This window comes from Protopterus annectens, chromosome 6.part0 (genome assembly GCF_019279795.1).
Source record: "Protopterus annectens isolate FY-2018-M chromosome 6.part0, PAN1.0, whole genome shotgun sequence".
Taxonomy (NCBI): Eukaryota; Metazoa; Chordata; order Ceratodontiformes; family Protopteridae; genus Protopterus; species Protopterus annectens.
In genome coordinates, this window is record NC_056737.1 from 1,008,568,095 (window position 1) to 1,008,640,183 (window position 72,089).

Below are 72,089 nucleotides of genomic sequence, written 5' to 3' on the forward strand. Positions count from 1 at the left end.
TTAAACATTTGCTTACCAGCAGCTTTCTGAAACTGTTTACTTTTTAATGAAAGTCTTAAAGGGAGCATTGACTATCTTAGCAAATTTACCGACAGATGGATGAAAAAAACTGAGAGGTTCCTTGAATCAGCTTTCCTCTCTCATCACACTTTTTAATGGCCTCTGCAGTGATGATCCAAACACTAGGTCTCTATCCAAGGGAGAATTCAAAATTTAATTTCTGACATCCCCTGGGAGGTTTTGAGAATGCAGCCAGGCAGACTTTCTCAAAACATATCCAATGGCAACAGCCCTGGCTTTGGCATCAGCAGAATCATACGTGCATTTTAAGTGGCCACTTGAGACACAGTAGAAATCAAATTCCCCCAAGAAAATTTCCTCACAAGAAGTAAGAGATGACAAAATGTTCTTCATATGCTCACAAACCTAATGTTTAACAAATGAGCTTGACAGTTGCAATTCTAAAAACAAGTGCTGCAAAAGAATGAAGTTTTCAAAAGTCTTTGCATCCTTGTCAGATGGAGCGCGATTGGTATCGGTATTAATCAGATGTTTGGTAACAGCTGGATTCACTAAAACAATAGCTGCTGGCTCTGATCTGGGATGAATGTATACACATTTAAAAGAGTGGGACACTTTGTTTAACCTATTTGTTTTTGGTGGGGACAGCAGGCTGGCTATCTGAGAAGCTGCAAGCTATGACATAAATATCCTCCAACAAAGAGGCAACAGGAAGCATAGAAGTAGGTTGCAAAAATTCCAGTTGTAACAAATTGTAGTACTTTCTGAGTGACTGAGAAGCATTACTGTTTTTGTACGAAAACAACTGTCTCATTCTGGAGATAGTTTAAGAGAAAGAGAATCTTTCAAAATTACTGGCTAAAAGTACACTCCGCCTAAGGTATAAATCAGAAATCTGTGGAGACAACCCACAATCTGTGCCTTTAGAATTATTTTGAAGTTCAAGCTCTTTAATCTCTTCAGAACATGAAGTATCCTTTTTTCTTTTACTAGAAACAACCATGGAACAATGGTCAAGAGCCTACACTAAAGCCTGAGCTTAGCCCAATAAACTACTCCAGTCCAGAGTTACGGAGACAGGAGAAGACATATGTTTAAGTTTTTATTTCTATTTGACATGAATTTCCTGAAGATCTACTTTTGCTGGTAAATACTTCACCAAGGGATGGGTACAACCTTCTGACTTGGAAGAGTGGCATTCTCTGTCCCTTCTCACAGAACCAACAAGAGTCATTCTCCTTTGCTCACCAGGGCACTCCAGGACATATCTAACCACTCGTCCATGGTGGCTGTAGGAACTACACCAGTGGGACCCCCCCCAAAAAAAGATGAATGGTACAAGGAGCTAAGTTTGGCTTCAGCAGAGTCACACTGTGAATAAGACACTTTAGAAGCCTGCTGTGCTAGCGGTGTGTTTTGACAGTTTTTTACTTTTTGTGACTGGAAGAAGGAGGAACTGAGAAACTGGTAGGTTCTTCCACAGTTAAGAAGTAAAAGGTGCTTGATTACCAGGGAAGCCTGGCAACACTAGTTGATGAAACAGGTAAGTTGTAAAAATAACTTTTTACATACTTACCCAGCCGCTAAAAGTAAAACAGCACAACTTTCAAAGCAGAAAAAGTATAATTTAATGCTAGATTTAATAACTTTTCACCACAAAAGTAAAAACATGATGCTTCATTTTAAAAGTAATAAAAACTCCTGTCACCATCATTAAAAAGACACCTTTTCCTAGTTTTAAAATTAAAGTTTCATAGAAAAAAATGAACTTTGCTGTCATAGGTTCATAGATTCATAGGTGTGTAATAGGCCAACAGTCCTGGAACCTTTACAAGCCTAGCCCATAGAAGTGCCCTGGCATCATGCCGCCATTACTTGTCTCTATCAAATAGGGCCACTGGAGTGATCCCCGGGGTGAACTTTCTATTTCCCATCCACTCATCAAGATTTCTCTTGAAAAGGGCCAGTGAGGTGCTCTGCTTGACATGTATGGGAAGTCTATTCTAGAGCATGGGCAGTTTCTTTGTTATGAACCTGTCCCTCCAGCATGTTCTGTTGATTGTGGTACTGACGTTGAGGTCCCTGGAGTGTGTGGTGTGGAGGGATTAGGATTTCTTTATGTGTAACATTTCTAACAGGGCTGGGTCAGACATGGTTTTGTAAGTCAAGCAGAGATCACCTCTTAATAGACGATATGAGACAGAGAATAGCTGGAGTCTTTTGAGTCTGTTCATGTAGGGCATGTGTTTAAGGACTAGGATACTCTTCATGAGGTATTTTTATGGCCTTTCCAGCTGTTGCAGGTGTTTAGTGAAGTACATGCCAAATGGGGCATTATACTCGATGATTGGCCTAATGAGGGAAGTGGAGAGAGAGATGATGACCTCTTTCTTCCTGGATGCAAAGCCCTTGATAATGAGATGTGCCACATAGAAGGACATTCTGACCACAGTGGCAATGGTGGTGGTCGAAGGAGAGGTTGCTGTCAACCTGCGTCCCCAGATCTCTTATAATGCCTTCAGTGTTCAGTGGGCACCCATCGATGTGGTAATTAGTGGGAAATGAGTGTTTCCCAAAGGGAATGACAATGGATTTTCTGGCATTAAGCTTAAGGCCATGGTTTCAACACCAGTCGTTGGTCTCAGTGAGGCCTTTCTGTAGGATGTCTACATCACTTGGAGAGTTAATAATGGTCCCAGCTTGCAATAGTCATCGAACTTGGTCAGCCAGAATCCCTACGTGTTGGTCTGGACTTCTGAGAAGTAGATACCAAACAGGAGAGGACCCAGGACTGAAGCCTGCGGGACTCCACTCATGACTGGTCGGCAGTCTGACTTGGAGTCTGTTACTTTCACACTGTGGGTTCTATCTGTGAGCCAATTTGCAACCCACCTAGTGATATAGGGGTTGATGCCTAGTGTGGTGAATCTATCAATAATTCCTGAGTGGGGAATGGTATCAGAGGCCTTGGCCAGATTGAGGTAGGCTGTATATACTGCCTTGCCCTCATCCACAGCTTTGGTGACTGACTCAAAGAAGTCAACCAGGTTGAGCAGGCATGATCTACCCTTCACAAAACAAAATTGAGTGGGATCCAGAGTTTGGAGATTCCCATATATCCTTGTTAATCAGGTCCATGATGATGCACTCCACAGCCTTACATATCAGACTCATCAGGCTAATGGGGTGATAATTCCTAGGGTCTGTAGTCACTCCCCCTTTATGGAGAGGGATGACTGTAGCAGTGCGCCATTCTGTAGAGGCAAAGCCTGAGGTGAGGCTGTGACTGAATAGGGCACACAGGTGTGGTGCCAGTTCACTTTGTAGTTCATGTAGAACACAGCCACGGATATTGTTGGGTCCCATGGAAGCTGTATTGTCAGCTTTGGACAATGCAGCTTTAACCTGTACTGCAGTAATGCTGGGTGCCTGGCATTTTTCTGGTATTGTGATTAGTCCTTTAGGAGGAGAGAGAGGTAAGGCTGGCACTGAATTTGTCAGCCAGTATATTGGCAATATCTGTTGGCTCAGTATAGGAGGTACCATTGTGCAGTAACTCAGAGCAAATCTGGGTATTGCTGTAGAGATTCTTGATATAACTGGAGAAGGCTTTGTGGTTGTTTTTAGTGACTGTCTCAATTCTGCCTTCATAGCTGGTTTTAGAGATTTTGATGAGGGATGTCAACTTTTTGTTGAGGCTAATAAGGGAGTTTTTTTCCAGTCTTGGGACTTCACCTTTTTCTGCAACATTTCCTTCCTTCTGTTGTAGAGTTTGTTAATGGCAGGGGACCACCAGCTTGGCTTCCTTCTTTTGGAGGAGAGCATGTTGGTTGTCTTGGGTATGGCTATTTCCATGCATTTATGTATGTGTTCGTACAGTGCATTGGTATAAGATTCAGCGGTCATGCACCTATTTTCCATTTACATGGGTGCCGTGAAGTTAGCCACCTCTGTTTTTAGGAGCCAAAAGTCAGCTTTGGAAAAGTTTTTCATGTTGGTTACCTTTGCTGGTGGTGTGGGTAAGATGTGAATTTCCATGGTAATTTGTTTGTTTTTGGATCATAAAAGGAAAAGTGGGCTTTCTTCACTGAAAAGTATCTGCCCTGCATTGAAACAACTTTAACTGAATGCCAATCCTCAAAAGCCTTTACAGGAACATTGTTTTCCACATCAGGAAAGCTCTGAATATCTTGGCAATCAAACCTGTCATTTAGTCAGCTCAGCTTGAGCTGATTAATGGTCTGGGCATCTGGAAGTGCCCAGAAGTTCTGAGGGCTGGGCAGCTGTTATATCCTTAGCAAGATATAACCAATATTGCTTAGGCTACAGCAACAGCAGTGATCATTTTGAAGAACATATATAACTTTGAAAACATCCATTCTGGAATTCAGTGTATTACAACTGATTTTGTGATAATTTAAAAAGAAACAATCACAAGCAATCTGTATTTAATATAATTTTCTCTGTATTGAGATTAGATATTAGGAATATATGATTTTTTTCCTTATAATAAAACATCTTTTTAAAGCATACGTTTTGAGGACTCATCTGCTGATCAGGCTATTAGAAGAGAAAAATTAACTGTTCATGTTTTTTTTTAGTTTGGAAAAATAAAATTGAATTTTTTTAGACAAAATAACTTGGTAATCACATATGTAGTGTTCACCTAAATCAGGAAACTATTTTTATGTCAATAGATGTGATAACAAGGTTACATTTTTTCTCATTTTTAATAACATCATTTTTAATAGATATCGTGGAAGGCCTTATATCACAATACTTATCCTGTACGTAGCCACGTCCATTTATTCCAGCAGCATGTTAAAACTTTTAATCTGCATTTTTACCATGCACAAACACTTGCTCTGGCAAATTGTCATAATGTATTTATGTTCTGTTTCACATGCCCAACATTTTCCTTTTTTTCCCAAAATGATCTCATGGATTGAGATGATCTAAGAGTACGAATGGCCTTTTGGCTTCTCACATCCTGATCTGCTTTCATAAACTTTTATGTACAAAAGGGAAAAGAGGTCGGACAAAATAATTGTAAAGTCATCCCAGAGCTTGCCCTCATGTCTCTAATAGACAGAGGCAGATGGTAATGCCCAAACTAATATACTCCAATAACCTCTAGAGATTTCCTAACTGACATACCCCCTAATAAATGTCCCTAATACATAGGCACACAGCTGGGTTGGATTGCACAACTAGGCTTATAAAAGCCCTGATGGTACTTGGCCTAGTATATAACTTTGAACTTATGAACTTATGAGCACATTGGTGCAATGGTTAAGTTACTGGAACACTATTCAGGGTTACTTTGCCTTCCTTGCCACCACTGAGAGTAAGGACAGGCACAAAATCACTTTCTGACCCTGAAATAGAACAAGCATACTTGATGAATGAATGAATGAATGAATGAATGAATGAATGAATGAATGAATGAATGAATGAATGAATGAATGAATGGAGATATCATTGTTTAAACTAATACAAATGCTGTTGATATGTACCACAGACATATTTACAATTGCTTAGCTAACAACAATAGCATTTTCAGACACATATCATTTAAACCTGACCAACAGGCAATATTCCCTCTCTTCTGACTTCTCTCTCTTGCACCATCTTAAGGTTCATAGGTTCATAGGTGTGTACTAGGCTAATGGCCCTGGAGCCTTTACAAGCCTAGCCCATAGGATTACCCTGGCATTGTACCTTAGTTCCCAGTGCCTCAGTTGATTAAAGCCACTGCAGTGATCCCTGGGTTGAACTTTCTATTTCTCATCCACTCATCAAGATTTCTCTTGAAGAGGTCCAGTGAGGTGCTCTGCTTGACATGTATGGGTAGTCTATTCCATAGCATGGGCAGTCTCTTGGTTATGAACCTATCCCTCCAGCATGTTCTGCTGATTGTGGTAATGAGGTTGAGGTCTCTGGAGTGTGTGGTGTGGAGGGATTGGAATTTCTTCATATGAAGAATTTCTAACAGAGCTAGGTCAGACATGGCTTTGTAAGTCAAGCAGAGATCGCCTATAAGTAGGCGATATGAGACAGAGAATAGTTTGAGTTTTTCTAGTCTGTCCATATAAGACAAATGTTTAAGATCTCGTATTCTCTTTGTGAGGTATTTTTGTGGCCTCTTCAGTTGTTGCAGGTGTTTAGTGAGGTACATGCCAAATGGAGCATTGTACTCGATGATTGGCCTAATGAGGGAAGATTAGAGGGAGACAATGACCTCTTTCTTCCTGGAGGCAAAACCCTTAGTAATGAGATGTGCCACATAGAAGGACTTTCTGACCACAGTGGCAATGTGGTGGTCAAAGGAGAGGTTGCTGTCAACCTGTGTTCCCAGATCTCTTATAACACTTTCTGTGTTCAGTGGACTACCATCAATGTGGTAATTCATGGGAACTGGGTTTTTCCCAAAGGGGATGATGACACATTTTTTGTCATTGAGCTTAAGGCCATGGCTCTGACAACAGTTGTTGGTCACAGTGAGGCCATTCTGTAGGATGTCAACATCATTTGGGGAGTTAATAATAGCTCCCAACTTGCAATTGTCTGTGTACTTTGTCAGCCAAACTTGCAATTGTCTGTGTACTTTGTCAGCCAGAGTCCCTTCATGTTGGCCTGGACTTCAGAGAAGTAGATACCAAACAGGAGAGGACCCAGGACCGAACCCTGTGGGACTCCACTCGTGACTAATCGCCAGTTTGACTTGAAGTCAGCTACTTTCCCATTGTTGGTTCTATCTGCGAGCCAGTTTGCAACCCACCTAGTGATATAAGGGTTGATGCCTAGCTTGGTGAGTTTTTCTATGATTCCTGAGTGGGTAATGGTATCAAAGGCCTTGGCCAGATCAAGGTAGGCTGTATGAACCACCTTGCCTTCATCCATACCTCTGTTGACTGACTCAAAAAAGTTGACTAAGTTGAGCAGGCATGATTACCCTTCCCAAAACTAAACTGTGTGGGATTCAGAGTTTGGAGATTCCCTATATCCTTGTTTATTAGGTCCATGATGATGCTGAGTTGTCTTTAGAAATAAGTCTGTATTCTAACCTTGATTTGTCCACCAGGATCATGATGTTTTCCCTCGTCTGCATTTAAAATATAACTGAACTGAATATTAACTGAATTTGCACTAAGGAGACTCACATTCCTTGCTCATGTGTATTGTGTTGTGTTTATCTGACAAATTCTGAGTTGTTGATGTGTGTCCTTTTTCATGGTTCCGCTCCTTACTTAGGTGACTTGGGGACTCTTGCATTTCTCAAAAGATATACTTTACCTACTATGATTTCCTGTAACAAAGCATGTTCTGTAGAACTGTCCTGGTCTAATCTAACCATCGGACTTCTTACCTTGCGGTAGTATTGTTTCATTAAGCTTCACCAACATCATGCAGAATATCTGTTGCACTCAGACCCAGCACCCTTTTACATTTTGGGGGGATGCTTTTTTCTCTTTGCTTTAGAGATGGGTATGGTAAACAGGCTGTTCATTTGCCTTTAGTGCAGCAGGCTGAGAGTTCTGTGTCCACACCTGGTAGAGGGATTGCTGACACTGCAGTGCAGCGTAAGGGGTGTGCTGGGCTTCTGAGTTTGTTTCCTTTGGATAAGATTTTAAACAAAGGTCCCATATTCTTGAGCTGGTGGTAGCTCAGGTGGATGTATAAGATCCCATGGCACCTTTTGGGAAGAGTAGGGGTCCTTTATTTAACAGAGTGTAAAAACATTATTTGCATATTTACAAACATTACATATTTACAGGGGAATTCATACACATTTCTATTTGTTACTATGTTTCAGTTTTCTTATAGCATATTCTCATTGTTGTTCTTCCATAATTGACTCCCGCACTTTCTTCCACAATAATAATCTGATTTTTCACAATATCTCTGCCAAAATCCATTCCCTATTAAGCAAAATTGTATTCAGTCTTTCGTTCCAAATACGCCATATTACATAAAATACATTTTATCTACCATTCTCACATATTCTTTCTTTCTATTGTTTATATCAAAAAATAATCATGTTCATATCTATAGTGTTTATGTCAATAATATTCTCAAAAACTTTATTTGCACTTTTTCCTTAGTTTTGCCAATCTTTTATATTTCAAAAAAACATGCTCTGTTGTGTCTTCCTTCCCACAAAATAAACACACCCCTTTTCTGCGTTCTTTTTATATGGCATATTCCCCTTTACTGGTAACTTACGTATTACCCGTCTCCATAGGGAATCCTGACACTCTGCTATCTCGGCACACCCCTTTTTCTTTACTTTATTGGCTTTAATCACTTCTTCTGGTAAGTTTCCCCATGGATTTATGTAATAACATTGTTTTAAGTTATAATACTACATCCTCTTATCTTTCTCTATAGTATCCATTTTTATTTTCCATGTTAATATTTTTTTCTTAATAATTTTTAATGTCTGCATTCACAGTCTTTTTCTCATTTTCTTACTATCTTTTCCCGTAATTTTTTGTACTTATATTTAACCATTCTGATTATGTATTTATTGGCATTTGTTTACCAGGAAAGTCAAACTCAGCAGTGCCTTTTTCAGCAGAGGCTCAGAGAGAAGAGCTGCATACTACAGACATCATGGACGATTACCACAGACATTATGGACGTTATTTGCATGGTTTCTTCCTTTACTGTCAGTTTCATTCGTGAGCAGGATTTCCTTTATTCAGACCTCCTCAACATCGGTTACACCATTCACAAACAGTTTTGATTAGAAAAGCAGTTAGGTGGGTTGCATATGAAGATTTTGTTTACTACAGTGAGAGTTTTGGGTTGTAATATCATCAGTATCCGTTTATTGACAGATTTTACAGAAAATTGTTGTTACTATAAAGACTTGTTCAAAATATATGACATAGGAAGATAAGAAAACGAGTTACAATGGCCCAAAGAAAGGAAGGAGGGGAGGAGGCAGAAGAAAGATAAAGGGAAGGAGATGAGATGCGGGTGTAGTTGTGGTAATAGTGTGTTACGTTTGTGCAACAGGGAGTTATGGCACAAACTCGTATAGCTATCCCCACAGGAAAATAGTCTAGGGAGAATTTGATGACTGCCCATGTGGAGTGCCTTGAAAAGATCCAGAAAGAGGCCTGAGGCTAAAAGACCCAAACTTCTATTATGATTTATTATGCCTGTGAAGCTTGGAAGGGCAGTGCTTGTACTGTGATTGGGTCTGAAACCATGCTGTGAGGGAGACAGGAGATTATGAGAAGTAATATAAGTAGTAAGTTTAGAGCGAATACATCTTTCCAAGATTTTGGATAAAGATGAGAAATTAATGATTGTTTTGTAGTTTGTGAGCTCGAGTGATGAGCTGGCTTTATGGAGGGGAGTTACAGAGGATGTTTTCCATTAGGCGAGGAAAATTATTCTTAGGCACAGTGATTTATTTGAAATTAAATGGGATATGCAAAGTTATTTAAAGCAAATTTGAGGTATGGAAATTGGATGGGGCACTGGTTGTTGTCTTAAGGGTACATGCATATTTTTAAGTTGCAGATGTCAATAGAATGTATGTGAAGCTTTGTTGTAGCATCAGTGATGTAGATGGAATGGCTAGATTTAGAGGTTTTTTTTTTTTTTTTTTTTTAGTAAGGAGGGTACTGTATTTATAAAATGTGAGTTAAGCTGTGACGTGATGCTTTGGGGATGTGCTGACTTTTCAATACTGGGCAATGTATTTATGGATTTCCAGAAGTCTAAAGAGGCAGAATTTGCAACTGAATTAATAACACCAATCCCCCAACTTCTTCATTCATATACAACACATCTCTTTCTCTGGGTTTAATTAGATGTTAGCATGCTACCCTGATTCAACACACATGACTCTAACTATATCTGCTCTTCTTATAACCTGCCCACTCTATAGTAAATCACCCAAGATTCATTTTCCTCCATCAAATCATTAATAGTAAATTTCCAGTCATTCCTTTAATGCCAGAAAAAATCCTGTTCATTATTCCTATATCACAGGCTTCACTCAAAACCACCTTGGTCATACCCATCTCCAATAATACTCAGGCAGAAGTAATCTTCCAAACAAAGCTACTGAGGATGATATAATACTCAGACAGAAGTAATCTTCCAAACAAAGCTACTGAGGATGATATAATACTCACACAGAAGTAATCTTCCAAACAAAGCTACTGAGGATGATATAATACTCAGACAGACGTAATCTTCCAAACAAAGCTACTGAGGATGATATAATACTCAGACAGAAGAAATCCTCCAAACAAAGCTACTGAGGATGATATAATACTCAGACAGAAGTAATCTTCCAAACAAAGCTACTGAGGATGATATAATAGACAGAAGTAATCTTCCAAACAAAGCTAAAGAGGATGATATAATACTCAGACAGAAGTAATCTTCCAAACAAAGCTACTGAGGATGATATAATACTCAGACAGAAGTAATCCTCCAAACAAAGCTACTGAGGATGATATAATACTCAGACAGAAGTAATCTTCCAAACAAAGCTACTGAGGATGATATAATAGTCAGACAGAAGTAATCTTCCAAACAAAGCTAAAGAGGATGATATAATACTCAGACAGAAGTAATCTTCCAAAAAAAGCTACTGAGGATGATATAATACTCAGACAGAAGTAATCTTCCAAACAAAGCTACTGAGGATGATATAATACTCCGACAGAAGTAATCTTCCAAACAAAGCTACTGAGGATGATATAATACTCCGACAGAAGTAATCTTCCAAACAAAGCTACAGAGGATGATATAATACTCCGACAGAAGTAATCTTCCAAACAAAGGTACTGAGGATGATATAATACTCCGACAGAAGTAATCTTCCAAACAAAGCTACTGAGAATGATATAATACTCAGACAGAAGTAATCTTCCAAACAAAGCTACTGAGGAGGATATAATACTCAGACAGAAGTAATCTTCCAAACAAAGCTACTGAGGAGGATATAATACTCAGACAGAAGTAATTTTCCAAACAAAGCTACTCAGGACGATATAATATCAGACAGAAGTAATGTTCTAAACAAAGCTACTGAGGAGGATATAATACTCAGACAGAAGTAATCTTCCAAACAAAGCTACTGAGGAGGATATAATACTCAGACAGAAGTAATCTTCCAAACAAAGCTACTGAGGATGATATAATACTCACAGAGAAGTAATCTTCCAAACAAAGCTACTGAGGATGATATAATACTCAGACAGATGTAATCTTCCAAACAAAGCTACTGAGGATGATATAATACTCAGACAGAAGTAATCTTCCAAACAAAGCTACTGAGGATGATATAATAGTCACACAGAAGTAATCTTCCAAACAAAGCTAAAGAGGATGATATAATACTCAGACAGAAGTAATCTTCCAAACAAAGCTACTGAGGATGATATAATACTCAGACAGAAGTAATCCTCCAAACAAAGCTACTGAGGATGATATAATACTCAGACAGAAGTAATCTTCCAAACAAAGCTACTGAGGATGATATAATAGTCAGACAGAAGTAATCTTCCAAACAAAGCTAATGAGGATGATATAATACTCAGACAGAAGTAATATTCCAAACAAAGCTACTGAGGATGATATAATACTCAGACAGAAGTAATCTTCCAAACAAAGCTACTGAGGATGATATAATACTCCGACAGAAGTAATCTTCCAAACAAAGCTACTGAGGATGATATAATACTCCGACAGAAGTAATCTTCCAAACAAAGCTACAGAGGATGATATAATACTCCGACAGAAGTAATCTTCCAAACAAAGCTACTGAGGATGATATAATACTCTGACAGAAGTAATCTTCCAAACAAAGCTACTGAGAAGGATATAATACTCAGACAGAAGTAATCTTCCAAACAAAGCTACTGAGGAGAATATAATACTCAGACAGAAGTAATCTTCCAAACAAAGCTACTGAGGCGGATATAATACTCAGGCAGAAGTAATCTTCCAAACAAAGCTACTGAGGAGGATATAATATCAGACAGAAGTAATCTTCCAAACAAAGCTACTGAGGAGGATATAATACTCAGACAGAAGTAATCTTCCAAACAAAGCTACTGAGGATGATATAATACTCAGACAGAAGTAATCTTCCAAACAAAGCTACTGAGGATGATATAATACTCAGACAGAAGTAATCTTCCAAACAAAGCTACTGAGGTGGATATAATACTCAGACAGAAGTAATCTTCCAAACAAAGCTACTGAGGAAGATATAATACTCAGACTGAAGTAATCTTCCAAACAAAGCTACTCAGGATGATATACTACTCAGACAGAAGTAATCTTCCAAACAAAGCTACTGAGGAGGATATAATACTCAGACAGAAGTAATCTTCCAAACAAAGCTACTGAGGATGATATAATACTCAGACAGAAGTAATCTTCCAAACAAAGCTACTGAGGATGATATAATACTCAGACAGAAGTAATCTTCCAAACAAAGCTACTGAGGATGATATAATACTCAGACAGAAGTAATCTTCCAAACAAAGCTACTGAGGAGGATATAATACTCAGACAGAAGTAATCTTCCAAACAAAGCTACTCAGGATGATATAATACTCAGACAGAAGTAATCTTCCAAACAAAGCTACTGAGGAGGATATAATACTCAGACAGAAGTAATCTTCCAAACAAAGCTACTCAGGACGATATAATACTCAGACAGAAGTAATCTTCCAAACAAAGCTACTGAGGAGGATATAATACTCAGACAGAAGTAATCTTCCAAACAAAGCTACTCAGGATGATATAATACTCAGACAGAAGTAATCTTCCAAACAAAGCTACTGAGGATGATATAATACTCAGACAGAAGTAATCTTCCAAACAAAGCTACTGAGGATGATATAATACTCAGACAGAAGTAATCTTCCAAACAAAGCTACTTTGGAGGATATAATACTCAGACAGAAGTAATCTTCCAAACAAAGCTACTTTGGAGGATATAATACTCAGACATAAGTAATCTTCCAAACAAAGCTACTGAGGAGGATATAATACTCAGACAGAAGTAATCTTCCAAACAAAGCTACTGAGGATGATATAATACTCGAAAGAAGTAATCTTCCAAACAATGCTACTGAGGATGATATAATACTCTGACAGAAGTAATCTTCCAAACAAAGCTACTGAGAAGGATATAATACTCTGACAGAAGTAATCTTCCAAACAAAGCTTCTGAGGAGGATATAATACTCAGACAGAAGTAATCTTCCAAACAAAGCTACTGAGGAGGGTATAATACTCAGACAGAAGTAATCTTCCAAACAAAGCTACTGAGGAGGATATAATATCAGACAGAAGTAATCTTCCAAACAAAGCTACTGAGGAGGATATAATACTCAGACAGAAGTAATCTTCCAAACAAAGCTACTGAGGATGATATAATACTCAGACAGAAGTAATCTTCCAAACAAAGCTACTGAGGATGATATAATACTCAGACAGAAGTAATCTTCCAAACAAAGCTAAAGAGGATGATATAATACTCAGACAGAAGTAATCTTCCAAAAAAAGCTACTGAGGATGATATAATACTCAGACAGAAGTAATCTTCCAAACAAAGCTACTGAGGATGATATAATACTCCGACAGAAGTAATCTTCCAAACAAAGCTACTGAGGATGATATAATACTCCGACAGAAGTAATCTTCCAAACAAAGCTACAGAGGATGATATAATACTCCGACAGAAGTAATCTTCCAAACAAAGGTACTGAGGATGATATAATACTCCGACAGAAGTAATCTTCCAAACAAAGCTACTGAGAATGATATAATACTCAGACAGAAGTAATCTTCCAAACAAAGCTACTGAGGAGGATATAATACTCAGACAGAAGTAATCTTCCAAACAAAGCTACTGAGGAGGATATAATACTCAGACAGAAGTAATTTTCCAAACAAAGCTACTCAGGACGATATAATATCAGACAGAAGTAATGTTCTAAACAAAGCTACTGAGGAGGATATAATACTCAGACAGAAGTAATCTTCCAAACAAAGCTACTGAGGAGGATATAATACTCAGACAGAAGTAATCTTCCAAACAAAGCTACTGAGGATGATATAATACTCACAGAGAAGTAATCTTCCAAACAAAGCTACTGAGGATGATATAATACTCAGACAGATGTAATCTTCCAAACAAAGCTACTGAGGATGATATAATACTCAGACAGAAGTAATCTTCCAAACAAAGCTACTGAGGATGATATAATAGTCACACAGAAGTAATCTTCCAAACAAAGCTAAAGAGGATGATATAATACTCAGACAGAAGTAATCTTCCAAACAAAGCTACTGAGGATGATATAATACTCAGACAGAAGTAATCCTCCAAACAAAGCTACTGAGGATGATATAATACTCAGACAGAAGTAATCTTCCAAACAAAGCTACTGAGGATGATATAATAGTCAGACAGAAGTAATCTTCCAAACAAAGCTAATGAGGATGATATAATACTCAGACAGAAGTAATATTCCAAACAAAGCTACTGAGGATGATATAATACTCAGACAGAAGTAATCTTCAAACAAAGCTACTGAGGATGATATAATACTCCGACAGAAGTAATCTTCCAAACAAAGCTACTGAGGATGATATAATACTCCGACAGAAGTAATCTTCCAAACAAAGCTACAGAGGATGATATAATACTCTGACAGAAGTAATCTTCCAAACAAAGCTACTGAGGATGATATAATACTCTGACAGAAGTAATCTTCCAAACAAAGCTACTGAGAAGGATATAATACTCAGACAGAAGTAATCTTCCAAACAAAGCTACTGAGGAGAATATAATACTCAGACAGAAGTAATCTTCCAAACAAAGCTACTGAGGCGGATATAATACTCAGGCAGAAGTAATCTTCCAAACAAAGCTACTGAGGAGGATATAATATCAGACAGAAGTAATCTTCCAAACAAAGCTACTGAGGAGGATATAATACTCAGACAGAAGTAATCTTCCAAACAAAGCTACTGAGGATGATATAATACTCAGACAGAAGTAATCTTCCAAACAAAGCTACTGAGGATGATATAATACTCAGACAGAAGTAATCTTCCAAACAAAGCTACTGAGGTGGATATAATACTCAGACAGAAGTAATCTTCCAAACAAAGCTACTGAGGAAGATATAATACTCAGACTGAAGTAATCTTCCAAACAAAGCTACTCAGGATGATATACTACTCAGACAGAAGTAATCTTCCAAACAAAGCTACTGAGGAGGATATAATACTCAGACAGAAGTAATCTTCCAAACAAAGCTACTGAGGATGATATAATACTCAGACAGAAGTAATCTTCCAAACAAAGCTACTGAGGATGATATAATACTCAGACAGAAGTAATCTTCCAAGCAAAGCTACTGAGGATGATATAATACTCAGACAGAAGTAATCTTCCAAACAAAGCTACTGAGGAGGATATAATACTCAGACAGAAGTAATCTTCCAAACAAAGCTACTCAGGATGATATAATACTCAGACAGAAGTAATCTTCCAAACAAAGCTACTGAGGAGGATATAATACTCAGACAGAAGTAATCTTCCAAACAAAGCTACTCAGGACGATATAATACTCAGACAGAAGTAATCTTCCAAACAAAGCTACTGAGGAGGATATAATACTCAGACAGAAGTAATCTTCCAAACAAAGCTACTCAGGATGATATAATACTCAGACAGAAGTAATCTTCCAAACAAAGCTACTGAGGATGATATAATACTCAGACAGAAGTAATCTTCCAAACAAAGCTACTGAGGATGATATAATACTCAGACAGAAGTAATCTTCCAAACAAAGCTACTTTGGAGGATATAATACTCAGACAGAAGTAATCTTCCAAACAAAGCTACTTTGGAGGATATAATACTCAGACATAAGTAATCTTCCAAACAAAGCTACTGAGGAGGATATAATACTCAGACAGAAGTAATCTTCCAAACAAAGCTACTGAGGATGATATAATACTCCGAAAGAAGTAATCTTCCAAACAATGCTACTGAGGATGATATAATACTCTGACAGAAGTAATCTTCCAAACAAAGCTACTGAGAAGGATATAATACTCTGACAGAAGTAATCTTCCAAACAAAGCTTCTGAGGAGGATATAATACTCAGACAGAAGTAATCTTCCAAACAAAGCTACTGAGGAGGGTATAATACTCAGACAGAAGTAATCTTCCAAACAAAGCTACTGAGGAGGATATAATATCAGACAGAAGTAATCTTCCAAACAAAGCTACTGAGGAGGATATAATACTCAGACAGAAGTAATCTTCCAAACAAAGCTACTGAGGATGATATAATACTCAGACAGAAGTAATCTTCCAAACAAAGCTACTGAGGATGATATAATACTCAGACAGAAGTAATCTTCCAAACAAAGCTACTGAGGAGGATATAATACTCAGACCGAAGTAATCTTCCAAACAAAGCTACTGAGGAGGATATAATACTCAGACAGAAGTAATCTTCCAAACAAAAATCTACTCAGGATGATATAATACTCAGACAGAAGTAATCTTCCAAAGAAAGCTACTGAGGAGGATATAATACTCAGACAGAAGTAATCTTCCAAACAAAGCTACTCAGGATGATATAATACTCAGACAGAAGTTATCTTCCAAACCAAGCTACTGAGGATGATATAATACTCAGACAGAAGTAATCTTCCAAACAAAGCTACTGAGGATGTTATAATACTCAGACAGAAGAAATCTTCCAAACAAAGCTACTTTGGAGGATATAATACTCAGACAGAAGTAATCTTCCAAACAAAGCTACTCAGGATGATATATTACTCAGACAGAAGTTATCTTCCAAACCAAGCTACTGAGGATGATATAATACTCAGACAGAAGTAATCTTCCAAACAAAGCTACTGAGGATGTTATAATACTCAGACAGAAGAAATCTTCCAAACAAAGCTACTTTGGAGGATATAATACTCAGACAGAAGTAATCTTCCAAACAAAGCTACTTTGGAGGATATAATACTCAGACATAAGTAATCTTCCAAACAAAGCTACTGAGGAGGATATAATACTCAGACAGAAGTAATCTTCCAAACAAAGCTACTGAGGAGGATATAATACTCAGACAGAAGTAATCTTCCAAACAAAGCTACTGAGGAGGATATAATACTCAGACAGAAGTAATCTTCCAAACAAAGCTACTGAGGAGGATATAATACTCAGACAGAAGTAATCTTCCAAACAAAGCTACTGAGGAGGATATAATACTCAGACAGAAGCAATCTTCCAAACCAAGCTATTCAGGATGATATAATACTCAGACAGAAGTAATCTTTCAAACAAGGCTACTGAGGATGATATAATACTCAGACAGAAGTAATCTTCTAAACAAAGCTACTGAGGATGATATAATACTCAGACAGAAGTAATCTTCCAAACAAAGCTACTGAGGATGATATAATACTCAGAGAGAAGTAATCTTCCAAACAAAGCTACTGAGTATGATATAATACTCAGACAGAAGTAATCTTCCAAACAAAGCTACTGAGGATGATTGCAGATGATGTCATGAAATCTGATATATACACAAAAAGGCTATTAGAAAAACATTGTTTAAACTAAGAATATTGTATACATCTAGACGTTTTCTTATTGACCATAGCAGAAAAAGCTATAGACTCTACCTTTCTCCTCCCACCCACTTATATGCGTCTCCAATATTTACCAACATCCAAGTTCAATAAACCTTATACTAAACCAATGTTACAACAAAGCATTAAAATTCACCAATAACCAACCACATATGTCTCACCACTATACAGGCTATAGAAAATTCATCTGGCTGGACTTTCAACAATAAAAAAAATATTCACAATTACTTAGTGTTCATAACTTGATATACACTATTGATAGTTGTCCTAACCTAAAAATACTCTGCAACTGCAAAATCTAATAGGCATCTTTGGTCTAAAGATCACCACCTTCTCCTCATTCAAAAAGCCATTACCCTAGCTGCTGATGCCTTATAGAAAAAAAAAAACTATATCGCTGCTACACTCAAACTTATCAAAAATCTACTTACTTTCAAATATGAGCTAAAACAATTTCTTCAGCAGCACTGGATCTCTCCCTCGTCCTCCTTCAGAGGGTAACTCTCTAGAGGTCTCAAAACTCTGTATTCATTATTCACAATGCACTATGATGTTTGATACAAAGAATAACACTGTTCTTCAATAATAATTAGGAACACGTAATAGACATTATTTCCAAGGTCCATGGTGGTGTGTGATACATCGAATTTTATAGAATACTGAAATATACTTTGTCCATGCTGCTGAAATACTTTGCAGTATCCACAGGGTCTCGTTTGAACTGTACTTAATTTGAATGTATATTCGACTGCATAAGGCCTAAATGCTGAATAATGTCTGTCTGTATATATATATGTATATATATGTATATATATATATATATATATATATATATATATATATATATATATATATATATATATATATAGGTCTACTTTGTTTTGTTGAATCTTATTTCACTGACTTTGATTTCACTCCAACCACTTCGCTGAAAACTCAAATTACTGAAAACTCATTTCACTGAACTGCAGTTATATATGGCACTGTGTAGAGTAGTACTGTAAGCCAAGTAAAAGGTATATGCCCTATTCCCCATTGTAGTGCAATCCTGGAGTTAGTATATATAGTTAGGAGGGGTGTGGGCGGCACAGCCCCCCACATTGGGGGATGTTTGGGGCTTCCCCCCCTGTTTGTTTTTATATTGTATTTTACAAAAAACTTCAAAACAATAGATTTTAAACAATAGACATGCATAGTTACAACACCAACGACTATCTCTCTCCAGAAGACAATATGTACTCAAACTTAGTGGGGGGCTATGTCACCCACAGCCCCCAATGTGGGGGGCTGTGCCCCTCCAAATATATATACTAACTCCAGGATCGCACTACACTGTAGAAAAGGGCATATACCTTTGACGTGCCTTACAGTACTCTACACAATGCCATATACTGCAGTGAAATGAGATTCAGTGAAATGGGTTTTCAGTAATTTGAGTTTTCAGTGATGTGGTCAGGGTAAAATGAAATTTAGTGAAATGAGATTCAACAAAACAAAGTAGAGCAATATATATATATATATATATATATATATATATATAGGTTCATAGGTTCATAGGTTGGTACTAGGCTATCAGCCCTAGGGCTTATACAAGCCTAGCCATAACAAATTCCCTGGCTATTTTTTCCCATGCTATTTACTTCCCTGGACCTCTGTCTAGCAGGGCGACTGACGTGATCCCCGGGTTGAATTTCCTTTCTCCCATCCAATCATCAAGGTTCCTTTTGAAGAGGACCAAAGAGGCACTCTGCTTGACATGTATGGGCAATCTATTCCAGAGTCTGGGGAGTCTCTGGGTCAGGAACCTATCCCTCCAGCATGTTTTGTTTATTGTGATGACAAGGTTTAGATCCCTGGAGCGTGTGGCATATTTATATTGCCTAAGACTTGTACATAATTACCATATTTACTACGTAATATTTAAATACATGAGAAGCCAAAACAATGTACAGGTGTCCAGTGATACACTTATCAGTACTCCCAGTTTTTGTAACACAAACCAATCAGTACTTTACCTTATGACTAAGAGTGAGGCTGAGAGTGTGGAATAACTTCTAAAACATAACTTTACAAAAAAATGAAATGAGTAAAGCCATGAAATGGCCAGCCACTGGGAAGTAAAGGAAATAAAGGAACATGCACTAGATATTATCTTTTGAGCAGATGGCAATATCACAATGGACAGATGGTAGCCCCATGCCCAAGTTGCAAGTGTAATTTTCTAAAAAAACTTAGTAGGGTATTTTTTAATACACATGCCAATGAAAGAATCTACATCTGAATGGGAAGTTACAGCTCTGATAGGACCTTTATCTAAGACAGGCATGAGATACCTGTATGCATTACTGACCTTAGATTATGCTATCAAGTACTTGGAAGCCACCTTACCCTAGAAAGTTAGCACTAAGACACTGTCAAGTAGTGAACTGTGCACTCAGAACAGGACACATAAAGACATCCTGAGACATCAGGGAAATCCTTTGAAGTCCAATGTAATGGCAGCCATCTGTCATTTGTTATTGATCATGAAGATAGTGACATTAACTTACAGCCCAGGATTGGTTGAATGGTTCAACAAATGTTAAAACACCCAGGCTGAGCTTACAAATTGTTATGCTTGATTGGTGGTCTAACCAGGTAAGCAAATATAAATAAAAGCATCATTTAATTAATGAATGTATAACCCAAAATACATTTAACACTATCGAGAACTGGCTCACCAACTAATGTCTGCTTCTATACCCCAATAAAACTAAACTTCTACTTATCACCCCCATCAGTAGATCTACCACACTTTCATTCTGTCACATCTAACAATGGTACCACTATTTCCCCAGATCTTCACACCAAATTGCTAGGGGTTATCACAGACAATAATCTCAAATTTGACCTACAGGTCAACAAAACCATACTGACCATCAATAAGAAGCTTGGCTCACTGTATAGAAACAAGACATTTTTAACCCCACCGGCTAGGACTGCAATTGCCCTTTCACACCTACTCTCTACTCTTTTATATGCCTCGCCTGTACTCTCAAACCTCAACAAATCCGGACTAGGTAAGCTGTCCCATAGCTACAATCATATTGCCAGATTCGCCACTGACTCCACCTGTAGAACCCACCACTGCCAGAACCTTAAACAACTAGAGTGGCTAGAACTGCCCAGTTTAATTCAGTTCAATCAACTCTTAATAGCGCACAAAATTTTGTATCATCCTGAGGATACTCCCTTACTTAAAAATATTATTAAGCCATATAGCAACCTGAGATCCCTATGGTCAGCCGATAAACTACTGATCCAAACCCACAAAGCTAATAACTCTGCTGGTGAATCCCTGTTTGCCAACTTCATTGTCAAAAACCTGGAATTCGTTGCCAAACTATATAACCCTACAATCCTCCAAACGTCTGTTCAAAAAACCCCTCAAACAGTATCTCAAAGTGAATTGGCTATGCCCATGTACCAACCCTGATTAAGTTATAAACTGAAAGCATATTCTGTAATTATCATAACTTGTAACTACATCACCAAGCTTTGCTTCCAATCTGATGTCTCTTACTTTTAATTGTGCCTGTCCATGAGAATTGTGAGTCGCTACAAGGTAACACTACTAAGCCATTGTATATAATCACTTTGTTTTTATAATTGTTTGCTAACTTCTGTGCAATCTATGTAAGTTTGTCTAACTTAAACACATTAAGAATTAATAGAGAGAAAAATGTTTGTTTTAAAATGGGGTTGAATTTTTCCACTTTTTTCACTTCTGTTTTCTCCTACTTCTGTTTTAAACTTGACTAATTGATATATTAAATTGAATCAATTAATTAACTAGAAGGATATATAAAGCAAAGCTAGAATTTAGTAAATTATCTGATGAAGTCTGTAATAGGACGAAAACGTATGGAAAGAACAGCGTTTATGCCTTTGCTTGTGGTGGATATTTTGATTCTTGTTCCAGTTCATTATTTGTGTCTTGTCAGTGTTTTGTAAGTGGAGTGAGCAAATAAAACTGTGTTTTAACTGAAGAACTCCAGTATTTCCATCTACTTTTTGGATTATTTGTGACTTTGCGCACCTTTATTCATTCTGGTTTTGAGTTTGTGATAGCGCCATGGAAATACAGGAAGTTCCTGTCAACGGGCAACAGGATGATCTCGGCTTAACACGTAAGCTGGTAGGACAGCTCACTGAATTAATTAACCTCCTCACACCAGTGGCTTCCTCTTTGTTGGCTGTACAGAATCCGAGGAATGGTAATGGATGTTCGGGGACCGAAGGGTCGTATACAAAGAAAAGAAAAACTACAGAAACAAACGCGAATGAACCAATAGGCGCATCTAAAGGCACCAGTTCAGTCGAGGGCGAGGAAGAAAGTAGTTTCAATGCAGCAGACACACCAGGTCTGCTGAAAGAAGCCGGTCGAGGGGAAATTAGTTCTACTTTAATCAAAGACAAACGAGCCTTTCAAACTCAAGGCTCACGTAAAAACAAAGGTACTGTCTCTAACTGTCCTGACTTAAATGGCTGGTTAAAACGCCAAATTGTTTTTGACAAAAATGTGAATTATAACGCTGGCAACCAAAATGACTTTACATACAAAGACAATGTTAATAATTTGTATAAAATGATGAACAAATATAGAGCTTTAAATGTAGAAAATACATACTTAAGAGAATGCATTTTAAAAGAAATTGTACCAAAAGGTTTACGTTTCTATAAATATCCCAACAGTGTTATTCCTGGGTCAAATTTTCATTTAGAATTGTTGGATCTATTTAATAAAAGTGGACTTGAAATGCTAAGACTGATGGTTAAAGAAAACAACAGGGTACAAGAAGAATTAATAATTGAGATAGAGGCTTTGGATAAAAAAATCACTAACGACCTGTTATTTTCTATGGAAGATGAGAAAGCTAAATATTTTAGTATGAGAAAAGATATAGACAAAAATATAGAGGATTTAATTCAAAGGAAACAGAAAAAGATGGAGCGTGATATGAATGATTATAAATGTAATATTAGTTATCCTAATCCACACCCTAGAAACAGGGGTAGAGGTGGTATTGATCAAGGTAGTAATATACCAGGCAGGGACTGACCAAGGTAGTAATATACCAGGCAGGGACTGACCAAGGTAGTAATATACCAGGCAGGGACTGACCAAGGTAGTAATATACCAGGCAGGGACTGACCAAGGTAGTAATATACCAGGCAGGGACTGACCAAGGTAGTAATATACCAGGCAGGGACTGACCAAGGTAGTAATATACCAGGCAGGGACTGACCAAGGTAGTAATATACCAGGCAGGGACTGACCAAGGTAGTAATATACCAGGCAGGGACTGACCAAGGTAGTAATATACCAGGCAGGGACTGACCAAGGTAGTAATATACCAGGCAGGGACTGACCAAGGTAGTAATATACCAGGCAGGGACTGACCAAGGTAGTAATATACCAGGCAGGGACTGACCAAGGTAGTAATATACCAGGCAGGGACACTACAGACCATTTAGAGACACAAGAAGACAATATGTTTAACGAAGAAGAATTTCCTCCTTTGAGGAGGTCAGAGAGAATTTTTAACAAATATGGAGAAAGGGAAGGAAATTTTTGGAGGGGGGGAGAAGAGGGAGAGGGAGGGGGAGGGGGAATTACTATTGATACCCCATGAATCCCCACCAACCCCCCACCCCCCCTTGAGAGATGAAATATCCAAGGAAGGTAACAAATGGACTTATAATTGTTTTAACATTTACAACTTCAGCCCCATTCAACTGGAAAAGGGGCATTTTAGTTTACTTTCGAAAGGTTTGAAATACATTCCTTCCACTAAAGGAAATGTGAAATCACTTTTAGATTTAAAAATTTTCCTAAGGAAGGTTAATTTTAAAATTTTGTTCCAGAACCAAGGAAAAATGAATGATTTAACCCTAAGACGGAGGTCTACATACAACCCACCCCTACATCCTCAAATAAAGAATTTTGAAAAAATAATAGAGAAAGAAATCAGGAAAGTTGAACACAACAGAACTTTACATGACAACAATTTAAACCAAAAGGAAAAGGACATTTTAAACAACTTGAGGATGGATACAAACATAAGAGTTATGAAGCCTGACAAAGGGGGAGGTATTGTTATGATGGAAAGTATTGATTATGAGTCAAGAATGTACAAAATATTATGGGATGTGAATAAATACGAATCAGTATCAAAAAATGAAATTAACATCGCCTATAATAGGATTGATACTAATTTGTATGATATGTTGATGGATGGGCTTATAAATCAGGAAACCTACAATTTTTTAAAGGTAGACAAGCCCAGAGTTCTGGCCATCTTTGGGATCCCCAAAATTCATAAGAATGAAAAGGATCCACCTTTGAGACCCATTGTGGCAGCCAATGGATCTAAAACTAATGCCTTAGCCAAGTACGTAGATAATAAGTGTAAAAAAATCTGGCTAGACAAAACCCATATTTTAAAAGATTCATGGGACCTATTATACACTATGAGAGACATTACGGAAATAGATGACCTCCTCTTTGTAACAATTGATGTAATAGACCTTTTCCCATCCATCCCACATGATTTAGGTTTGGATATGTTTGAGGAAGTAGTCTTTGAAAGTGGAAATATAACACAGAATGATAAGATAATCAGTAAATGGCTTATGGAAATTATTCTAAACAACAATTTCCTGTTTTTTAATGGAGAATTTTTTAGACAAACCAAAGGGGTGGCAATGGGGGCGGCCTGCGCCCCCACATATGCAAATGTTGTATTATCAAAATGGGAAGAAAACTGTGTTTTGGAAAGCGAATACAAACAATTCTTCACCATCTACCGTAGGTTTCTGGATGACATAATTATTTTTTGGAATGGGGGGGAAGACAAACTCAATGATTTTTTAAAATATCTTAATAATACTTGTAGTTTTTTAAAGTTTACATATAAGGTGACACATAACCTGGTGCAATATCTTGATTTAGAAATATACAAAGAACAAGGACACCTAGAAACTAAAATATATAGGAAAGCCACCTATTGTAATTCCTTCCTCCACTTTGACAGTGCCCATCCTATACACGTAAAAAAGAATATAATTAAAGGGCAGTACGTGAGAGGAAGCAGAATGACCAGTAAGAACCAGGACTTTGTTTTGGAATGTGAGTTATTGGAAAAAATGTTTAAAGAAAGGGGCTATCCAATCAATTTCATAAAGGGAATTAGAGAAGAAGTAGTTCTAGGTAGGGAAGTGAAATTTGCACCTATAATTAAAAAAGTGGATGGTAATTACACTTCAATAGGTATAAGTAAAGAAAAGGAACTTGAAAACTTCGAACTAGCATTGATTTTGGAATACAACACAGTTAATAACAAAATAAGAAATATTTTTAAAAAAGAATGGGACAGATTCACAGAACTAACAGATTTAGATCTAGGAAACCATGATATGCCCAAGATAATGTATAAAAATTCCTCAAGTATAAAAAATCTATTAGAAAATAAATATACCCTGGGGTCACAGGATAGAAGAAGAAAAGGCACATATAAATGTGGTAGGTGTGCCCAATGTGTAAATATTTCTAATAGTAACACTATTCACATAAGTAGTAGAAACAAAGTTATAACTAATGATAAGAACTTCTATAACTGTGACTCCTCAGGCTTGGTATGTTTAAGTATGTGCAATGAATGCCAAGCTTTTTATATAGGGAAAACTGAGAGGAAATTAAAAAGAAGAATATTTGAACATTTAAATGATATAAAAAACTGTAAAGAAACAAATGCTTTATATAAACACAGTAAAAATTGTGAAAAATCTAGTTTTAAGTTTACAGTTTTAGAACACACAGAAAGGGATATACGTGGGGGGCCCTGGGAAGAAAGGTTAGAATATCGTGAATTATGGTGGCAGATGTCCTTGGAAGCATATAAATTTCCAGGTTTAAATGAACATATAAGTATAGCACCACTTTTAAAACTAAGAGCAGCTAAGCTATGAGATGGATCTATGATATATATATGTATACTTTTTTAAAATTTCATATGACTACTATTTATAAAGTACATTTTTTATATTCTTCTCCTTTTATATCTTTATATTTTATATTAAATATTACAATGAATTTAACAGTCATCCAGACATCTACTTTTTTAGGGAGAGAAATTCAATAATAACATCCATTTACGTATTTATTTATTTATATATTTATATATTTATTCATTCACTTTTTTAATTATTTATTCATTTATTTATAACAGTCCATTTGTTTTGGATAGAAGATTTACACACAAAAAAGGTGGTTTTAACATTTTTTTCTTATATGCAAGTTTTATTCATGCATGCAATTTTAACAAATTGCCACTAGAAGGCATTCATTATGGTGGATTCATTGGTCTATTTAATGTGTCCTTAAAGGTTTTACATGGTTTATATGATTTAATTATACTAATATTAAAAAGATTTATAAAGTACTTTTTAAACAAAGGTTTTAAAGTAAACACCAATGTGGCTAACTTAAACACATTAAGAATTAATAGAGAGAAAAATGTTTGTTTTAAAATGGGGTTGAATTTTTCAACTTTTTTCACTTCTGTTTTCTCCTACTTCTGTTTTAAACTTGACTAATTGATATATTAAATTGAATCAATTAATTAACTAGAAGGATATATAAAGCAAAGCTAGAATTTAGTAAATTATCTGATGAAGTCTGTAATAGGACGAAAACGTATGGAAAGAACAGCGTTTATGCCTTTGCTTGTGGTGGATATTTTGATTCTTGTTCCAGTTCGTTATTTGTGTCTTGTCAGCGTTTTGTAAGTGGAGTGAGCAAATAAAACTGTGTTTTAACTGAAGAACTCCAGTATTTCCATCTACATTTTGGATTATTTGTCTATGTGGAGCTTTTCTCCCCAGGCATCCATTGAAAATGGACATGTATCCAGTCGGACTATCCCAGTAAACAAATATAAAATAAATAAATAAATAAATAAATATTATTAACAACAACAACAACAATAATAATAATAATAATAATAATAATAATAATAATAATAATAATAATAATAATAATAATAATAATAATAATAATAATATCACAAAGTAATAATCACTCTGAATCCAGTTTCCTTATGGGACGTTCTACTGTTTTCTATATCACTGTATACCTCTGAACCTCAATATGGATGTCAGTCCAAGAGAATTTTGACATACAGCAAAGAACCATGGGTAAAGACAAAGCTGTGTGGTATGTACCATATGGCCTGAGTGAAAGAAAGCTTAAATAACTGTACTGCACTAACTAAACAAATGTTACCAAGGAACAGGTGACTCAAGCCCTCATGTACTACAGCTTCCAGTTTCAGAGAGCTTCATATAGTGGTCCAAATTATAGTTCTCACTCTGTTTGTTATTTATTTATATATTAATTTCAGTTTGATAACTAGGTGATTAAACTAGTTGACAGACCCTTTTCAGCCACAACTGGCATCAGAGTACATGACAGAGATAAAATTAAATACAAACTAAAGAAAATATAGAACTGTATATAATACCATTGCAAAATATGGACAATATATTGTATATTTACAATTATAAATGCAAGTGATATTTTATTATTTATAGTATGTACAGAGAAAGTAGACAGTAATTATCATGTAAATGTTGCAAAACCCTTGAGTGTTTGACTAAGCATGGTGGTTCTTCTAATCTAGGACAGGTTATAGGTGCCTACTTTGAACCATATGTAAATATAAGAGAAATGCTATCTATACACCATTAAAAAGATGAACATCGTTGTTAGGAAAATAATTATGTTATGTTCTTCATGTCAGATTGAACAAAATGGATAAACCATGATACTTTAAAGGTTTACTATCAAAACATTTTCCACGTTTTCATTGACTTCTTTCAACAAATTTTTATAATACCGAATTACCAAAATGTCAGAAATGCTAACCACTAAATCGACATTCAAACACAGGAAGTTCCAATGTCAAAGATCAATGTTACAGATAACATTTTTGCATGGCGACAAATCCCTCTGCACCGCCCATGTGGGGAGATGTGCCCCCCAACCCCTGCATAGTAGACATACCAACTTCGAGATTGCACTACAGTGAGGAAAAGGGAACATTTCATGATCTGCACTGTACTGTGATCTCACTTCAACATGCCCCCTGCATATTAGTGAATGTGTACTCACTTTTGCTAATAAGAAGCCATGTTTTTTCAGTTTGACATTACAGTCATTGGGAGAACACATGTTCGACCAATCCATTTTTGTCAAACTGCATTACCATATTTTGATGGTAAACCTACTTTAAAGGCTATTGGTATAACTGTGATATTATACCTTAACAAAGCCCTGAGGCAAAGCTTGAAGTTGTTGCACTGGGAGTGAAAGGGATGCTGTTTCTTTGAGTTATTAGTCTCAGAATGAAAGGGTGCGACCTCATTGTAATAGCACCCAAAGCAGATGGTGCAATCAGTTCTGTAATGATCTTAGACAGCTAAACTATCCTGCTCAGATTAGCAGCTACCCCATGTCATGGTTCAGTCAACTGACTGAAATGTCTGAAACGTCCATACACATCATGAATTTGTGCCTCTTAGGATTATTGTCATAGGTTCATAGGTCCACTAGGACCCTTACAAGCTTAGCCATGCACCCTAAACCATTTGGGTCCCAAGTATCATGTTGGGGGGCATGTTAGTAGGGAGGTAGCTAAGGACTTGTAGGAGGAGGGTGCTAGTAATGATAAGGGGCATGGGGGCCAGATCATGGGTACATTTACAATTTCCCACTCCTGTTGTAAATATTTTGTTTGAATAGTGTCAGGGACAAACTCTATTTTACATATTTTGCATGGATGTAGAGCCTATTCCATAGTGCAGGGATCCTTCGGGGCACTTATCTGTCTCTCCAGGACAGTCTGTTTATGTCACAAGTGAAGTTTAGATCATTGGATCTACTGTTTCTGGCCCTCTTTGTTTTTCACATGTGCAACAGTTCCATCAGGGCTAGTTCTGAGAAAGCCTGTAGGCCAGGCAAAGATTCTCTCTCAGCAGCCTGTAGACTGAATGCAGAAACAGAGCCTTTAGGTGATCAGTGTGGGGCAGGGTATTCATGCCCTGAATTCTCCTGGTGAGAATCCTTTGTGGGTGCTCCAACTGTTGCAAGTGTCAGGTTATATACATGCTAAAGGGGGGCATTGCATTCAATGCCAGTTCTGATAAGGGTCGAGTATGGAGATACCATAGCTTCCTCGGACCTGGATGTCAAACCTTTGCCTATGAGTTGGGTGACATTATTATCTTAACTACATGTCACACACCAGACTGCTGTCTACAAAGGATCCCAGATCCCTTACTACTGGGTTGAATCTTAGGGGACATTTATCTTCACTTGCATTGACAGTTTCACAACTGGCATTATAAAGACTGCCAAAAAAAGAAGAAATATATACATTTTGGAGAAGTATTTATGAAGATCCTGTGGAACATAACAAAGATGCTAAATGGATAGAAGAAGTAAAAGAAAGAATAAGAAGTTTAAAGGTACAGGACATGAAATGGGATGAAGTAACAGCTAGAGAGATTGAAACAAAGTTAAGAAAAGTCTCTAATTGGAAACCTCCAGGCCCAGATGCAGTACCTAACTTTGGTTAAAAGTATTAACATCTTTGCACGAAGACTTAGCCATGAGTAAGAGGTATTTATATGCACATCCTGAACAGTCACCAACCTGGCTAACAACAGGAAAAACAATGCTCCTACTTAAGAGTGAACCTGCAAGGTACCCTAAAAATTATAGACCAATAACTTGTCTTCCGACACCGTATAAACTATGCAGGAGGACTGATGCTGACAGAGTTTATAGTCATTTAGAAGAAAACTCAATTATGGCAGTAGAACAAAAGGGCAATAAAAGAAAGTCATATGGAACAAAGGATCATTTGTTGTTAAATAAAGTCATAGTGGAGAACTGTAAAAAGGGGAAGAATCTAAGTGTGGCATGGACTGACTACAAAAAAGCATCCAATAGTATCCCTCATTCATGGATAAAAGAGTGCTTAAAAATGTATAAGACACACCCCACACTGATCAACTACATTACTGCATGATTTATGGATGGTACAGTGGTGCAGCAGTAGCATTGTCGCCTCACAGCAAGAGGTTCTCCAGTTTGATTGTTAGCTGGGGTGCCTTCTGTGTGGAGTCTGCATGTCCTCCCTGTGTTTGTGTGGATTTCCTCCTGGTGCTCCAGTTTCCTTCCATGTTACAAAGACATGCATTTGGAGCATTTCTCCCCGGGTCTCTACTGAAAATTGGCTTTGTTCTAAGTTGGACTTTCCCGGTTAACAAATGTTAAATAAATAAATAAAATTATAGTGACCATGAAACAGTGGCAGACCACTTTGCAATTAAATCATGATAAAAGACAAAGTGTTATCCCAGGGATAAAAATTCAAAGGGGGATATTCCAAGGCAACTGTCTGTCGCTGTTACTATTCTGCCTGCCTTTAACCCATTAAGCTGTTTACTCAACATCTTAGGCCATGGCTACAATCTGGTTCCTAGAAAACAGTAAAGTGTAAAGAGTTCTCACCTTCTCTTTGTTGATGATTTAAAACTGTACAGTTCATCAGATGAGGAACTGAAAGCACAACTGCAAGTTGTCAAAACTCAGATGATATAAGAATGTAATTTGGTCTTGATAAATGTGCAAAAGCAACCTTTAAGGCAGGAGAACTGCAATGCCAGGAATACATCAGTTTGGGACAAGAATGTTATATAAAAGAACCTGAGCAAGAAGGAGTGCATAAATATTTGGGAATCGATGAAGGATCAACAATAAAACACAAACAAATCTGAATAATATTGAGTAAGGAATACTTCAGAAGACTTAAATTAATCCTGAAAACAGCACTGACATCTAAGAACAAAATCCAAGCTATAAACCAATTTGCTCTTCCTGTCCTAACTTACAGTTTTGGCGTGACTGACTGGCCCCAAAATGTGTTAGATAGATTAGATAGGAAAACAAGAAGGATGTTTCATGCTCACCAAATGATTTATAAAAATCAGTGCATACCAAGATTATACATTCCTCTTTCCAAAGGACAGATGACCCTCCTTGAAACTGGTTATATGTATAGATCTGCAATTGTGGGACTCCACACATATCCGCTGACCTCACAAGACCCAAATGTAGTGAAAGTTTTAAAACATGAGGAGAACAAATCTAAGATAACTTTTCTGCTTAATCTAGCAGAAGCTTATTGGCGTCAAGCAGGAATGGAAATCAAACCAGAAGTAGATAAAAATCTGGCAGCAACTGAATGTGCCAAAAAAAAAAGAAAGAATATAAGGTGAAGGATCAGATGAGAAGGCAAGAAATGTGTAAAAAGCATAAATATAGTTTCAAGTATAGAAAAATTCTGGCAGAACCTCATGTTGATCAGGAATGAACACAGGGATGGTTAAGGAGAGGTGAATTCAAACCAAGAGATGAAAGGTTAATATTGGCAGCCCAAGACAGTGAGCTGTGTACACGTTGGTTTATAAAGTTCATTGAACATGTTGGAGAAACAGACAAATGTAGGTTTTGTAAAACCAAATTGAAAACAGATGCACACCTCAATGCTGGTTGCGACATACTAATGGCAGAAGGACTGTATACTGAAAGGCATAATAATGTGGCGAGACTTTTGTACTGGGGATTGTACAAACATTATGGTACTGAAGTGGCCAAAAAACACTGGAAACATGAGCCACCAAGCATCATGGAAAATGAAGAAGTTACATCACATGGGATCATCCATTACCAACAGACCAAAAGATAGATGCTAGAAAATCGGATATAGTAGTCCAAGAAAAGAAGACAAGAGTAGCATTGATCATTGAAATCGCCACACCCAGTGATTACAGTGTCTTGTGTACAGAGAGACACAAAGTCATAAAATATCAGGATCTGCAGGCAGAAACAAGAGCAATGTGGAAGAAAGAAACCCAGACAGTTCCAGTAGTAGTAGGAGCAATGGGTCTTAAAAAAAGAATTTACAATCACATTTAGATATGTTATCAATACATGTAACACCATACGAAATGCAGAAGGAGTCATTTCTGGGGATATTGCGGGTTCTGTGAAGAGAACTTTTGGCTGACATGAAAGAGTGAAACAATACTAATTTCATGAACTTTAATCATAATTTGACTTAGGAATGGGGTCCATTCCAGTCATGGTATTAGAAACCCAAAGACTTGGAGAAATTAAAAAAGGGCATTATAATGCATTTTTGGCATTGAGTTTTAGGCCATGTCTTTGACACCAGTAATTTGTCTGTGGTAAACCCACTTGTAAGATATTTGTGTCTTAGGGTGAATCTGTAATAGCTCCTAATTTACAGTTATCTGCGAACATGATGAGCCATAGGCCTTTAACATTAGCCTTGACTTCTGGGAAATACATGCCAGACAGGAGAAGGACCAGCATGGAGCCCTGGGGTACTCTGCTGGTGACTGGTCTCTTGGTGGAAGTGGTCTCATTGATCCTGACTTCATGGGTCATGTCTGTGAACCACCATCAATCCCGCATGTATTATAAGGGTTTACACCTAGCTCACAGAGCTTATCAGCAATGCTTGAGTGAGGTGCAACAAATGCTTTAGACAGGGCAAGATACATGCTATGTACTGTTTTGCCCTCGTCCATGTACTGTTTTGCCTTCGTCCATTGCCTTGGCGACCCTCTCAAAGACGTCTGCTTGGTTAAATAGGCATGAGCTTCCATAACAAAGTGAAACTGGGATGAGCCCAGAGTCTGTAGATTGCCAATGTCCTTGTTTATCACTTCCATGATAATTCATAGTGTGGCTTTGCATATTATGCTCTTTACACTCATGTGTCTGCACTTCTGTGGGTCAGTTGATGACCCAGCCTTGTGGAGAAGAATGACTGCTGCTGTCCTCCATTCACTTGGCTGTAGTTGAAGAGTGACTCAAGTGTTCCTGATATGTCATGTTTTAGACTGTTCAAAAGGCAAATGTGAATTTTGTCAGGAGCCATGGAGGTGGTGTTCTTGCTTTTGCAAGTGCTTCCAGCACTTGCTACCTGCTGATAGCTGGTAGGAAGTATGTTGGAGGGGATTTCACTTGGTGTAGCTGGAGGCAGTGGGGGATGATGTTTGAGCTGAAGTTATCAGCTAGAAGATTTGCTATGTAACTTTGATCTGTGTAGGTTATACCATTCAGCACCGGTTTGCCACACTGTTGTGTGTTACCTGTAAGGTTCTGGACATAGCTAAACAAGGCCTTCTGATGGTCCTTAGGCTGCGGGGCTATCCTAACCTCACTTCTGGCCTTGTTGTACTTAATTAGACCTATTAGTTTCTTGTTTAGTTGTATAAGAGTGTACTTGTCTTTAAGAGAGTTACTCTTCCTGATTTTGGCCATGAGTCTTCTTCTTTTATTATATACCCTGTTTAGGTGATAATTTCATCAGTGCAGTTTATTTTTAGGGTCTGTTTTGGGTTTATTTCTGGGAGGTACAGTGACCTCTATGCAGCCATTCACATGTTAGTATAGGAACTCTATGAATAATTTTGCATAGGTAGCTGTGGTCTCGGTTGGGTGGAACCTTGAATTTTGACAAACTGTCAATTAATAGGATGTAGTTTGCCCTTGAATAATTTGAAACTGTTACTGGTTTAGCTGGGTTTTCTGGGGTTGATTTTTATTCAAATGAGACAGTTTTGTGGTCCAACCTCAGTAGTGAGAAAGTGACACAGGGTGGGGGGGGGTGCAACACTCTCCTAGTTGGTGAGTACCAGACCCAGTGTGTTTGATCCTCTGGTTGGATCATGCACTTTCTGTTTCATGATGTTTGTGTGAATGAAGTCCAGGAAACATTGTGCTTGTGATTTTGAGGAAATGTATGTTTCCCAGTCTATAGAGGATTAGTTAAACTCACCCATTAATTGGGTGTTTGTTTGGATGGTGAGGACCTCTAGTAGGTTTAGGTAAGAGTCATGAGACTCTAGGGGCATAGATGTTAACTTGTAACTAGCAATTATATGGTGATGTGCCTTACCTATGGTGATTTGCATGAGCTCCATGGTATCATCCTGTTTAACCAAGCTGGGGACGTTTCTTGCTAACATAGATCAAAACACCTCCACATCTCACCCCAGTCTCTGCGACTGTTGGTCTAAATGTGTGGAAGACACTTCAGCCTTCCACTTCTGGATACTTTCTATAACTTTAAACAAAGTTTTGGTCATGGCACAGATGTCTACGTTTTTATTTACTTTTTATTTTACGTTTGTTTACCTGGAAAGTCTGACTGGATACAAGTCCTTTTTCAGCAGAAACCCCAGGGAGAAAAGCTTCAGAGTGAGGACAATTTGAAGGGTGTGGAGTTTTTTTTTTTTTTTTTTTTTTTTTTTTTTTTAGGTTTTGAGCATTGAGCAGTAATATTTTAAGGTTTCTTGTAGACTTTTTCAGTATGTTGGTAGTTTTGTGTTTTTTGGCATTGCCTTAAAAGACTCTAAGGGGGTGAGTAAAGTTTTAGCAAATATTCAAAAGTCTAGAGGGGATGGTGTAACCCATCACTGGCAAAGCAACATGGTCCTTTGACCATGTTCTCCCATGCTGGCATATATTTGATCCCCCTGGAATGACAGTAGAAACTAAGCTATTATTAAAATCAATCATTTTATGTTCACACTGTGACACCACCATTGGTGAGGGTAGAATGCTGCTCAACACAAGGCTCATATCTGTCTGGGACACATATTCTAAGAGATCCTTTATGTCTCTTTTTATATAGTCCAGTGAGATATGTCTCAGGTCTGTTACACCCATGTGGACTATGATAGAATCATATTGGTAGCTTGGGTGTGGTAACGTGAGTGCATCTGTGATACTAAGGATCCTGGCTCCAGACAGGCAACTAACTATTAATAAAGACTATAAGGCCAAATGAACCAAGCCAGCAAAAATGCAATAAATAATCCTCTTGAATAACACTGTAATAACACTCTAGCTCTTCAGCTATAATAGCCTTCAAGGCAACTAAATATTATCTTGTCTTTGTCTAACCTGGTGAGGGGAGTATCTCTGTGTCGTATAATGCAGTCACCATTGACAAGAGTATTAAGTAGTGTATATGACTGGGCTTTTCTCTTGATTGACTATTAGGTGTAGGCTTACTAGTAATGTTTGTTGCTGCTTTTGGTGTTTGGTTTAGTGATCGCTTAGGAGCAGTGTTGCCATTAGTTGGCTTTGGAGGTCTTTGAGACTTGGGAAGGTTTATTTTAAGCACCTCAGCATAAGACAGTATGTGTGCGTGGTGAACGATATATGTGAGGGATGTACTGTGGCTATTCCTGACAATTGCATTTTTCTTCAAGATATTTGCTTGTAATTAAGTTGTGTATTTACTTCTCTTGCATACTGTGTTATTTTCTTTAACTGGTTGTCTGAAAACATGAGACAATTGCTATTTTGACTTAGGTTGTCCAAATCTACCAAGCTGACCACTGAGACATTTGAAAATGGCATATCCATGTTGTCTGGTCCTGTAATAGGACTATGGCTGTTTAGAATTAAGGACTGTTTTTTTAGGAGACAAAGATTGTTTTTTAACTGAGGTCTCCCAGGTAGTTTCTGGGGTTAAGGGCAGGGTGTTTTATAATGCTAGGATATGGTTGTACTGCTTGATCCACAAGCTAGGCACGCTAAGCTTATTTCTGCTCTATGCCACAGTTTAACACGTTTTGGACATAACCATAACTTTATGGGAACATTTTACTGTCTAGGCACTTGATACTATACAAGGCACTGCTGACCAGTTTCCCGGAGAGAGACAAAAAGCTTGAAAAATGACTCCTCTGCCCTCTAGCTAATAAATAACCACTTTGAGGTTCTTACAGTACTACTGCTTTCCAACTCAGAGAGAAAAGGTAAGCGACTTCTGCTACAAGATGTCCACTCCTGGAATTTTTTAATGTAAAAGCACAGCAAAAGCAGCTCTCAAGTGCAGATTAAACAACAAACAACTTTGCCCTTCAGCAAAGAGATTTGGAGTTACAGAGACTAGAAAAAACAACAGAGAGAAATGACTAATTTGCCACAAAATTAAAAACAAGTGCTATAAACATGTTCCAAGTAGTACTGACAACTGCATAAAGCATGTACTAGTGTAGTTGATTAAAAAAATATTCTTGTCTTAGCTTTGATGGCTCTGGATGCAGTTGAAGCACTTGAAAAGTGATGCAGAGTTCTTTGTAAGTGAACAAAACGCCTTGCAACTTGCCTGATTTCTAATAGAGAAAAAGGCTGTAAACTCACTCCTATGCCCTCTAGGCAATAAACAACCACACTTTGAGCTTTCTTCAGTGCTTCCAAGCTCAGGGTACCCAGGCAAACAGTTTCTGCTGCAAGATGTCTGCCACTGGAATCTGTTAATGTATAAAAACAAAAAAGCAGCTCTCGAGTGCAGATTAAACAACAAACAGCCAGCCATGCTTCCATACTCAGTGAGCCCAGGTAAACACATTCTGCCACAAGATGCCTGATCCTGGAATTTCTTAATGCAAAAGCACTGCAGAATCATCTTTCAGGTGCAGATTAAACAACAAACTCCCAAACAACTAAATCCCTTCTTAATTCACCCTTCTGCAAACAGATTTGGAGGCACACAGACTAGAAAAGCTAACAAACAGAGAAACGGCTATTCTTGCCACAAAATTAAATAAATGATTTAAAAATGCTCAGAAATAGTAGTGATCACAGCATAAAGCAAGTACAAGTGTAATCAATCAGGGAAATATTCTTATGTTACCTTGGATGATTCTAGATGTAGTTAAAACACTAGAAAAGGATTGCAGAGGTCTCTATAAGTTAATAAAGAGCCTTGCAACTTGTCTGATTTATAGTAGAGAAAAAAGCTTGTAAACTGATAGAGTTCTCCGTAAGTACTCTATCCTCGAACAGAGAAAGTGTGGACGAAGGTTGCTTTTCCCTTCCAGATAGTGCTTTCCATCCATGTTCCCCCTTCTCTGGTTCTGGACAGCCGTTACAATGTTTCAATGCTAGATGTCCAAGCATAGACTGCAGCACATCCATCATTCAGCAGTGGAGCCATCAGTAGCTGAGGGCGGCCATCTCACTGGCTGAACATTCAGGCAGTACGTCACTGGTTTAGGAAGGTTAGTCTGAGAGTCAAGTCTGTTAGTGGTATGTAAGCAGCCTGTTGTATTCTAGGTAAGGACAGGAAAAGACAGAAATGGAAAAAGTGGAAGATGGGAAACATTGACCTCACCTAGTGAATAACCACTATTTCCAAACCTTATATGTGGCTCTGGACAGTTATAACCAGTAGACCGTTCCATGTTTTGTCCTCTGTTGCTGCTCATTTCATAAAATTCTGTCCTATACTCTAACCAGGGTAAAAGACTGAGAAACTAAAGAGAACATTTTCTCTACTTAAAGCAGCCTTTTGTGTATGCCCAGTTTTGCCAGTGTTTAATTTCCAGCAAGAGTTTGTCATGTAAGTAGTTGCCTTGCATGTGTAGCACTGGACTGTACTGTCTTATATGGCTGGGAATAAAAACACGCAATGGTACAGCTCATGCAGAGGTCACCCTTCCATGCAGGGAAGCAACACTGTTATGAAGAGAGAGTGCTTGGCTATCAAGTGAACCTTCAGTGTCCACTACCACTACCTTATTGGAAAGACCTTATGGCTCATTAACATCACTTTCTCCTGCACTGGCTGAGCCACAGTGGGCATAGGAACCTATAGATCACACCATGGTTACCCACCTTCTGGAGTGAGTTGTGATGTTTTAGATCACACCGTGGTTACCCACCTTGTGGAGTGAGTTGTGGTATTTTAGATCACACTGTGGTTACCCACCTCATGGAATGAGTTGTGGTGGTTTAGATTACACCATGGTTACCCACCTCGTGGAATGAGTTGTGGTGTTTTAGATTACATCATGGTTATCCACCTCGTGGAATGAGTTGTGGTGTTTTAGATTACATCATGGTTATCCACCTCGTGGAATGAGTTGTGGTGTTTTAGATTACATCATGGTTACTTACTCTGCAGATAGAGTATTGTTTTTTAGATTACACTGTGGTTACATACCTTGTAGAATCGGTTGTGGTATCTTAGATTAGCCTGTGGTTAGTTTCTTTGTAGAGTGAGTTGTGGTGTTTTAGATTACACCATGGTTTCATACCTTGCAGAATCAGTAGTATTGTTTTTGATAAAACCATGGTTACTTACTTTGTAGAATGAGCTGTGCTTCCCTAGTTTACACTATGGTTACTTGCTTTGCAGAATGAATTGTGTTTTTTTAGATTATACCGTGGTTGCTTAATTTGTAGAATCAAATGTGGTGTTTTTGATTACACTATGCTTACTTACTTTGCAGAATCAATTGTGTTTTAGATGGTTACTTATTTTGCAGAATCAGTTGGGGTATTTTAAATGACACTGTGGTCACTTACTTTGCAGAATGAATTGTGGCATTTTTGATTACATTGTGTTTACTTAATGCTGCAGAATGAGTTTTGGTATTTCAGATTTCACTATAGTTATTTACTTTGCAAAATAAGTTGTTGCATGTTTTATTAATTTGTTTTACATGGATTCGTTTATAAAGAATATCTGCTGATTTTAAATGTTTTACTTTTATTTGTTCAAGAAATAATTACATTTTTCTGTATTGCATTTTATTTGCCTGTTAGTGTACAAAATTAAATTTATATAAAATAAAAGAAGTATAATTTTTCAAAAGGATAAATACAACTTTCAGTATGCCCTTTTATTTACCTAATAGGCCTTTAGCTTATATTTAACAATGATGCCTTCCTAACTTTATATACTTCTTTCTTTTTCTATCCAGGTACTCACAAATTCAAAGAGCATATCAAGGATTTCTGAAACCATGTACCACCTTCCAGACATAGCTGCAACACCACAAAAGTACAACCCACCTTCTCCTTACATAGTGTATATTTTTGGAGAATGTACCTTTCTACTGTTGAGAAAGAAAAAAAAATCCTGAAATAGCAGCTTTAGGCAAAATAATTCTAAACATTCTAACAAAAAAACCTTCCTGGACATTTTAATTAAATTCTATACATCTCACTTCAAAAACAAAGTAAATAAATAAATCATTTCAAAATCTGTATAGCATGGCGCCCATTACTTTATGCCTGGCTATAACCTTGTTTCCCACACATGCAACTGTCTTCCATGTGGCCCTGTTAAGGCAAACTCCCACATTGTCATTGTTTGCTCTCGATAGCAGTGCCAGCAGATTTTACTTTAGTCCCGATCAAGCTTCATTTCTTTCTCAATTCCCCCTTTCTTGGGGATTATGAGGTACACTGTAGCCTACGTTGGCTTAGACCATTTCCCGCTATCCATATCTACATTACTATGGACAAGGCCAAGAAAAGTACCTTCTGTTTTAAGAAACCTTACTTTCTGCTCTAATACATCTGCCAGAAGTCTGCTACTGTCTTCCTGAACTCCCATTTCCCTGGTGATAGATTATTCACACTTTACAGCACAAGATTAACTTCCATATCACTGTTGCTGTACCCCACTCTTCCCACAGCAGGTGGGATACTGTGAAAGTGGGGTGCTTGCATACAGCACTTGACTACCTATGACATAAGCCTAATGCACCAGGAAACATGGATGACCCTCAAACTGCCAGTAATCTGTATGAAATGATGTAAAGCATTATGGCAGAGTGAAGTTGTAGAACACATTGTGGAGTATGCAACAAAGAATCTGAGTAATGGCACATGGAACAGGGCTGCAGGGATGCCACATGGCATTGAAGACTAGAAGATGTCTATTTGTTTATTGTGAAGAACTTGCTTGTGTATGGTAGACCAGAATCTCTGCAGTCCTGAACTGCCTGCAGCACATAAGAGCATGCAGTTGGTAGCTTGCCTACCTCATCAGCACCAGCTTTTGTCATTGCTGCTACTAGCGATGACATATGTCTGTAATAACTTGACTTTACTTGTGTGCGTGCAACATATCCTATATGCACTATTGCAGCATCGATCAGTACAGGTACTGCTGTTGTTATATATTACTGTGAAAAGAGGCAGTGTGATAAATGGTGTGTGGTGAAAGACAGGCATGCAACCATGAATTACTCTGCACCAGAGCAAACATTCTATAAATCCAGACCCAAATGTTGTCATCCAGGATTTTAAAGCTTAAGCCACCAGCCTCAGAAATTTCAAAACTTATTATCACATTTCATAATGCAGTGCCTACTTATTTTACTTGTCAGCCTAATTTATTGCAGTTTTGTGCATTTTCTCATTTTCTCGCTAATAAACTGGATATGCTTTCAGTATGTATGCAACAGTGGCTTCTGGCACTTTAATGTCCATGTAATAAAAGCATTCAGTTTATTGTTCTGGGACTGATGCTGATATCAAGCAGAGTTTCCTTACAAAACTTGTCTATCAGACTTAGAACAAAATCTTTATCAAGGTATGGACTCTTAATTTTTTTAACGCTTTAAAGGAAACTTCACAGACAACTTGAAATGACACAGAAACAGTGACCTATACAATGACAAAATAATATCCCTTAGATAGAGCGATTGTCGCATTTACTGTCAGTAGCTGTAATGCGTATTAACTACACAGCATTTGCTGTGACTAGCATTCTCAGACATTTATTAATTCTTCATTTATGAAGTTCAGATCTGCTTCCCCACCCCCCACCAAAAGCCTCTCTCAAGTGTTTTTATTCCCATTGCATGGCCTTGCATTCCTTTGTTCTGAGCGACAGCTGTTCTACGTCTACTGAGCATTTAGCTGCCGATGAAAATAAAATGTAATCTACTGTATGTATGTAATGCATATTCATGTACTTATTAACATCTTCACCATGATACATTGATCTTCTAATTAATTCTAACTTAGTATTAAGTTTAATAGTATATTCCATATAGTTAGCCAGATCAAGCCTTTCATCACTTTTAGCTAAATAGATTTTATGATTAAATAAATATTTACAGTTTCCAGACTGTAAGCTACTGTTGGAATAGCATTATACAGCTCCATTACCACTGAAAAGCTCATAAATAAGTTATTTGAAGTTCATTTCCATTTAGAGTGTCTGTTTAAATGCTGATTACTCTTTGAATTTATTCATATATTAGGTATGTAAAAAATGAAATTAAAGTTGTGTCTGAGATACAACGTGCAAATTACCAGTTAATCATATCCAGTTTTTCTTCTATGGTTGAAGATCAAACTAAAGCAGTGTATGACACAATGTTTCAGCTTCAGAAAGACAGAAGTGAATGAAATCTGCAGCTGTGAACAGAGACTGTTTAGTTTTAAAAACTCAACAAAATTGATACCTTAAATTACGACATCTTAGGGGATGGAAAAGAAAAGCCTTCTGTCAACTGTATTTTGTTTGGATGTACACTGTTTATTTCAACAATTTTAATATAAATTGGATGATAATGTAAATACAGTTCTACCACTGCTTATTTTACCCTTGACACTTTTTTCTCATCACTGCTATACTGAAACTTATAAACACTTAACAGATGAATGGCTTCTGTATTTTTTTTTTTAATCCAGTTCTGCCAGAAAATACATTTAATAATGTTGTTTATTTACTATTCATTGATTTATTTATCTTTTTTTACTAGGAATGTTTGACTTGGGTTTAGCCCATTTTCACTGCAGACCCAGAGTGAAAAGCTCAACAGTTAATATAAAATACTTTGTGCAACTGATTTTGATTTTTTACATATTTAATGTAATATGTGATGAAATATGCCTGTCATGAGTGTTAACACCCTTTAGTGCTGCTTCACCTAACTGAGCACAGTGACATCAGGACACTACATCAATGCATGATGAAAGCACTGCTACATACAAGGCCATGCACAAGTGAAGCACCTTTTCAGTCTATATTTACGTCATGCAAAAGGAAGAAAAATGTCAACGAAGTACAGCTTGGCGGGAATTCAGAAAGGCTTATGATGAGCAGGAAGCCTTAACAAATGTGAAGTCCCACTCCTGATAAGCCATTGCTATTCTTTGACTACCCCACCACTGTGGTTGCCACTATTGGGACTCTCAGCATGTAAGATGGTGTCAATGATGTACCAGCATGCATGCAATCCAGGGGAGTGGCTAATGCTAATTAGATGTATGCTAAGATGGTGTCTCTGTTTTATCAGCATGCATGCATGCAATCCAGGGGAGTGGCTAATGCTAATTAGATGTATGCTAAGATGGTGTCTCTGTTGTACCAGCATGCATGCATGCAATCCAGGGGATTGGATAATGCTAATTAGATGTATGCTAAGATGGTGTCACTAATGTACCAGCATGCATGCAATCCAGGGAAGTGGATAATGCTAATTAGATTTATGCTTATCCCTCGAAATTTCAGTGGCTCCTGATTTACTCTGGCAGCGTAAAATATAACTGGTGGAGGAAAATGTGAACCTTGACAAATGATGGCAGTCATAGATTCACAGGTTTATACTACGCTAATGACCATCAGGGTCTTTGCAAGTCTAGCTGTGCAAAACAACCCACTTTTGTCCCAGAGTACCTTGGATGCCTATACGATGGGGTATGTTAGTAAGGAGGTAACTAATGTTTATGTGGGGCAGGGTATGTTAGTTGGGGACTCATTTACTTACTGTTGACCTCTGTCCATCAGAGGCACAGGGGGGTCAGATAAGGGGTTAATTTGTAATTTCTCATGCAATGATCAAGGTTTTGTTTCAATAGACTGAGGGATAAACTCTGCTTCATGTGGATGGGGAACTTATTCTACAGTGCAGGGATCCTTTAAGACACATATTGGCCTCTCCAGCATGTTCTGTTTATATCACAGGCACAATTCAGGTCTTTAGATCTAGTGTTTCTGGTGCTATTTGTTTTGTGGTGTGCAAGAGATCCATCAGAGCTGGACTTGAGGATGCCTTATATGACAGTTATAGATCACCTCTCAGTAACTTGTAGGAGTCTGAATACAGAGGTAGAACCTTAAAGTGATCTGTGTAGGACAGCGTATTCATATCCTGGATTCTCCTGGTGTGGAATCTTTGAGTAAGTTCCAACTGTTCCTAGTGTCTGATTCAGCACATACCAAAGAGGGTATTGTGCTCACTGGTGAATCTGAGAATTGCTGAGTACAGTGGTGCCATAACTTCCTTGGACATAGATGCCATACATTTGCCTATGAGTTGGATGATATATAAGGATTTATTTTATTATTTTGACTATGTGTTGGTCAAAAGGCAGATTACTGTTTACACAGATCCAGAATTACCAGGTAAACTCTTAAGGGTGTTTTACCGATGGAGTAATTACATTGGGTGTATCATTTCACAAAGGGCACTATCATGCATTGTGTCACATTGCATTTTAATTTGTGGCTTTGGCACCAGTCATTTGTTTGTTAGACTTGTTTGTAGGATGCTGGTGTCATTGGGGGAATCAATGATAGCTCTCAATTTACAGTCATCTGTGAACTTGATGAACCAGAGGCATTTGATACTTGACTTGACTATCAAACAGAAGCGGGCCCAACACAGAGCCCTGGGCTACTCCACTGCTGACTCATCTCCTGGTGGAGGTGGTCTCATTGATCCAAATTTCTTAGCTACTGTCCATGAGCCAGCCAGCAATTCAGCAACGTATGTAGGGATTTATGCCTAGTTCTGTGAGTTTATCAGTAATTACTGAGGGAGTATTATATAGAACACCTTGGCCATGTCAAGATAGGCATTATACACTGTTTTTTCCCTCATCCATAGCCTTGGTGAACCCCCTTGAAGAACTACACTAGGTTGAGTAGACAAGACATTCCCTTATCAAAGCCGAACTGGGATGAGTCCACTGCCTGTTGGTTGCCAATGTCTTTATTAATCATTTCTATCATAATTGTTTCCATGGCTTTGCATATTAGACTTGTCAGACTGAAATGTCTGTGGTTCTTTGGGTGGTTCACTTGTATGACAAGGGATGACCACTGCAGCCCTCCATTCAACTGGTATGTAACCTGTTCTGAGGTAATTGAAGAGGGCCTCAAGTTCTCCTGCAAGGTCATATTTTTGGCTATTTAGGAGGCAATCAAGGATGTGTCTGGAGATGAATGAAGAGAGTGTTTTTGACCTTAGTGAGTGCCATCAGAACCTGTTTCCTGTTGATTGTTTGGGGAATATGCTAGAAAGGATTTCACAGGCCATAGCAGGGGATAGAGGGTGGGCATTAGAGATACATTTATCAGCCAGTAGATCTGCTATGTCACCCTGGTCAGTGAAGGTTGGGCCATTTACCACCAGTTCTGCACATTAAGGAGTGTTACCTTTAAGGTTGCTGACGTGCCTGAAGAAGGCCTTATGATTATCCTTTACCTGGGATGCTACTGTGACATCTGCATTGGCCTTGTTGGTCTTTATTAGGCCTCTTTATTTCTTGTTTAGTTGAGTCAGACAGTGCTTGTCTATATGGGTGCTGCTGTTTCTGATTCTAGCCATGACTTTTTTCTTTTGTTATATACCCTGCTAAGGTAAAGATTTCACCAGTGGGCTTTTGTTTTTGGTGTTAGATAACCTCAATGCAGCCATTTTCATGTTTGTACATTGTTTCTGTGAATAATTCTGCATAGGTAGCTGTGTTCTTGGGGTTTGGGAGAGCCATGAATTTTGACAAACTATCATTTAATAGGATGTAGTTTGCCTTAGAATAGTTGGATTTTCCAGGTTTATTTTTATTTCAAATGAAAAAGCTTTGTGGTTTAACTTCACCATTGAGGACATGACATGGGTTGAGGTGGTGGGTTCAATACTCTTCCATGTTGGTGATCACTAGGTCCACTCTGGTTGGAGTCCACACTTTCTGATCCAGTGTGTTCATCTTGAAAAAGTCCAGGAAATGTTGTACTTGTGAGTTAAGAAGCAATATGCATTTCCCAGTCTATAAAAGGGTGGTTAACGTTTGCCATGAATAGAGAGCTTGGTTGGATAGCAAGTGTCTCTAGTAGGTCTAGATAAGGAACCTTGTCTATGGAAATGTGGACATAGATGAACTCCAGGGTATCATCCTGTTCATTCTTACTGAATTTGTTGCAGTGCAGGTAAGTTCAGCAAAGACATGCAGGTAGGTGTATATGTGTGTGTGTGTGTATGAGTGTGTGTGTGTGTGTGTGTGTGTGTGTGTGTGTGTGTGTGTGTGTGTGTGTGTGTGTGTGTGTGTGTGTGTGTGTGTGTGTGCGTGCGCGTGTGTGCACGTGTGTGTGCGTGTGTGTGCGTGTGTGTGTGTGTGTGTGTGTGCGTGTGTGTGTGTGTGTGTTTGTGTGTATGTACATCTCTGTGTGTATGTGTCTGTAAATGTCTGGGAATGTCTGGGAGTGTGTGTGTGTGTGTTTGTGTGTGTGTGTGTGTGTGCGTGTGTGTGTGTGTGTGTGTGTGTGTGTGTGTGTGTGTAAGAGTGCCTTTGCCAACACAATCTACTGGCCAGGAAAAACAAAACACCGTCAGGTCTGATATTGTCTATGCTAAACAAGGGTGCTTCAGAGGTATGAGGTGAAACATGGCAAAACATAATGCTACTCTATAATGACAATATACCATATCAGTTCATAGGTTATTCAAAGGGTTATCAAGTCTCTAACATGCTGTTGTGTCATGTAAGAAGCTCCCATGAGTTTCTTCCTGAAACAAACCATCATAACCTGATATGCTGATACGTTTTTTTCTCTTCTTGTAGTATAAAGGATGCATATGTCTGTCAGTTTGTAGCAATTGTATTTTGTCTATAAATAGACAGATATAGAGATAGTTAGATATAAGCATCTCTGTCTCTGTCTGCAGGGTGCTGGTGGTGCAGGCAGAGATGTGCATGCTTTGTGTATGAATGCACATGTGTGCTAAAGATGGAGTAAAGGCAAAGCCTAAGAAGAAATGTTTTGCAGAAATCTGAATATTTTTGAAAATGCAGTCACAATTAGAAACATGATGCCCATCATATGGTTATATGTAACTAAGTTCCAGTAAGTAATATAATACTTCAGACTTAACAAATGGTAGTGACCTAGGTGAATAAATTGTGTCTATATCAACTCACCAAAATGGCTGAAGTTCGAACACCATATGTTCGAACATCTAACCACGAAGTACAAAAACATCAAAGTCTTAGAACAGTGATTTTTTTCCCAGGGGAAAAAAATTGCTGTTCCAAGAAACACACACACACAGCACAAGCAGACCAAAAAAAACAGCAATCCACACACAAACACTTAAAATCCTACATATAACCCTACACTAAACTGTACATACACTACTATCTATCCACTTACCTTAACCCAAACCCTGACCCTAAGGTCCATCACTATCGCACACTCACCTGACCCTCGCCCTAACCCTAACTCACCTATCCCACCCTAACCCTAAAGTCTGTCACTATCACACGCCCACCTCACCTGCGCCCTAACCCTAGCTCACCTAACCCACGCCCTAACCCTAATGTCCACACAATCGCACAATTACCTGAACCCAACACGTAACTTCCCACCACAGTCCTGATAATCGTGAAGCCACAGAAACGGCCCACCAAATTCTTTCCCTGGGAAAGAATTCGGTGTTCAGCAGCTTTGCGATAATCAGTGTTCGAACTTCACAGTTCGAACATCTGGTGTTCGATCATCAGCCGTTTCGATGGACTGATATAGACCCGGATAAATTTAGTGTTCATTTTATAAAAACTAGGATGAATGAGTGTGATGCATTTGCTTAACAGGGATGGCCCTCCAGCGTTATTGAAGGTGCGATAACTGGAGCAATAAAAAATAAGCGAACGCTAGTTCTGTGGGACTGGGTAATATTCTACATAGGTCACTACACAAAATAGAGCATAATCTGCTTGAGCCATTGTATATTTTTAAAATCAAATGCCTTATCACAGTCATGCTATGAACATTGTCTCCAGCATATCATTGTACCAATATATAAGAGTGGTACTACATCAGAGCCTAGTAAATACAAGATTAATTAGCATTGTCTGTAAACTTGGGCAGGTTATAATAACTGATCGTACTATAAATTACACCAGTGCAGGTTTGTTAAATACGAAGATCGGCCTCCCTAACTTGATATTCTCTGTTGAACTCACAAATAAAATATGTGCCAAAGGCTAGAAGGTACTTGTAAACACTTCAATAAATAAAACTGGTAAGCGCTTTCGTAAAAACTTCTTCAGACCATGTCAAATTACACAATTCAATTGTTAAATACAGATTTAAAAAAGAAGCAGCCAATAAAATATGCAGTTCTCATACACACAATGCAAAACAATTAAAACCTCCTACTCTTCAATTTAGGTTTTAAAGAAACCTTTTCATTTAATCCAAAAGCTTTGTCAGCTTCCAGATGTAGTATCCAGAACAATTCATGGCTTTCAGTATAGTTAATAATATCACCAATTCTGCCATTTTCACTTGCCATCTCGATAACTTTAAAATTAAAATTATGTGTGGTATCAATATCTTTAATATGCCTAGCCAAAGAGTTGTTAACAGTAAAATTCCTGATGTCCCTCTGGTGCTCCCTCATTCTTTCAAACAACATCCTGTTTGTTTTGCCTATGTAAATTTTTTTGCAAACATTGCACTGTGCCAAGTAAACTAAATTTTTTGTCCTGCAAGTCACATGAACTTTAAAATTGTATGTAGCACCAGTATAGGGATGGACAAAGCTATTATGTGTATCAATTAAATGACAAAAATTACAGGAACCACAAGGAAAAGTCCCCTGTATATTTTACTGCTACTACTAGTTGTAGAACTCTTATAGCATAGTAGCCTTTTCAGGGATGTTTTATTCCTAAATGAGAAAGTTGTTCTGTTCCTATTACAGCATTAATTGTACTATTTATGTTAAAACATGCCAGTTCTTTTTTATGGTATCACAAATAATCTTAATATTACTGGAGTTTGTTAAATTTACCCTTGGTGCTTTATAGCTGGTAACTGATCCAGATGCTTCATTCCTATAGTTTATATCTGAATAGTAAGGGGGGTGGCTCTACTGCCCCTAAGGGCTTTAGCCTCATTAATACCTTTTTCTATTTCGCTGTCCCTGTATCATCACCTAATACTTCCAGATCTGTCATAAATCTGTCTTCCTTATTGTTCAAGTGAAAAAGTCTCATTGCTTGACCCTTAATGATGTTTTTAAAATATGTGGGGGATATAGACTATTTCTATGCAGCATATGATTTTTGTGACAGTCTTTCCTATAACGACTGGTAATAATATTGCCAGAAGCATCTTTCTCTAGCTGTATATCCAAGTAGTCTATCCGTTGTATAGAGTAACTACTGGTAAACTTAAGAAAATTTGTAGTACCATGTAAGTACTCTAGAAAGCACATAAATCTTCCATAGTTCCCTCCCATAGCATAAAGACATTGTCTACAAAATGTTTGTAGAACTTAATATGTTCCAAAAAACTATTATTAGTTAGGACACATGTCTTTTCCCACTGTGGCAACACCATATTAACATAGCTGTTTGCACAGGGGGTACCCATGGCCACTCCAATCTTCTGCCTGTAATAATCGTTATCAAAAGTAAAGACATTATTATCCAAGATGGTTTCTATAAATAAGCATATTAAATCTAGCTGTTTTAGATCATATGTTCCATTGTCTAGCAAATGTTTTTTAACAAATTACAAACCATTGTCGTTTGGTATCACTGTGAACAAAGAACATATGTCTAATGATACAAAAAGAAAATTAGCACATGAATCCACCCTAGAACAATAATCAAATAGTTGAGACAGAAATTGTCAAGAGTCATTAAGGACCACCACATAGTTATATAATATTGGTCTTAAATGTCGTTCTACATAAACGGAAATCATTTCAGTTGCCCAGCCCCGTCCTGAGATAAACTTTTATGTACTTTAGATAATGTATAGAAACCTGGTATCGAAGGAGAATCAGCAGAGAAATCTTAAAAATACTGTCATCAATAATGTTCAAAAGTAGGCAATCATTCAATATAGAGCGCACTCTATAGATGACATCATGTACATCAGAAATAACACGTTTCTCATAAGTCAGTTCATCATTTAAAAGCTGTAACACTGGACTCACATATTTACCAAAGTCCATCACCACTAGTCCACCTCCTTTATCTGCTGGCCGAATATAAATTGAGTTATCATTGCAAAGCCTATTTAAAGCTTGCATCTCTTTGATGGTTAAATTTAAAAAGTGTTTTGTGTTCTCAGACTGCTCAGTGTTCAATACTAGACTCAGGTCATGCTCACATAAGTTGCAAAATATTTCTAATGTGGCATTTAGTGGCGGATTAAAAGTACTAGGTCTTTTAAAAGTACTTACAATTAGTTCAGTAGGAAATAACAATTTCAGCATAACATTACGGGTGAATAAACGAATATCCATTGAAACTTCACCCAAAGATGAACCCACTACTGGAATAAAGGAAAAAAACATTTGCAGGACATTATGCTTATCCATATCTAATGTACTTGTAGATAAATCAAAAATTAATCCATTGTGCCTTTGGCCCACATCCTCTTCAGTGATGGTGTTAGTAGAGTATCTTGCTGTTCCATACAACATTTCTGCTCCCTGCTGGCTGAGCAACCTCTCTCTTGCTTCCTTTTGTCTCGACAGGCCTATCTATATCAAACAAAGCTCCTCATTAGCACTCTTCAAGAAGAATCTTGATGATTGGATGGGAAATAGGAAATTCACCCCGGGGATCACTTCTGTGGCTCTGCTCGACAGTGACACAGGAAAATCATTTTCTTGGGTGGCAAAAGCCAGGGTACATTTTTGGCTGGGCTTGTATAGGCCCTAGGGCTGAGAGCCTAGTACCTAGCTATGAACCTATGAATGGGGAGCGGCAATATCGAAAAAACCTTTTCATTAATATCAGTGACCAAGGTTTCTATAGGACACACATCTAGCTGTGAGGAAATAGCAGCACAGGAGTCATAGAGAGTGAACTAGCACCCATCACTGGTGCTGCTATAAGTATAGGTGTAGCATTCAATTCAGTGGCTAGCCCTTCTTTCAGGTCACCAGTTCCATTAACATTGTTAGCAGTACAATCATACTTATTTCTTAAGTTACTAGGCCCCTCAATATTGCTGGCATTGCGATCCTGTACATCCCTTCTAGGCCAGGAAAACACTGCACCATTCTTGAAATTGTGCATGTCCCTTTTTAATTTTTCTGCCTTTTGCTGTTTAAGTCTTAGTTCATATGCTGATACATTAGTATAAACTTCGTCTAAGTAAATGTCTACAGTAGAAGATGGAAAATTATCAGTTAAAAAATGTTGCTTACTTTTAACTGAATCAATTAAAGAAAGTTCCAAGGGCAGGATAACTGGAGCAATAAAAAATAAGTGAACGCTAGTTCTGTGGGACTGGGTAATATTCTACATAGTTCACTACACAATATAGAGGATAATCTGCTTGAGCCATTATGTATTTTTAAAATCAAATTCCTTATCACAATCATGCTATCAACATTGTCTCCAGAATATCATTGTACCAATACACAAGGGAGGTGCTACATCAGAGCCTAGTAAATAAAAGATTAATTAGCATTGTCTGTAAACTTAGGCAGGTTATAATAACTATTCTTATTATAAATTACACCAGTGCAGGTTTTTAAAAAAAAAGATTAGCCTTTCCTAATTTGATATTCTCTGTTGAACTCACAACAGCATTTGATAAGCTGTTTACACATTATAAATTGACCTTATCATGGCATTTGACACAGTCTCGCACAAGACTGTTATATATAAACTCATTAAACTGCAGATCTTAAAATATTATTAACCCCAGGATGCAAAAATATTGAGGCACATGTTGAACAAAATGCACAACTTATGGCTAAATAATGGCTTCTTTGTCAATGCTACGAAATTTAGAATTGCCATGGTTGAGAAAATAAAGACACACATTTCAAGAAAAAAAAGTATTAATTATTCCCTTTAAGTGGATAGTGAAATCAAAGAATTCAAATTCATCATGGAGAATAAGTCCCTCGATAACATTTTGATGTAACTAAAGTCAGAAATGTCGGCCTCAGTGCATTTGATATGTAAGGGCATATTCAGTAGAGATTCTGAGATTATTGCCTATCTTTATAATTCATTGTTTAGGACAACAGTCATGATTCATACTGAAACAACAAGACTTGCTTTACAGAAACGCAGACATAGCGAAATTGTCTAAAGCCTATAATGTCACATACAAAAAAGAGGTGCAGAATTCATTACAGTAAACACAAAAATGGTGATTTTTTTTGGGGGGGGTATGTCCCCTGTCTCACCAGTGTGGCAGCTTTGCCCTCATACCATGATTTCTAATTATATGACTTCTAATATTGCACAGATTCTGAGTACAGTATCTGAATATGCAGACTGATTACAAAATATACACATTTTAAGTCTTGAGAAAATGTGAGATGACAATGCATCGTGCTTCCCAACCATTTTATATATTGCCTCTTTTTTATAGTAAATAAACAAGCCAACAAAAACGGCTCAGCAATGACAGGGATTTCCTAAATAAGAGAACACAATAGCTATAAAAACATGAATTAGCTACATATTCATATAAGTCAATGTACCTCATTAATTAGTTCAGTTGTATATTACCACTGGATAGCCATCAAAAACATTATCGACATTACTCTTGAAGCAGTAGAAATAGACACGTTTATTTATTTACTACATTTAACTGGGACATTTTGCTCCTTTGTTTATTTACTATATTTGTTAACTAAGTAATTTCACTGCCTGCCAGTTACTACTTTTAAAACTGTGATATCACATTGAATGTTTTGTTCTGCTATAGATCACCACCCTCTCCATAATGGAATTCAGTGTCTTGTGCTGATAGGCTCTGATGTCCCCTTGATTTTGACAATGTGAGTTATTTAAAAATGGATGGATATTTGGCATGACTCTCCATTTTGTACCCCCATTCTCTCTTTGGCCCTCTGTTTAACAACTATCATCATATTCCTAAATTCTTCCCTTAAGTATCAGACTATAATTTTCCTTATAATGAGGTTGAACTAATAGGTTCATAGTTTTAAGTTTCTGTTTTGCTCTCAGTCTTGCAAAACACAATGAAATCTGGTTTATTCTAATAATTGTTAATGTTGTTGATCTAGCGATTTCTTAAAAGACAAGGGCATAGCCAGGCACACTCCATTTCTTGGTAAGACTATACTTTTTAGAAAAATAAATATTCTATACAATGAGATGTGCTAACAATGGCATGGGGACTTTACCATTTACTGCACTGTTACTTTATTAAGATACAGATTATGTTAAATGGATCTTTTCCAGAATTTCATGCTGGCTTTTTATATGTGTGTGTATGTGTGTTTGTGTGTCTGCTTAAGTCTGACATTTCAGGAAGTTAAGGGTAACCTTGATAAATGCATGGGGAATTGGAAACTCACCCCAGGTCTGGCCCTCATGACTCTGCTAGACAGAGACAGACAGTAATGCCCAAACTAACATACCCTCCCAATAACCTCTAGAAACTTCCTAGCTAACATACCCCCTTCTAATAAACAATCATGATACAGAGGGACACAACTGGGTTGGATTGCATGGCCAGGGTTATAAAGTCCCTGGTGGTCACTAGCCTAGTATATAACTATGAACGTATAAACCTATGAAGCAATGAAAGTATATGTAGTCCAGAATCACACCCTTTCTGGAAATGGAAGGGGAATTACACTTTAATGGGAGGGTGGCTCTCTGGAAGCTGGTTAAGAATTCCAAAAAAGTCTTCCTATACCTCCGTTAAAGGTGGATATTAATTTATAATCCTTTTTCTTATCAGCACACTAACCATTCTAAATTCACTCATGTCATGGGTTGTGTCTTGTGTAAGTTTATTTATTCAATACATTCCCCTAAACCTGAAGTTTCAAACACCTATGATTTGTGGAAAAAAGACTGTCCACTTTAACAAATAGTAGTCAAAAGCATAAATTTGTTAGCCTTGATTTTACATTAGATTTCTTTCTATGCAACACCATCTATTTTTGTTCACTTTCTCACTCTGCTACTTATATGTAAAAAGGATACTGTCTTTCCATGATGGTGCTGCCTATCTTGTCCCCCATTCAAGCTTTTGTCTTTTTGAGTACCTACCAGATTTTTTGCTGTTTTAATTTGTAAACTTCCTTGCCATCTTCAGTGCTCCATTGTACTTCGTAAAGATCAAAGACTAAATTTTTGCTAAACTTGGGAGTTTAGCTCACATGATGAATGATATGAGTCGTAAGAAACCCTTGTTCCATAGCTCTGGGTTTAAGTTCTTCAGTCTCTGATCAGACAGGGGTGTTCAAGGTTTGAGTTCTTCAGTCTTCGTTTGATCAGACAGGGGTGTTCAGGGTTTGAGTTCTTCAGTCTTCGTCTGATCAGACAGGGGTGTTCAGGGTTTGAGTTCTTCAGTCTCTGATCAGACAGGGGTGTTCAGGGTTTGAGTTCTTCAGTCTTCGTTTGATCAGACAGGGGTGTTCAGGGTTTGAGTTCTTCAGTCTTCGTTTGATCAGACAGGGGTGTTCAGGGTTTGAGTTCTTCAGTCTTCGTCTGATCAGACAGGGGTGTTCAGGGTTTGAGTTCTTCAGTCTTCGTTTGATCAGACAGGGGTGTTCAGGGTTTGAGTTCTTCAGTCTTCGTTTGATCAGACAGGGGTGTTCAGGGTTTGAGTTCTTCATTCTTCGTTTGATCAGACAGGGGTGTTCAGGGTTTGAGTTCTTCAGTCTTCGTCTGATCAGACAGGGGTGTTCAGGGTTTGAGTTCTTCAGTCTTCGTTTGATCAGACAGGGGTGTTCAGGGTTTGAGTTCTTCAGTCTTCGTCTGATCAGACAGGGGTGTTCAGGGTTTGAGTTCTTCAGTCTTCGTTTGATCAGACAGGGGTGTTCAGGGTTTGAGTTCTTCAGTCTTCGTCTGATCAGACAGGGGTGTTCAGGGTTTGAGTTCTTCAGTCTTCGTTTGATCAGACAGGGGTGTTTTATTACACCAGATAGATGTCCACATGTATATATAAGAAATACAAAAAAAATGCAACTCATTAATTAGTTAATTGTATATTATAGATCATGAAGCATACCATTTGGTGCTCTCTTATTAATAAATAGCTGTCCACTTTTAGGTCTGAGCCCTCCCCATTTGGTGACATCTGGTCTAAGCCTTGCCTTTCTCTAACAGGCTGCGGTATTACCTATATGACATTTGCCTCTTTCAAAGATCCCCTTCTCCATGTTTGCATGTGTGCCCGTTGCAGAGATCCCCTTCTCCATGTTTGCATGTGTACTCCTTCCAGAGATCCCCTTCTCCATGTTTGCATGTATGCCTGTTGCAGAGATCCCCTTCTCCATGTTTGCATGTGTGCCCGTTGCAGAGATCCCCTTCTCCATGTTTGCATGTGTGCCCATTGCAGAGATCCCCTTCTCCATGTTTGCATGTGTACCCCTTGCAGAGATCCCCTTCTCCATGTTTGCATGTGTGCCCATTGCAGAGATCCCCTTCTCCATGTTTGCATGTGTGCCTGTTGCAGAGATCCCCTTCTCCATGTTTGCATGTGTGCCCGTTGCAGAGATCCCCTTCTCCATGTTTGTATGTGTGCCCGTTGCAGAGATCCCCTTCTCCATGTCTGCATGTGTGCCTGTTGCAGAGATCCCCTTCTCCATGTTTGCATGTGTGCCCATCACAGAGATCCCCTTCTCCATGTTTGCATGTGTACCTTTTGCAGAGATCCCCTTCTCCATGTTTGCATGTGTGCATGTTTCAGAGATCCCCTTCTCCATGTTTGCATGTATACCTGTTGCAGAGATCCTCTTCTCCATGTTTGCATGTGTGCTTGTTGCAGAGATCCCCTTCTCCATGTTTGCATGTGTGCCAGTTGCAGAGATCCCCTTCTCCATGTTTCCATGTGTGCCAGTTGCAGAGATCCCCTTCTCCATGTTTGCATGTGTGCTAGTTGCAGAGATCCCCTTCTCCATGTTTGCATGTGTGCCCATTGCAGAGATCCCCTTCTCCATGTTTGCATGTGTGCCTGTTGCAGAGAACCTCTTCTCCATGTTTGCATGTGTGCCTGTTGCAGAGATCCCCTTCTCCATATTTGCATGTGTGCCAGTTGCAGAGATCCCCTTCTCCATGTTTGCATGTGTGCCTGTTGCAGAGATCCCCTTCCTCATGTTTGCATGTGTGCCTGTTGCAGAGATCCCCTTCTCCATGTTTGCATGTGTGCCTGTTGCAGAGATCCCCTTCTCCATGTTTGCATGTGTGCCTGTTGCAGAGATCCCCTTCTCCATGTTTGCATGTGTGCCCATTTGCTATGACCCATGGCACTATGGCTACTCTTTATTCTCCTCTGTTATCTTCCCTATACCTTGCCGACACTGTGGATAGCACTGCATCCATATCCCATTCATGCTCCTCTACTCACAATGCCTAAATTACCACCAAAATGTCATAGCCATGCACCTCTATCATTGCTACAACACCAGACAGGTTTCTGCTCTAAGTCTAGGCTTAGTGCTCATAATATCACATTTTTTGACTGACTTGGGCCTATTTTCCTCACCCATCGACATGCTGTCTTGTCTTTTCATTTTTCTTGCATTAACCCTGACTCTTATCTGATTGCTACTGTTTGTTTCATACTTTAAGCGTGCATATTTAAATAATTTTTAGTGACTGTCCCAAGTCTTTTATTTGACTCCATGTTTACCATCTCAGACAAATGCAAACTGTCAATACCCATATTGTCTTGCATCTCTCAGAATGCACTTTTATATTAATCAGAAGCCAGACCTTGGAGTTCTGCATCACTTTTCAGCCATGTTCTGAAGCCTGTGATACAAAGTGCATTAACCTTCCTTAAGTGACTTACCGTAGTCGTATGCCTTACCATTGCCCATATCATAGACTGCCTACACCTGTATGAACATCACTGTCTGTGCTATGAACATCGCTGTCTGTGCTATGAACATCGCTGTCTGTGCTATGAACATCACTGTCTGTGCTATGAACATCGCTGTCTGTGCTATGAACATCACTGTCTGTGCTATGAACATCACTGTCTGTGCTATGAACATAGCTGTCTGTGCTATGAACATCGCTGTCTGTGCTATGAACATCGCTGTCTGTGCTATGAACATCGCTGTCTGTGCTATGAACATCACTGTCTGTGCTATGAACATCGCTGTCTGTGCTATGAACATTGCTGTCTGTGCTATTCGGCTAGTGACATCTCTCCCATTCTTCTGTCTCCTTCTTCTCTTCTTCACTTCCTTTTCCAGCCAAATCTTTGAATCTTTCACCTAGAAAAGTATGATAGTTTCTACCATCTGAGACTTCTGTTTCATTCCAGAAGATGTGTTTTCATTGCCTCCTTATCATCATCTGTAGCATACATATCATACATCTTTGTCCCATGATTATTATCATACGTGGTCTTGCTGAGTTCCTCAAGGATGATACTTTCTCCACCACTGGAGCATCTGAACTGCTGTCCTGTGGTTCTCTTTTGTAAACTTCATTTAACGAGATGGTAATCGTAAGAGAGGTATGAAATGTTTCCATGTTGCTCAGTGCTCTACTCCAGCTACTGATTGCAAATAATGTCAAAATAATGCATCCTAGCTTTTCCCATTGATTATGCATTAATAGTTACTAAGAACCAAGTTTTAAGTCTTGGAACTGATGCCTTCATTGAAACTATGAATAAAAATACTAAACAGCAAAAACAGAGTTTTATTGATATGTTGTATACCGCAAGGTACAGTCAATCCATTGAGCAATATATTTCCATAAGTCTGATAAGTGAAAAACACAATCTAGAATTACACTGGCCCAAAATTAGAACAATTCAAACAAAGACACACAGCAATGCAAGACGAAACACAGTACAGATGCATTTTCTTCCAATTAAAATTTGAATTCAGATCAGGAACAGTAATAATTATTTAGTAATACAAGCTAGCTTTGTGGCTTTGTGGCAAGAGTTGTGGCTTCTAACTTCAAAGTCTGAGGTTCTGTCCTGACTTCTGGTCATTGTGTGTGTGCATGTGAGTTTTTTTTTTTTCTTAATACGAAAGGATATACTGACTGACTACAAAGAATTATATACATTGCATTATCCCTTTCCTGATGACCTGACTGTATAGACAAGCCTGCATATCTGATCAAGAAATGTTAGCCTGTGGACTGAATGCAGTATAATAACATCCTAAGGACCATTTATAAGTGTCCTTGTTGGTCTGCTGATTAGGAAGCACCAGATGGTGTCCGTTAAGGGCTCCATGGAAACACTTGAACTGTGATCTGACAGGAAGACATTGAAGTACTTTGTGTATGCATATTCACAAGTTATCTGAGGATGGCTTCATAGATTAATTTCACTGTACTTAGAAACATGTTTGTTGGGAAGTACAGAAGATTTTCTTCTTCCAGTGTTTGAGCATAATTAAGCAAGTAATAATACAGATTTGGTCTTAACAGTTGCAATATTGTTAGAATTGTTTTCTTTATGTACAATCCAGTACTTTTAGGGTTGGAAATGTACAGAAAATGAGAAAAAGAAAGGCATGGTTATGTGTTGAATGATTTTTAAAATCACAAGCATGTTTCTTCTCATGAATAAATCATGTGCATTATGTTATTTGTTTCATCTGTCACAAACAGCATATTTAGCATGCTGCTCACTCTATGTTATGAAGTACACTTCCTCAGAAATTATTTACTATAATTAGGCATGCAATTTAATTTTAATAAGCAAACTAAATAATTCAGTCTTGTGTATTCTTTTATCTATTACATCGAACTAAACACTAACAGCATGGTATACCATTTAAGTTTTCAGGTTTACTTAAACTCCACTTTTGATTTATATTAATAAATAATTTATTAAATGCATTTTAAATGTATAGTCTGTTAATTTTTAATTCATTATGCAGATCATTTTCTCTGTGCATTACTAAATTATATCCACTATTCCGCAATGATATCCACCCACCCTTGATGTCAAACATTTACACAATGATATTATTAAGATGGGACTCCAAACAAAATAATAAAATAGTTTAGGTCATCTTTGTAACAACTATATGTTTTGTTTCAGCATCCATTGCTTTCTTGAATAAATGGATATCTGAATATGTGTTTGATGCAGGAAGCCTTATATTGTCCTTCTGGAGTTAAAAGTGAGAAGGCCTTTTAAATACTCTGTTGCATTTGTGTTTAACTTACCAGGTATGGGACTAGAACTCAACAATTTGGGAACATACCTTTCATATTATATTTCATCACTAAGTTAGCCTACATTTTAAAGTATTCATACATTATGCCATTGTGTTCACCAACCAAGAAGTCATAAAACTCAGTTTTGTTGTAGGCACTCTAAACTGACACAAATATTCCAAGAAGATGAGATCTTAAAATGGTTGTGAAAATATCAAAACTAGGTAGATGGGCATATATACAGGCTTGTCAAATAAAGTACATAGTATATTCAGTAACAGTTGTTTCCTGTCATTTACTCCATCCCATTGTTTGCCTGATAATGTCTGAATTTTTGTATTTCTATTTCCATTTAATAGTTTTTGCAAGTCTACCCTATTCTAGCAAAATACAAGGTGAGATAAATACAACTCCCTAAGTATAAAACTATGTCTTACTAACGTACAAAATATCAGTATTAATTCAGTTATCACCTCATGTACGATCTGTTTAAGTATGAAAATTTTTCTGGTCATACATGTGGATTTGTTTACGTGTGTGTTTGTGTGTGTGTGTGTGGGGGGGGGTTTGGGTGTGGGTGTGTTTGTGTGGGTGTGTGTGCTTCTCGCTGTGTAGTAGCTAGCACACGTACATCTGCATAAACAGTGTTACAGGCAGACAAAGACACAGAAACTGGAGCATGACAGAGCACGACAGCCAGTGACTTAACAAAGAACAAATAATCTGCAAAATGCTTTGATTTGCATATGTAAAAATACTACCAAATACAATCTAAAGCACAAAATGGCTGAAAAATGTGGATGTGACACAAATAGCACATATAATGTAGTCTGCTTTGACAGTGAGTTTACATATTATGGTTTGCAGGACATCAGGTCAGGTTACATCAGATATCTGAAATACATCTGCAAAGTTTCCTTCAGTGAGCAAAAGTATCTACAGCACTGCTCGGAAGGGATTTAATGGACATGCTGCTCCTCAACTCAAAGTATTAGACTTACTTTCCACCTCCACAGCTGTCCTACGTTTTATAACCAACAATTGTTGTTGCATATCTTTTAGTTGAAACAACACTCTGTGACCTCAAGAAAATTAGCACAAGCCCATCTTTCAGCAACTGTTCATATTCATTATTATTTAATGCTGACTGTCCATCATAGGCTCTGGCTCCTCCTCCTTTTTTGCCTTTGATCTTTCTCCATCATCAGTGGCTTTTCTGGTGAATCCTGTGTACGTTACATAGCCAAAGTTGGTGAGTTTTAGTTTTCCTGCAGGCCTTGCAGTAAACAGTCTGAATTTATTTCCTACTGACTGATTCAATCTGCTTACAAGCCACTGAATTCTCAAACATTTTCTCCAACACCAGAATTCAAAAACATCAGTTTTCTTACTTACAATAACACTCTCACTACCTCATATCATTAGTTGGAAAAACTTAGCTTTGACTATGTGGACTGACTTTTATTAACAATATAATGTGCATGTTCTTCAAAATCTTATCCAGATCCGTCACAGCTTCCCTTCCAAAAAGCAAGTGTAATTTAATTTTATGGCTACAATCACCATCTGCAGAGATATGAGTCCAGGAAGATAAAATCTGTCAAAGCCTCAAACTCTTCCATATCTATTTGCCGAGAACTGATAGGGCTAGGTGACATAATTTTATTTTTTTTATTTTATTTTGAACAACAAATAAATAAACCATAAAGAAATTGCAGTTTCAACTTTCACCTTCATCAGCAGGCTGTTTCACAACTGGCTGCCCCAATTCAGGTAAAAGAAAACACAAACTTGTACATACACCCAAGTATTTATGTTCTTCAAGGATAGGATGTCCATTCATTTCTTTTTTCTGAGCTCCCATAGGTCTGCTTTTGGTGAACAAAACTCCAGTAGCTTTTGTTAACATGAGCACAAGTCAGGGAATAATGTTTTAATGAAATGGCCTGCTCACCCTGTCATAGTTAAGACATTTACTGTATATTCCCTTCTTCCAAATGTGACCATTGTTTAAAACTAGTAGTGGCACATACATGCTGGGTAGGATTGGTTGGCATGAATGGACAAGCAAAGACTGGCTGCTAAGTACAAATAATGTTGAAAGGGTCCAAATAAATGTATTTATTTTTTACTGAATCAGTGACCGATTTTTTTCCTATGTAGTACAGCACTGTCATATAGAGGTTTGACTTGTTTGTGGTCAGCAGTGTAAACTGTGATGACACAAGTGCTAGTGGTCATCTTAAAACACCAATATCAAGACCCCCGTATCATGAAGAATCCCCTGTCTCTGAGGCAGTATTGAAATATTTTATTGCAAAATAAAATATATATATATTTTATTCAGCTGGTCTTATTGTAACTGTCTTAGTTGCTCTTCTGCATGCTATCTGTTCAGTCGCTCTTACTCTACACTTATTACTGCTTGTTAGTAGCCATCTAATTTACTGCCTTCTGCACATGTTTTTTAGTCATTTGTTAATTTAATTGCATTAATTTGAACTGTATTTGCCGTAGTGTTGGTACACACTAGGATGTGCTGTCCTGCACAGCAATTTGAATTGTATTTACTGCTGTTTTAGCTGCTTTTCTGTAACAAAAAAAAAATTCTAAGCTTGTTTCCTGCCTTTCCTGTAACTAGTCAAGTCCAGATATAGACTTGCTGTATCCAGGACTGTTGGTAAACCTTTGAGCCCTGCAAGCCTTTCTGTGTTGGAGGGAAGCCTTCTAGCTTATCAGTGAGAGTGGTAAGCACTAGGTAGTCTATCTACCATGGGAAGAGTGGGTTTTGGCCCTGAAATTGTAGTTCATTGGCCATTTGGGCAGTTTTTCCATCTCTTTCTACTTTCTGGTTAAAAGCCCGTTTTGTGTTTGGTCCCCACCTTTCCTATAACTAGTGTAGTCCAGGTACAGATTTGCTGTATCCAGGACTGTTGGTAAGCTTCTGAGCCCCCCAAGCCCTTCTGTGTTGGAGAGAAGCCTTCTAGCTTATCAGTGGGAGTGATAAGCACTAGGTAACCTATCTACCACAGGAGGAGTGGTTTCTGGCCCAGAAATTGTAGTTTATTGGCCGTTTGGGCAGTTTTCCATCTCTTTCAACTTGCTGGCTTAAAAGACCACATCTGCACTTGTTTCCCATCTTTCCTGTAACTAACCTACTGAGTAGCACAAGAAAGCCTATCTACCACAAGAGGAGTGGTCCCTGGCCCAGAAATTGTAGCTATTGGCTGTTTGAGCAGTTTTTTTTTCCATCTCTTCCAACTTTCTGGTTTGAAAGCCGCACGTGTGCCTGCTTACCACCTTTCCTATAACTAGCCCAGTCTGGTTGCAGAGTTGCTGTATCAAGGATTTTTAATAACTGCTAAGCCCCCAAGCCTTTTTGTGTTGGAGGGAAGCCTTCCAGCTTATCAGTGGGAGTGGTAAGCACTAGGTAGCCTACCCTCCACAGGAAGAGTGAGTTTTGGCCCAGCAATTGTAGTTTATTTGGCTGTTTGGGAAGTTTTCCATCTCTTTCAACTTACTGGCTTAAAAGCCTGCATTTGTACTTGTTCCCCGTCTTTTCTGTAACTAGTCTAGCCAGGTACAGATTTGCTGTATCCAGGACACTTTGTAAGCTTCTGAACCCCCCCCCAAGCTTTTCTGTGTTGGAGGGAAGCCTTCTAAATTATCAGTGGAAGTGGTAAGCATTAGGTAGCCTATCTACCACACCAGGAGTGGTTCCTGGCCCAGAAATTGTAACTATTGGCCGTTTGGGCAGTTTCTTAACATCTCTTTCAATGTTCTGGTTTAAAAGCCACACTCGCGCTTGTTTCCCACCTTTCCTGTAACTAGCCTAGTCCAGATACAGAGTTGCTGCATCCAGGACTGTTGGCAAGCTTCTGAGCCCTGCAAGCCTTTCTGTGTTGGAGGGAAGCCTTCTAGCTTATCAGTGGGAGTGGTAAGCACTAAGTAGCCTATCTACCATTGGGAAGAGTGGGTTTTGGCCCTGAATTTGTAGTTCATTAGCCATTTGGGCAGTTGTTCCATCTCTTTCTACTTTCTGGTTAAAAGCCCATTTTGTGTTTGGTCCCCGCCTTTCCTATAACTAGTGTAGTCCAGCTACTGATTTGCTGTATCCAGGAATGTTGGTAAGCTTCTGAGCCCTCCAAACCCTTCTGTGTTGGAGAGAAGCTTTCTAGCTTATCAGTGGGAGTGGTAAGCACTAGGCAACCTATCTACCACAGGAGGAGTGGTTTCTGGCCCAGAAATTGTAGTTTATTGGCCATTTGCTTAAAAGACAACATCTGCGCTTGTTTCCCATCTTTCCTGTAACTAACCTACTGAGTAGCACTAGAAAGCCTATCTACCACAAGAGGAGTGGTCCCTGGCCCAGAAATTGTAGCTATTGGCTGTTTGAGCAGTTTTTTTCCATCTCTTCCAATTTTCTGGTTTGACAGCTGCACTTGCGCCTGTTTCCCACCTTTCCTATAACTAGCCTAGTCCAGTTACAGAGTTGCTGTATCAAGGATTGTTAATAAACTGCAGAGCCCCCATGCCTTTATGTGTTGGAGGGAAGTCTTCTAACTTACCGGTGGGAGTGGTAAGCACTAGGTAGCCTATCCTCCATGAGAAGAGTGAGTTTTGGCCCAGAAATTGTAGTTTATTTGGCCATTTGGGCAGTTTTCCATCTCTTTCAATTTGCTGGCTTAAAAGCCTGTGTTTGTACTATTTCCCCACCTTTTCTGTAACTAGTCTAGTCCAGGTACAGATTTACTGTATCCAGGACTCTTTGTAAGCTTCTGAGCCCCCCAAGCCTTTCTGTGTTGGAGGGAAGCCTTCTAGATTATCAGTGGAAGTGGTAAGCATTAGGTAGCCTATCTACCACAACAGGAGTGGTTCCTGGCTCAGAAATTGTAGCTATTGGCCGTTTGGGCAGTTTCTTTCCATCTCTTTCAACATTCTGGCTTAAAAGCCACGCTTGAGCTTGTTTCCCACCTTTTCTGTAACTAGCCTAGCCCAGATACAGAGTTGCTGTATCCAGGACTGTTGGCAAGCTTCTGAGCCCCGCAAGCCTTTCTGTGTTTGAGGGAAGTCTTCTAGCTTATCAGTGGGAGTGGTAAGCACTATGTAGCCTATCTACCATGGGAAGAGTGGGTTTTGGCCCTGAATTTGTAGTTCATTGGCCATTTGGGCAGTTTTTCCATCTCCTTCTACTTTATGGTTTAAAGCCTGTTTTGTGTTTGGCCCCCGCCTTTCCTATAACTAGTGTAGTCCAGCTACAGATTTGCTGTATCCACGACTGTTGGTAAGCTTCTGAAACCCCCAAGCCCTTCTGTGTTGGAGAGAAGCATTCTAGCTTATCAGTGGGAGTGGTAAGCACTAGGTAACCTATCTACCACAGGAGGAGTGGTTTCTGGCCCAGAAATTGTAGTTTATTGGCTGTTTGGGCAGTTTTCCATCTCTTTCAACTTGCTGACTTAAAAGACAACATCTGCACTTGTTTCCCATCTTTCCTGTAACTAACCTACCGAGTAGCACTAGAAAGCCTATCTACCACAAGAGGAGTGGTCCCTGGCCCAGAAATTGTAGCTATTGGCTGCTGCTGTATCCAGGACTGTTGGCAAGCTTTTGAGCTCCGCAAGCCTTTCTGTGTTGGAGGAAAGCCTTCTAGCTTATCACTGGGAGTGGTAAGAACTAGGTAGCCTGTATACCATGAGAGGAGAGGTTCTTGGCCCAGAAATTGTAGTTTATTGACCATTTGGACAGTTTGTCTGTCTCTTTCAACTTTCTGGTTTAAAAGACCACATTTGCACTTGTTTTCCTTTCCTGTAACTAACTTACTGAGTAGCACTAGAAAGCCTTAAACTGGTACAAGCCTTCTAGCTTAGAAGAGAGACGTTGGAGTGATTAAGTATCAGTTTTCTGTACTATCATCTGCCTAAACACAGATTTTCCAGCGTTTATTTTGATTTAAAAGCTTGTTTTTTTCACATATTGTACTTGTTTGACTGTCTGCACTTTTAAAAAGTTGTTTTTTGTTTAAATAATTTGTTTAAATGTTGTAGGCTACACACTAAAGTGTGATAGCCTTTTCTGACTGTTTGTAGTCGTTTAAAGCTGTTTTAAGTGTATTTTTTACTGTTTTTGCCTTATCTTTTCAAAAAAAAAAAAAAAAAAATCCTTGTCTCCCACCTTTCTAAGCTAGTATAGTTGGGTCCCCTTCACTACACCGACATGCCACAAAGCCGACACAGAAAACACCGAGACCAAAAGACCGGAAACACACAATACCGACAACTCACAAAACTGAACACCATAACACCGACACCCAAAACACAGACACACAAAACGTAAACTACACATTACACACAACTATATATGCACTAACCTTAACCCAAACCCTAAGGTCCGACACTACCGCACACTTACCCTACCCGCACCCTAACCCTAACTCACTTATCCACCCCTAAAACTACAGTCCGTCACTATCACACACTTACCTGACCCGCACCCTAACCCTAAGTCTGACACTACCGCACACTCACCTTTCCCGCACCCTAACCCTAAATCCCTCACTATCGCACACTTACCTGTCTGCTCCCTAATGCTAAATCCCTCCTATCGCACACTTACCGAGTCGCGCTCACACGTTGCCCATGTCAGTGTTTCAGCTGTCAGGATTTCACCTTGTTGATCATCTGCGTCATCGGTCTTTTGGTCTCAGTGTTTTGGGTGTCAGCTTTGTGGCGTGTTGGTGTAGTGAAGGGGACCCGTATAGTCCAGTTTTCAGGCTAGTGCTGAATTCAGGGCTGTGATACTAGTTTCTGAGTTGCCCATACCTTACTTGATTAGAAAGAAGTTTCTCTGTTCACCTGTGAGTGAGGGGAGCTTTGAACAACCTATCTGTCCCTGGAGGAGTGGTTCCAGCCCAGAAGTTAGTAGTTTACTGGCCATTTTGGGCTAATTTCTATCTCTTTCATTTCCCTACTATAAAAACTGTGTTTGCACGGTTTTGCACACCGTGCAGCACTGGTTAGCTATGGTTAAATTATTCCCGGCTCCACTAAGTCTCCTCTTCAGTTTTTCCCTTGAAACTAGTCTAACTCTCAACATAAGCACTCAAAAAGCATCCTACAGCCCAGCACTTGCTCAGACTTAATAGCAAGCACTAATATACCCTGACACTGATTGCCCAGCAGAGGAAGGCTCTTTATTCACCCCTCACCAACCAAGCGACTAAGCAGCTTACCCTACTAGTCAGGCATGACCAAAGGGCAATTTCAGGTGTACTCTCCAGTCCAGCTGGTGAATCTGGGTAACCTGAGGCAATGTTACAACTGTCTCATGTACACAGACAACCCTCTCCTCCTACCCCAAAACACTATCATATGCGAGAGATGCAATTATACACCTAAATTGGAAGCTAAGCTGTCTCCACCCAAGACTGAAACAGACAGTCAAGAGGAGAGGGTTAACACTTGCACCACACCTCCAGCCACACACAGACCTACTAAAACAGCACTGGCAAAAAATACACATAAATACACAAAATCATACTCGGAGGCTCTAAATAAAAACTTGCAAAAGCATCAGAGACCTCCAAAGCAGACACGCAAACAACCTGCACCTCCCTTCACAAACCAGACAACACATAAAGCACAAAATCAGTGTGCCACACAATCACAGCCCTTAAGGCGAAATAACATACCTAACACACTAGTAATAGATGACTCTATAGTCAGGCACACTGACATCCCACTCACTAGGCTGGACAAGGAGAAGGTTACTGTTAGCTGCCTGTCGGGAGCCAGAATCCGCCACATAACACAAGCACTCAGGTCACTCCAGAACAAGTACAAATATGACTCTGTCATTGTTCATGTTGGTGTGAATGACCTAAGCCATACCTCCCTTGACTACATGAAAAGAGACATGGAAGAGCTCTCTGATCATATGTAACCCAGGCGGGTATGACTCTGATCCTGAGTAGCATCCTGCCCTCACCAAGAATGATACCTTGGTATAAAGAAAAAATGATCAATTTCAACAATTGGCTAAGCTTCTGGTGTCATTCAAAGGGGATCCAGTGTCTGTCAGCCTGGGATGACATGCTCGACAAGCCACGTTGCTTCACAAGAGATGGCTTACACATGTCACCCCTAAGTTTTCGAATACTGGCCAAGGCTCTTGCTGCCCCCATAGTGCCTTTTTAGGCAAGTCTCAAAAGTCAATCCCACCTCTGTAAACAGCACAATTAACAAAAAACCGAGGGTTATGCTACTCAACGCCAGGAGTTTAAATCTCAAAATGCATGCGCTCAAAGCACTCTTCAGTATGGAGAATGTCAACATTTGTGCAGTAACTGAAACCTGGTTCAAGGCTCCAGAGAGCATCCCAGCACTACTGGGCTACAACTCATACCACATGTTTTGGCCACAGAACACAGACCAAAACACAAAAGGAGGGGGTGTATCCATATTCATCAAGGATACCTACACCTCCAGGTTAGTGGCGCAGCATGATACCTCTGAGATCATCCATGTGCAACTAACATTGGGCAAATCTGCAATGCAAATTGTGGCCTGCTACAGATCACCCTCCATGACCCAGGACCACCACTCCACTTTTCTGGCTACACTGGAAAACATGAAGGTCCTACGGAACATCCTGATATTGGGTGATTTCAATTACCCTACCATTCCCTGGGAAAACTACTCAAGTACAAACTCCCAGGCCCAGCTCTTCCTGGAATTCATCAACTCAAATGCCCTGGATCAGCTGGTAAACTCCCCTACCAGAGGTGAAAACATATTGGACCTGATCATCACCAACATGGGTGACAGGTGTTCCACACTGGTGGTCAACCCATCACTGGTTAAATCAGACCATAAACTAATCACTCTGGATGTCCACACCCCACCACTACCCCCAACTATGGAAACCACAGTAAAAAAACTTTTCTAAAGCAAACTTCACCTTAGTTAAGACAGAGGTGGTAAGTTTCACAGCCCCCACACTAAAGGATAACGCTGCCCAAGATGCAGAAACCTTTACAAATGCACTCTATGAGGCCCTACAAGGATGCATGGATCATGCCATCTGTAGCAAAACCAAGACTCACTCATCTAAGAGAAGGAAACCAGTTTGGTGGACCCCTGCCATAAACAGGCTATACAATAGAAGGAGGAAACTAGTTCAGAAAAAAAGCAAATCCCAAGAAGGAAAGACATCCCTGATCAGTATCAGTAAGAAACTGAGGTCCCTTATGAAATCATCCAAGGCTAACTTCGAAAGAAAAATAGCCAAGGATTCAAAAGATAACCACAAAGCCTTCTTTAGCTATGTTAAGAATCTAAGTGGCAACTCACAGATATGCACTGAACTAGTGCAAAATAGCACAACATATACTGAACCTACTGATATTGCCAACATCCTGGCAGATAGATTCAGTGCAAACTTCACCCCCTTCTCACCCCCTAAAAGGCCCACAACAATACTGGAAAAGTGTAGTGTCGCAAAAATCACAGACGCACAGGTGAGAACAGCCCTTTCAAAAGCCAAACACACAGCGTCAATGGGACCAGATGGTGTCCCAGGCTGTGTCTTGCATGAACTACAGAATGAACTAACCCCCCACCTAAACACGCTGTTCATCCTTAGCCTTTCCACAGGCTATGTGTCCATAGATTGGCACACAGCAATGATTATTCCTCTCCACAAAGGAGGGGCCACAACTGACCCTAGTAACTATCGCCCCATAAGCCTGACTAGCCTGGTCTGCAAGGCTATGGAGGTTATCATCATGGAACTCATTAACAAAGACATTGGAAACCTCCAAACACTTGACCCGACCAAGTTCGGCTTTGTTAAGGGCAGATCATGCCTACTAAACCTGGTTGATTTCTTCGAGACAGTCACCAAGGCCATAGATGAGGGAAAGGTGGTTCACACAGCCTACCTTGACCGCGCCAAAGCTTTCGACATCATTCCTCACTCGGGTATTACAGAGAAACTTACCAGCCTGAACATAAACCCCTACATCATGAGATGGGTTGCCAACTGGCTTACAGACAGAACTCACACGGTAAGAATAGCAGGCTCCAGGTCCTACTGTAAACCAGTCACAAGTGGTGTCCCACAAGGCTCGGTTCTGGGACCCCTGCTGTTCAGCATATACTTCTCAGAAGTACAGGTAAACACAGGAGGACTATGGCTAACCAAGTTCGCCAATGACTGCAAACTGGGAGCCATAATTGATTCTCCAGCTGACACGGACTTCCTGCAAATGGGCCTTACTGAGACGGACACCTGGTGTCAAAGTCATGTCCTCAAGGTAAATGCCAAAAAATGCATAGTCATCCCATTTGGGAAAAACAAAACACCCATGAATTACCACATAGGTGGCAGCCCCCTAAATACAGAAGAGGTAATAAGAGATCTGGGGACCCAGGTAGATGATAATCTCTCCTTTGACAATCATATTGCCAAAGTAGTTAGGAAATTCATCTGTGTGGCCCATCTTATTACTAAAGGGTTCACATCTAGAAATAAAGAGGTTATAGTGCCCCTCTACTTATCACTCTTTAGACCCATCATAGAGTGCAATGCTCCATTTGGGATGTACCTCACAAGACACTTCCAACAGCTGGAAAGACCACAAAAGTACCTTATCAAGAGGTTTACTGGTCTCAAACATATGTCCAATGTAGTCTGAATGGAAAAACTCCAGCTGTACTCAGTGACACATCACTTACTCAGAGGTGATCTCTGCCTGACTTACAAAACCATGTCCAATTCAGATTTGATGGACATGCTCCACCATTGAAATCCAAGTCACTGCGAGCCACGTGCTCTAGTGAGCTAAACCTTGCCACAGCAATAAATAGAACATGCTGGAGGGATAGATTCCTGTCACAGAGACTCCCCATGCTTTGGAATAAAATTCCAAATTACATCAGGCAGAGGCCCTCATTAATATTCTTCAAGAGAAACCTTGACGAGTGGATGGGTAACAGAAAAAAACACCCCTGGGATCACTTCATTGGCTCTGCTTGACAAAGGCTCAGTTAATTAATCAATGGGGCGTCGAAAGCCGACACAATCTGGCTAGGCTTATAAATGCCCTCGGGCAGATAGCCTAGTACCTACCTATGAACCTCTGAACCTATGTAATGTCTGGAAAAAAATACTTTTAGAACGTTAGAGAAGTTTCTAAGATATTAAACCAAAGCTGCATTTTTTATGATTGCTACTAGTACGGTTACTCGTTGTTGAGACTGCTTTCTGTTGAAGATTCATAACTTCAGTGTGATTTGTCCATGTAATATACACATGTGCTCAGTCCTTCCCTTAGTATGTTCCCTCTAACTTTGGGCTGTAAGGCCCTAACTCCCCTCACATCTACTTTTCATACCTAAAGACAGCATTAATACATGTACTGTGCCAGATACATAGGTCAGTGAGTTGATGGGGTTGTTAAATTTAACCCCATAAGCTACATTGGGACTCTTTCTATGTTTCTATAAACCTCTGTCGGATTTCCCTCACACCCTTGCTGGCATCAACAGAGCTGGCCTTCTGGCATTCACTTGCACCCCTTTTTGACATGTTTTTATTCCATTTTTCCAGCTGGACTCATATAACTTGGGGTAAATACGGTAGTTATGGAAGTAAAAAAATTGTGTGAACTGTCCCTCAGGGTACTGCCAGAGCTCAATCAGGAAATAAAGAGCCATTTGCAAAGCTGCTGTCCTACCTCCTGAGATCTGATATAGTTCACAAGGACAGGAGACCTAAAAATATGACCCCCTTACTGTGATTGGTCCATCATGCACCAAGAATAGGGAAGGAAGAGTCCAGTTTTGTTTCTGTTGGTTGGGTGAGTAAATTATGTACCTAGGATGGGGGAGGGGACAAGCTTACTCCAATAAAATTGCTAAGTTTGCCACTGGTGCATCTTATCGCAGCCACCACTGTATCTCACTTAGAGAACTTGACTGGCTTGAACTCCCTCAACTTCTTCACCCGAATCAACTCTCCCTTGCCCACAAGTTAGTAACCATCCTCTTAAAGTCCTATCCCTTCAAAACCTTCTCCAGCCCAACTGCTCCACTACTCTTCTATGCTCTAGCAGCAAAAATCTACTTCTAGTGAGCAAACCCAAGAACTCAGTGGGAGAAACACTATTCTCCTGCATCATATCCAGATTATAGAACAACCCCCCCCCCACCCTTCTATAACCAAACTACCTTCTTGCAATCACTTCAAGACTGTACTAAAAACTCACTTAAAAAGTCTCTTGTTATGCCCATGCACCAATCTTGACTAGTAACCTTCCTTTTACCTCCCCTTCCTCTCCCCTCCCCTAGCCACTTTGCCTCACACTGTCTGATCATTGCATTCCATCCTCTGCAGGCTCTGGCTCACCCTTTACCCTTCCCCTTCCCTCCTCACTCAGTCTCTCAGATGTGCTATAACATGCTTAACTACCTCACATCATCTCAACACCAAATACATATCCAACTGACTTATACCTAGCCTCTTCTCACTACCACGTATACTGACTTATACCTAGCCTCCTCTCACTACCACGTATACTGACTTATACCTAGCCTCCTCTCACTACCACGTATACTGACTTATACCTAGCCTCCTCTCACTACCACGTATACTGACTTATACCTAGCCTCCTCTCACTACCACGTATACTGACTTATACCTAGCCTCCTCTCACTACCACGATACTGACTTATACCTAGCCTCCTCTCACTACCACGTATACTGACTTATACCTAGCCTCCTCTCACTACCACGTGTACTGACTTATACCTAGCCTCCTCTCACTACCACGTGTACTGACTTATACCTAGCCTCCTCTCACTACCACGTATACTGACTTATACCTAGCCTCCTCTCACTACCACGTATACTGACTTATACCTAGCCTCCTCTCACTACCACGTATACTGACTTATACCTAGCCTCCTCTCACTACCACGTATACTGACTTATACCTAGCCTCCTCTCACTACCACGTGTACTACTCACTCAGTCTCCCCTCTTACCCCTCTACCTCCCCCTTCTATCCCATTAGCCCTTCTAGCTTGTTCCACCTTCATGTGCAGCTTCTGCTTTGTATCTGCTTGAGTTTAGTGCAATATTTGTATATAAGATTTAAGTATATGAGTTTAGAACAGTATCTGTTTGAGCTTAGTACTATCTGTATATACATCCTACCTTTATTCCTAGCCTCTAGTAAGATGTTGGTATATCTGCTCATTAATATGTTTTATAGTGTATGTATAGGTAATGTTTGCTGCAGGATGTGTTCTTTGCTGTTGTATGTATATTCAATTGTTCTTCATGTGCTCTGCTGCTCATTTATTGTTCTGTGGAGCTTTTGTCCCCAGGCCTCCACCAAAAAAGGACCTGTTTCCAGTTGGAATTTCCCGGTAAACACATATAACTAAATAAATAAATAAATAAATAAATAAATAAATAAAATAAATAAACAAATAAATAAATAAATAAATATACTCTTTGTAGGGAGGAAGGGATTCACCATGTACTCTGCACAGGGGGTTCCACCATTCACACCTTTGTGGGTAAAAGTAGACTACTTGAAACTACTGAAAGGTACTCAAGGCATCAATTCCAGGCAGTAAATTTGAAATAATACTAATGGAGACATTAGTAACACTCTTTTTCCAAAATAATTAGAAATCATACTGAGGAAGAAATTAGTAACATTGTTTTTCATAATAATTTAAATGAATATTTAGTGGTGACATCACACATATATGTCACACCTGCTGATGGGCCTGGAGAAAAAAGGAAAAGCTGGGGAGCCAATTGATGTTTGCTTTAAAATTATAACAAGTAACGATGGAATTTCAATCCCTTTCTACACAAAATACTTACAAAGTCCAGATTTGTTAATTCGATTTATCAGACTACTGATACACATTGACCGAGGGATGTACTAAACTGTTTACTACTTTACGTCAGCTATCTGACTCATATCGATACGCTCATCGCTTTCAT